Raw genomic sequence first — 72,089 nt, 5'->3', positions numbered from 1 at the left:
ATGACCCCAATCATACTTCCAAAGTTGTTGCAAAATGGCTTAAGGACAACAAAATCAAGGTATTGGAGTGGCCATCACAAGACCTCAATCCGATAGAAAATCTTTTTGTCAGAACTGAAAAAGCGTGTGCGTGCAAGGAGGCCTACAAACCTGACTCAGTTACACCAGCTCTGTCAGGAGGAATGGGCCAAAATTCAGCCAACTTATTGTGGGAAGCTTGTAGAAGGCTACCCGTTTCGTTTGACCCAAGTTAAACGATTTAAAGGCAATGCTACCAAATACTAATTGAGTGTATGTAAACTTCTGACCCACTGGGAATGTGATCGAATAAATAAAAGCTGAAATAAATCATTCTCTTTACTATTATTCTGACATTTCACAATAAAGTGGTGATCCTAACTGGCCTAAGACAGGGAATTTTTATTAGGTTTAAATGTCAGGAATTGTGAAAAACTGAGTTTAAATGTACTTGGCTAAGGTGTATGTAAACTTCCGACTTCAACTGTATCTGTGATCAACAGATGCATATCTGTATTCCCAGTCGTGTGAAATCCATAGATTAGGGCCTAATTTATGGATTTAAATTTACTGATTTCTTTATGCTGTATGAACTGTAACTCAGTAGAATATTTGAAAATGTTGCATGTTGCATTTATATTTTTGTTCAGTACACATTTAGCTAACATTAGATAGTTAATCCAGAGAATTCTTACCTTTGCCTCGATTCGGCAGTCTCGTCCAGATCATCATGGCATTTGTAGATTAGTATGATAGCCACATTAGAAGCTAATTAGAATGTTATTTTTAGGGGGCAAATATAGGCGAATATTTTGATAAATGTCACCTTGTTCTAGAGAGATTTACACAGTTATAAGAAAGTTATGGCATGAAACGTGACAAAAAAACACAACCCTTATTTGAAGTTTTTCTAAAATAAACAATGGGAAAATTAATGGGAAAATACTCCACTTGTGGTTATGTGAAATGTTGTATTATGATAATGATGATGACTCTACGTAGGCTACAGGGGTTGATCATTTTTGACATAGTGTTCTGACACATTGTCAGCCATGCCGTAAACCCTTTCCTTGGCGGTCCATGGACGTGGACTCCATTTTGGAGGGCACAGACGACATTCCAGTTTTCCCTGACTCTACAGAGAGGTAGTGGAGGGAAGGGAGGGGTAGAGGTGGGGTGGGGTGAAAGCAGAGCCATATATTTAAAGAGTTAGACCAACATTTAAAAACATTCTAGACATTCAGTTACATAGCATAGCACCTCAATGTCCAAAATCTCTAAATACTTGGCTCTGGGTGGAAGGAACGGGGTCGACAGATCAGGGGTCATGTGATTCACATGACCACCCTCGGGGGTTTGAGAAGGGGAGAGAGGCAATCACAGCAGCAAGATTTGTGACCTGTTGCCACAAGAAAAGGGCAACCAGTGAAGAACAAACACAATTGTAAATACAACTCGTTTATTTATTTTCCCTTTTTTAGTTTAACTATTGGCACATCGTTAAAACACTATATAGACATAATGTGACATTTGAAATGTCTTTATTCTTTTGGAACTTTTGTGTAATGCAGGCCTGGGCAAAGGCCGGCCCCGGGGCCGTATGCGGCCTGCCACCTGATTCAATACGGCCCGCGGAATCATGCTCAGATCACATAAAGAATTTGCGATAGTAAAGTTTTGAAAAACATATTTGTTATTCAAATTAAAAGCCCAATGAATATTCATATTTGTGTAATGATTTAACTCCCACCGCTTGTGGGACATTTATTTTGAAGGCACGTATAAATAACAACTGCACGAGGACAGACAGTGACTGACAGGCTGACACACACCTCACAGTTACAAATAGTAGCTAGCTAGAAATTGCGCAAAAAAATGTTTTTCAAAGATTTCAAAGAAAAGGAAAGTAGACAATGAATGTAGGGTGTTCCAGCAAGAGTGGACATCGAAACATGTATTTATTGAGGTATCAGGAAAAGCTGTGTGCTTAGTGTGCAAAGAGAGCATCGTTGTCTTGAAAGACTACAACTTGTCCCGACACTTCCAGACGAAGCATGCAGAGAAATATAGGAATATGTCTTCTGAGCAGAGGGCAAGTGCATCAAAAGAGTTGCTTTCTCATTCGCAAAAGCACCAAAGACTTTTCACAAAACTGTATTCAGCAAATTATGGAATTGCAAGAGCTAGCTATGTACTGTCCCAAAAAACTTCTAAACATAGCAAGCCATTCGCTGTGGGCGAATTCATTAAATAATGTTTAATTGACTCTGCAGCAATTACTTTGCCCCGACAAGAAGATCTGTTTAAAAATGTTTCCCTGTCAAGGCAAACAGTGACACGGCGTGTTGAAGACATCACAGAGAATATGGAACAACAGTTGAAAGACAAGGAAAAGGATTTCACCTATTTCTCCTTGGTCCTGGATGAGAGCAGTGATGCACGTGACACAGAGCAGTTGTTGATATTCTTACGAGGCATAACCCCAAACTTTGAAATGACAGAGGAGCTTGCTTCAGTGCAGTCAATGAAGAGCACAACCACAGGGAAATATTTATTGGAGGAGGTTAATAAGTGTGTGGCAAAGCTGGGACTGAGTTTTGAAAAGTTATCCAGTGTGACCACTGATGTGTGTCCAAACTAGACTGGAAAAGACGTTGGCCTTTTGAAAAGGATATAAGATCAAGTAGCTGAGCTGAACCCAGATCAGAAAATTATTTTCCTGCATTGTATTATTCATCAGGAGGTGTTCTGAAAATGATCCATGTAGTGGGTACAGTCAATAAAGTGGTAAACTTCATAAGAGCTTTAAACCACTGAGTTTGGGAAATGTTCTTAAAAGGGTCTGGGACCTGAAGTCGGCGATTGCTGAGTTTGTGCAAATGAAAGGAAAATATGTGGATTTCCCTCAACTGCAAGATAAAGGATGGTTGGCTGATCTTGCCTTCACCGTGGATATCATGGCCCCCATGAATGAACTGAATTCCAAACTACAAGGGAAGGGCCTTTTTGCTCATCAGATGTACAGCCTTGTCAAAGCCTTCAAGGGAAAATTACTCCTCCTGACCCACCAAGTAGAAGCCAACAATCTCACCCACCTTCCGACACTACCAGTCTGTTCCCTATCAGATGACCAGAGGGAGAAGTACACATCGCTGCTGCGTGCTTTGAACGGGGAGTTTTCTCGTCATTTTGAGGATTTCAAAGTGTTGGAAAATGACATGTTGTTAGTTTCCTCTCCTTTCACCTTCAATGTGGATAATGCTCCCACTGACCTGCAACTTGAGCTTATTGATCTTCAGTCTGATGCAATGATTGGAGAACTATTCAAAACAATGTCACTGACAAGGTTCTATGCATCTCTCGATGAACAAAACTTTCCAAAGATTAGGAGTCAGAAGATGCTTGTACTGTTTGGGTCAACCTATGTATGTGAACAGACATTTTTAGTGATGAAATATAACAAGTCAAGGCACAGATCATCTCTTACAGACTCTCACCTCTCAGCAATCCTGCGCATAGCGACGTCAGAAACTATACCTGACATCACCTCTCTAGTCAATGCCCATCAGAGACTTCACTCCTCACACTGACTGAGTAGTTTAAATGTAATGTTGAGCTCTCTCTCTTTCTTGTGTTTTTGTGCATAGCCGTTAACAAGAGTTCTGTCCGTGGTGCTGGATGCACAGTGTACTTTTCCCTCCGTGTAGTTCATTGCATGTTCAATAATGAAAATACCTACCAAAAGGAGAACATGGATGTGGTTTATGTCTGTGCATGTTAAAAAAGTAGAATGAGTAGCATATCTGGATGTGATTTACAGTAGATATCTATCAACACAGTCATACACATGATGTGTAATCCTGTAATACAATTCTTGCCCATGATGGCAAAAATATATTCTAATGTGGCCCTCCATGGAAAATAATTGCCCCGGCCTGGTGTAATGTTTCCTGTAAAAAACATATTGTTTATTTCACTTTTGTTTATTATCTATTTCACTTGATTTGGCAATGTAAACATGTGTTTCCCATGCCAATAAGCCCCTTGAATTTAATTGACAGAGAGAGAGGCGGTGGAGGGAGGCTGTAAACCGGGCCCAGGGGTGAAAAGGAGGTCAGTGCCACAGGAAGCGGTGGAACAGAGAACTCCACAGGAAGCAGTGGGACAGACAAGTGCCCAGGGCCATGTCCTTAATGAGACCAGATCCCCTGAGGCTGTCCCCTCCCTGCAGCCCAACATCCATGTAGGGCAGGCTAACTCTTCACTGTCCATAGAGGGTAGAGACTGCTGGAAGAGATTGGAGCGGCCATTTTCACATGTGGCCCATTCCCAAGCCTAGCCCTGATACCATGCATACACTACAGTGCCTTGCGAAAGTATTCGGCCCCCTTGAACTTTGCAACCTTTTGCCACATTTCAGGCTTCAAACATAAAGATATAAAACTGTATTTTTTTGTGAAGAATCAACAACAAGTGGGACACAATCATGAAGTGGAACGACATTTATTGGATATTTCAAACTTTTTTAACAAATCAAAAACTGAAAAATTGGGCGTGCAAAATTATTCAGCCCCTTTACTTTCAGTGCAGCAAACTCTCTCCAGACGTTCAGTGAGGATCTCTGAATGATCCAATGTTGACCTAAATGACTAATGATGATAAATACAATCCACCTGTGTGTAATCAAGTCCGTATAAATGCACCTGCACTGTGATAGTCTCAGAGGTCCGTTAAAAGCGCAGAGAGCATCATGAAGAACAAGGAACACACCAGGCAGGTCCAAGATACTGTTGTGAAGAAGTTTAAAGCCGGATTTGGATACAAAAAGATTTCCCAAGCTTTAAACATCCCAAGGAGCACTGTGCAAGCGATAATATTGAAATGGAAGGAGTATCAGACCACTGCAAATCTACCAAGACCTGGCCGTCCCTCTAAACTTTCAGCTCATACAAGGAGAAGACTGATCAGAGATGCAGCCAAGAGGCCCATGATCACTCTGGATGAACTGCAGAGATCTACAGCTGAGGTGGGAGACTCTGTCCATAGGACAACAATCAGTCGTATATTGCACAAATCTGGCCTTTATGGAAGAGTGGCAAGAAGAAAGCCATTTCTTAAAGATATCCATAAAAAGTGTCGTTTAAAGTTTGCCACAAGCCACCTGGGAGACACACCAAACATGTGGAAGAAGGTGCTCTGGTCAGATGAAACCAAAATTGAACTTTTTGGCAACAATGCAAAACGTTATGTTTGGCGTAAAAGCAACACAGCTCATCACCCTGAACACACCCTCCCCACTGTCAAACATGGTGGTGGCAGCATCATGGTTTGGGCCTGCTTTTCTTCAGCAGGGACAGGGAAGATGGTTAAAATTGATGGGAAGATGGATGGAGCCAAATACAGGACCATTCTGGAAGAAAACCTGATGGAGTCTGCAAAAGACCTGAGACTGGGACGGAGATTTGTCTTCCAACAAGACAATGATCCAAAACATAAAGCAAAATCTACAATGGAATGGTTAAAAAATAAACATATCCAGGTGTTAGAATGGCCAAGTCAAAGTCCAGACCTGAATCCAATCGAGAATCTGTGGAAAGAACTGAAAACTGCTGTTCATAAATGCTCTCCATCCAACCTCACTGAGCTCGAGCTGTTTTGCAAGGAGGAATGGGAAAAAAATTCAGTCTCTCGATGTGCAAAACTGATAGAGACATACCCCAAGCGACTTACAGCTGTAATCGCAGCAAAAGGTGGCGCTACAAAGTATTAACTTAAGGGGGCTGAATAATTTTGCACGCCCAATTTTTCAGTTTTTGATTTGTTAAAAAAGTTTGAAATATCCAATAAATGTCGTTCCACTTCATGATTGTGTCCCACTTGTTGTTGATTCTTCACAAAAAAATACAGTTTTATATCTTTATGTTTGAATCCTGAAATGTGGCAAAGGGTCGCAAAGTTCAAGGGGGCCGAATACTTTCGCAAGGCACTGTATATATACAGAAGTATGTGGACACCCCTTCAAATGAGTGTATTCAGCTATTTCATTCACACCCATTGCTGACAGGTGTATAAAATGGAGCACACAACCATGCAATCACAGACAACATTGGCAATGGAATGTCCTTACTGAAGAGCTCAGTAACTTTCAACGTAGCACCGTCATTGGATGCCACCTTTCCAACAAGTCAGTTTCTCAAATTTCTGCCCTGCTAGACCTGCCCCGCTCAACTATAAGTGCTGTTATTGTGAAGTGGAAATGTCTAGGAGCAGCAACGGCTCAGCAGCGAAGTGGTAGGTCACACAAGCTCACAGAATGGGACCGTCGAGTGTTGAAGCGCGTAGAACATAACACTCGTCTGCCCTCGGTTGTAATACTCACTAACGAGTTCCAAACTGCCTCTGGAAGCAACGTCAGCACAATAACTGTTTGTTGGGAGCTTCATGACATGGGTTTCCATGGCTGAACAGCCACACAAGCCTAAGATTACAATGCGCAATTCCAAGCACTGGCTGGAGTGGTGTAAAGCTTGCCACCATTGGACTCTGGAACAGTGGAAACATGTTCTCTGGAGTGATGAATCACACTTCACCATCTGGCAGTCTGACCTGCCTCAATGCATAGTGCCTACTGTAAAGTTTGGTGGAGGAGGAATAATGGTCTTGGGCTGTTTTATGGTTCAGGCTAGGCCTCTTATTTCAAGTGAAGGGAAATCTTAACGCTACTGCATACAATTACATTCTAGACGATTCTCTGCTCCCAACTTTGTGGCAACAGATTGGGGAAGGCCCTTTCCTGTTTCAGCATGACAATGCCCCTGTGCACAAAGTGAGATCCATACAGAAATGTTTTGTCGAGATCGGTGTGGAAGAACTTGATTGGCCTGCACAGAGCACTGACCTCAAACCCATCGAATACCTTTTGGATGAATTGGAACGCCTAATCGCCCAACATCAGTGTCCGACCACAGTAATGCTCTTGAGGCTGAATGGAAGCAAGTCCCCGCAGCAATGTTCCAACATCTAGTGGAAAGCCTTCCCAGAAGAGTGGAGGCTGTTATAGAAGCAAAGGGGGGACCAACTCCATGTTAATGCCCATGATTTTGGAATGAGATGTTCGACTAGCAGTTGTACACATACTTTTGGTCATGTAGTGTACCTTTCAAAATAGGTTATATTTCAAAAATACAAATTCAATAGCCTTTAGGGAATCCTATCTCAAAAAGACAGACTGCACACACTGGGCATTATTAAAATACAATATTGAATTCTATAATTTATTGTCTACATTCAGTAGACAATAATTCACTAATTATTCACAGATGAATTAGATGAATTAGTGAGTGGATCTTGATGCACAAGTCTAAAAACCTCAAACATGTAACCCACTAATGCATCCTCAATCTGTTTATTAATAAAGTTCGTAAGCAGTTGAAAAATAGAATCTAATCAATTTGGAAAAAAACAGGTGCGAGGCGAGTGCGAGAAACACGTTTGAAAATAAACTTTGAGTAACTCATTAGATTAAGAAAATTATAAGAATAATAACCCGGAGCGCTGCCCGGGGAGAGAAATCTCATTAACAGGTTTTTCGATTCCTCTCTTTCAATACATTTGTTAGAAGTGCCAGAGAGCGTTCAATTATCACCCACCCTCTCACCTCCGAGACATGGGGGTGAAGAGAGGCCCCAGAGGACCCCGGCTGCAGGTTGCAACCAGGCAGGCCCCACTCACAGCTCACAGGGCAGCTCCAGACTGCAGTGGGGGACACACTGACTGTTCACTTCCCTCTGAGGTATGGACATACTGACCATGTGTCTAATACTGTCAACACTCTAAAGAGCTAGAGCTGCAGGTACTGCTCAGTCAATAACATTAGCATACTCACATCAACATACCGGTATACATACAGGATGCTATTTGGGTATGTAAGTCACGGTTTGGATACATTTATCCAATCAAATATATAAATTAAATCAACTCAACATCATTATCTGAGTTGTATAAGAGAAACCAAGTGCACATTTTCTTCTCTTTCACTCTGTCTTTTTTCCTTTTCCTTCTGTCTTTCATGTGTTTCCAATCCTCCAAACGGGCTTGGGCCTTCGAGCTACATCCTTAGGGCTGGAGCTTTGGAAGGCTGTGTTTGTTCTGGATCCGTCCTCCATTCTCCGATCGAATTACATGACAGAACGCCTCTGTGGGGGGCCTGGGGGGGAATAGTGGGGGCCCACCTGGAGTGTCTCGTCTTCATCCAGACCCCATCCCCCCTGGTGGCCACCCGCGACACTGTACAGCAATGGGCTGGGCCCTGCAGGGCTGCCGCTAAGGCAACTCCTTGGAAAGGAACCACCTAACAACAATCTGGAGGTTCTGTCTTACTGATCCCAGCTCCTCTCACCACTCCTCTAATGTAGATAGAACTACAGAGCTGAGAGGTGGAACTGGAACTGATCTGGCCCCATTGTGATGTAGAATGACCACCACAAAGATGGAGGACGACCACAAAGATGGAGGACGACAACAAAGATGGAGGACGACCACAAAGATGGAGGACGACCACAAAGATGGAGGACGGCCACAAAGATGGCGGACGACCACAAAGATGGCGGATGACCACAAAGATGGCGGACGACCACAAAGATGGCGGACGACCACAAAGATGGAGGACGACCACAAAGATGGCGGACGACCACAAAGATGGCGGACGACCACAAAGATGGAGGACGACCACAAAGATGGCGGACGACCACAAAGATGGCGGACGACCACAAAGATGGAGGACGACCACAATGATGGGAAAGGTGGGAAACTTAGTCAGCTGTCCAACTGAATGTATTAGACTGAAATGTGTCTTCCCCCTCTGATTCGACATCCACGTCTTCAGCGCCAGGGGAATAGTGGGTTAATTGCCTTACTCAGGGGTACAAAGATACATTTTTACCCTGTCAGCTCGAGGATTCGATCCCCTTCTGTTTACTGGCCCAACGCTCTAACCACTAGGCTACCGATGAAAATAGACAACAATGGTTGTGGTGTCATCAATCACCAAGTGAGGATGCTCAAACAGCTCTAAATATGCTAGGCCATATGTGAACATTTCCCCCTTCTTTGGTAGGCCTATACAATGTGGCCAAAATACCTGATTTCCCCCCTTTATCACCCTGACTTCAAAAATATGTCCGTATGGAGGCCTGTCAGGGCATAGAGTGTTGTGCCCAGAAGATCGTTAGTTCAACAACAGAAAGAATACTGCCATCCATCATGTCCTTGGGAAAGACCCCAATCCAAAAACATGGCTACACATGGAATAATCACCAGAGATCAGAGTGGAATAAGAAATAAATGAACAAACAGGTAGAAAAGGGATCAAATAAAGTAACACGGTTGGTCACTGATGTGTGGCCATTGAGTGTATTTAAGCATGCAGCAAAACACATCTTAATTTCTGACCTGAAAGAGACAATTCCTTTTTAAAATAGGTAATGACAGATAAACACAGCCTTGTTTACCAGATCGTAGCTGGAGGAGTAGTCATTTCTTCTCCGGGCCCTCCAGCACAATGAAAACAGCGCTCCATTTCCATCTCTCTGTTGCATCCGTGGCCGTCCAAACTGCAGCATCTGCTCTTGTTGTTTCATTTTATATCCATCGGGTTGGCCTTTTGTGTGTGAGAGGGGAAAAGGAGTGAACATTGTTTTTTAATAGGAAGGGCATGTATTTTATGAAAAGTTACGAGAGGACAATGTAGATGTTGGATTATGTAGACTTGTAACTCTGAAGATAACTTTTTTGGTTGTTGCTGTCATTCTTCTGAAATGAATGTGTTCAAACCAGTTGAATAGGATTCAAGCCCAGACACTCTCTATTTAAAACATGGATTAGAGACTGCGACAATAAGCTCACAAGCCATGAGTAAACAGTACTGTTTCTTTGAGATGTTTTGTTACAGTAGGAAGAATGCACACACAGGCACAGGCACACACACACACACAAACTACACAAAGTCAAAGTTTTAGTGCTTAGTTTTGATTGTCTCTCTCTTCATTAGCCGTGGGGCCCAGCTCCGGTTAGCTCCAGTATTAGGCTCAATTAGGACACGATCCAATTAGAGGTCTCCGCTCCCCTTGGGCAAGGAGAGGCAGGAAGAGAGAGACTGGGAGAAATGTATAAGTCGACAACATGCGGACAAAGCCAATGTAAACAAACGTACTTTGTTGATCTCTGCTGTTGCTATGCAGTGGTTCCTCTGGGAGTCGAAGCCCTGTTAGTCTAAGCTATGAGATGAAAAAAATAAAGCCCCGCGGCCAAATATGAACTCTGTGAACACAAGGGCTCCGACACCATGAAGGGAACGTCTGGGCCCAGAAAATGAAAAGCCCACAGGCCTTTTCCATTTACAGCTAAAATCCAGCACTAGCTCCTAGCCAGGGTTAGTATTAGACTCACAAAATGAACACTTACACTACAGGGAACAAATGAGAAGCTCCTTTATTGTAACGTGTCTGTTAATAGAAATATACCCTACTAGTGACAGGAAATCACTGCTGGAAATATATAATCTGATGGAGGAATGAAGAGAAAGAAAATACAACTATAGATACTCCTAGCTGTTCACCTCTCTCTCATCGGCATTCCCATCCTGTAAGTATGGTTGGAGGTGGTTGATGGCGGCCATGTTGTGTGAACTGTTTGGGCTTGCCCTTGCCTCAAGCCTTCAGTGTTCCTCCCTCAGGCAGTGCATGGGGAAAATGGTGTGCGATGGTAGGGTAAACCTTGACCTGCCTGCCAGGAGGCTGCTACATACAGAATGAAATGAGCCCAAACAAAGCAGGAGGGGAGGGAGGGAGAGAGAGAGGGGGGGGGGCAAAGAGAAAGAGAGAGAGGGGAGGGGCAGAGAGAAAGAGAGAGAGGGGAGGGGCAGAGAGAAAGAGAGAGAGAGAGAGAGGGGAGGGGCGGAGAGAGAGAGAGAGAGGCAGAGAGGGGAGGGGCAGAGAGAGAGAGAGAGACAAGGGGCAGAGAGACAGAGAGAGAGAGAGACCGATAGAGATAGAGAGAGAGGGGGGGGATGGTTGGTTTCACCTGTATTACCTCTCTAGCTCTTAAGTTTTAGACTATATCCTACCCACTGGTAGGTTCCTCTCTGTGCTACAGGTTACATATCTTCTGGGATCATTCAGGTGGTGGTACCTATGGGTGACAGTTTGACACACGCTCTTTTGAAGATGGAATGTTGTAGCCATTTCCCATATATTCTGCCAAGCCCTATTTGTAATAAATATGGAAATCCCATTATGTTACAGGTTACAATTGGTTGACTTATACTGGCTCAGGGCCTGTATTCATACATTAGTAAAAGTAACTGCCAAAATAAAGGAAATACCAACATAATGTGTTTCAATAGGGCATTGGGTCGCCACGACCCACCAGAATAGCTTCAATGGGCCTTCGCATAGCTTCTACAAGTGTCTGGAACTCTATTGGAGAGATGCAACACCATTCTTCCATGAGAAATTTAATCTTTTGGTATTTTGTTGATGGTGGTGGAAAACACTGTCTCAGGTGTCACTCAAGAATCTCCCATAAGTGTTCAATTGGGTTGAGATCTGGTGACTGAGAGGGCCATGGCATAGGGTTTAAATCGTTTTCATGCTCATCAAACCATTCAGTGACCACTCGTGCCTAGTGGATGGCGGCATTGTCATCCTGGAAGAGACCACTCCCATCAGGATAAGAATGATTCACCATAGGTTGAAGGTGATCACTCAGAATGGCTGTGTATTTATTGGCGTTTACCTTGCCCTCTAAACCTTCCCCTCTAAACCTTCCCCTCTAAACCTTGCCAGGAAAAGGCACCCCGCGCCATAATAGAGCTGGCAGAACCCTAATTTACTCTGTGTTTAATTTATTTTGGAAGTTACCTGTATATGCTCTACTCAAACTTAGCATAGGATTTTGAACCTTAATGAGCATAAAAGTGGTTTGATCCTAAGTGTTTATAAGAAATATTTGCAAGACCATCAGTCACTGTGAGTTGTTTTGCATCATTCACTAACACAAACCTCACACTGCGATTCTAGTTTCTGCATAAACATAGAACGGATGGAGTCGAGGCTAATACAAAACTAATTATGCAAAGATAAACTCACTAAAAACATGCTCCCATATTCAAACATTGAAAAATGGTTTGTTTTGAGCTCATTTTATGCCTCATTAAGTAAAGGTTACATTTTATAATAATGTATTGCTTGTTTATTGGAACGGGAACAGCAAACAGATGGATCAAAAACAAGAATTCATTAAGGCTTTTTGATTAGTGATAAAGTGGTCAGTTAGTACTTCCTGTTCCCTCAACACGATGTGAATGGAACTTAATTGGATGGAGCAAGACCCCTTCTCCATCTCCTCATGTGAAGCTACATTCTAGGATTTGAAAACTGAGACTAGGGAAATGTAACCCGACCCCGAGGATGTGCCGCAACTATTTCGACGTAATTTCCTGTCCTAAAGAGGAAATGCATATTTAGGTTCCGAAACCCACGAAGAACGGCGAAGATTAATAATACATATTTACAAATTAGTTGTGGGAATTTCCACATTGAGTTGATAAACATCAACAAATAGGGTACTGAAAGCATGCTAACCTTATCTAGCTAGCTAGCTAGCTAGTTAATGTTGTCTGTTGTTGCTGTTTTTTTAAATAACACAATATTCAAAAGATTAGCCAGTTGGCTCTATGGCTGTTTCTGGAGCTGAAATTGTCATAAGCATTGATTTAACCACAGGCCAATTTACTTCACCATCTATTGTTATCTCCAAAGTTCTGGCATCTTCCATAAATTGCGGCCGCGAATCCGCCATAGAAATAGTTAGAAAGAATTAATTGAAGCTCTGGTAATATGGATAACTATTGAAAGATAGCTAATTGGCATGTTTATATATTGCAATGGACAGAGTGCAACCCTTGCTCGGTAGGCTGCTGGCAGGCTTCAAGTAAAATTTGTTTGGATGAACACAGAGAGGGCGCCCCAGCATTGACCTGCCACACAAACGCCTCACCAAAACTCTCCCTCAGCGTGCCCCAGCATCCTCACATACAGCAACTCATTTGCATAGAGACTTTTGAATGTATAAAACATGACATTAACCTCTGAACACACCCTGTGTTTAATAACCTGGATAAACACACACAAAATAACATCTGAGAAGTGTACAATAAGCAAACACATTCAGAATGCATTGACTGTATTCAACACAAAGCCCTCTTGCCAAACAGGTAACCTAATAGTTATTTGTGGTCTATCCCCCTGACCCATGTGATCTTCTGCTGCTATTGACTCAGCTGCTTGACTCGTCTCAAAGGAGACACTTTCTCTTGCAGGTGCACAGGGCAACTCAGTGTTCACGACAGTTTGCGTAGTACGAATCTCTGTGTCTTCGACTGAGCTTTCAGTCCTGACAATGTCCAGTTCCCGTTCCGGCTGACACATTAACATCTCCTGGAGCCCACAGTCTCCCAATGTCCCCCACCCTTCTACTGAAGGGTAACCTAGGCAACATTGGTTGCTTTATCCTTGGAGAACCCTGTTCCCTTGAGGGGTAGTGTGTCAGTCTAGGCACAAATTAGTCTTTGCTCAACTCAGTCTCTTGTCTCGTGCGAGTGACCTCATGCTCTGAAACAACCCCAAAGTAAGATTTGAGGCTGTTGTAGTGTACCTGGCATGATAAAGTCCACTACTTCATACAGCACTTCTGACAGTTTCTTTGCAATTTTGAAAGGACCCTTGAATTTCTTTCTCAGTTTCAGTGACAACCCCTTTTTGCTCTGGTAGTCTCTAAGCCACACGTAAATTTTCCTCATACCTCTGGGGTGTCACCTTTTAGATAAAATTATTGCTTTTGTTTACCTGTGGATTTTAGGTGATTTCTCTTTACAGCTCCCCTTGCAGTGCTTAAATACCCTTGCACATTTTGCACATACTGAGAAACAAACGGTTTCCCTTCATTTTGTTGTGTTCCCATAACCACATCAACCTGTAATTTCAGTACCGAACAACACCCTGTATGGTGTGAACCCTGTGGAACCATGTATGACATCATCACATAAGGGAGTATCTCATCCAAATTGAATTGACTGTCATCAACAAAAAGTAACAGCATATTGATTAGACTTCTGTTCATTCTTTCCACTAAACCATCTGATTGTGTGTTGTACGGAGTGGCCCTTGTTTTATTCGTTTGTAAAAGATTGCACATCTCTATAAAAAGAGTGGATAAAATGTTTTGCCCCTGGTTGCTATGGACAGAGCTAGGAAAACCTAGCTTTAACACAAATTCCTATACTAGTTATTTGGCCACTGTTACTGCTTCCTGATTGGGTATGGCATATGCCTCTGCAAAGCCACTTTCACGCTGTTGTAATCGTTCTTGGTATCCTGAGGTAAAGTACAACAAAATCTCTGCGCATTTCCCCTCAGCAACAGCATGAGAAAGTTCAAACAATCTGCCGCGCGCCATCCATTCACTTGCACTGCTAAATCAAATTGTTCAATCCAAACAGTCCATTCGCCGTCTTTTCCCTTGAAAGATTATGGCATGAACACCTGTCGGTCAACCCGCCTGCCCATGGCACCCGACTGATCCACCACCGGCTGTTGGTCGATCGGTGGTTGTTGATTGCAGTTCCCGGGTTGTTCAACTTTTCCCTCCATTTTCCCATGCAGCTAACCAGCTAAAGTTAGTCAAGCTTGCGAGTTGCTGTTAGCTAGTTACATGCTGATCCCACCACTGTCACCAATTTGTAACGAGCCTGTAAGGCCAATGAAACTCGCACATAGTTTGTTGACTAGCATAAACAGTCTGGGAGACTGATTTCCCCCAAAATAATCTGTCTGAACACAGACAGGACGCCCCAGCACTGACCCGCCGCACAAACGCCTCACCAAAACTCTCCATCAGCGTGCCCCAGCATCCTCACATACAGCAACTCATTTGCATAACAGTGTGTGATAGGCTGAGAGACTTTCAAATGTATAAAACATTACAATAATTTAAATACCGACTAACAAATAAATAAGTAAAAATGGACAAATTATCCAATGGATTATGATAATTTTCAGGTAAAAACGTGAAAAAACGTATGTTTGCATCCCCTATTTTAATTTGCTCCATGGCTCAGGCGGCCAAGTGGACACAAGGCTGCTCATCTCAGACACAAAGAGGTATAACTTTGCAATTGTTTCTGATTAACAAACAAGCCCATGCTGGTGGGTTGTAACATTCAAATAAAACCTAGTCCTGAAACAAAACGTAGGCTGAAAATAATTTGTACATTTTATTATAGCGAAAGACACCGCATTCACACGCATTTGCACAGAGTGGGCAGTTAGGATGTCACTTCAAGCCCAACTATATCATACTTCGACTAAAACGATGACTTGTTGACTCAAATCGTTTCGCAACATAATGAGTAAGTTCTTGCCATCGTCTTTCAGCTCGAAATAGTGGAATTCTACTGGTGTGGACATTTAAAAGCAGATTCCTATTGGTCAGTCAGTGTCAGGGCCCAGACAGACAGATAATCTCCCAAAGAGATTACTCTCTCTATGCACTCCCACACCACCTGTGAAATGCCCAGTGAAATCCATTACACACTTTAGAGACGACTCATAAATGGAATAATTAGCACAGCGTGTTCTCTGCTCGGTTGGAAGTCAGTCCAGATAATGAACAAAGGGAAGGAAATTAGCTTTTGTCTCATAAAGTCACAACTTCAAAGATCCCCGGCATTGCATTAATACAGCCATAGCCCCCAGCAGCACGAGAGAGAAAAAAGTAAGCACTCTACTCTCGCTGAGACCTCATTCCACACAAGGTCTTTCTCAGGACAAATACTAGTGCTGAAATTACACATACTACCAGAAACACACGCCTGATAGGTGGGTGAGTTAAAACAATCTGCAGAAAGCACAGGTAGCAGTAATAAATACACACGTCAATCCAACAATAAATTACTATATTATGTGGCCTGGCCTGACATATTTCTGTCCGTAAACTTTTCCCCCCTCTGGGATTAGCAGAGCCCCTCTCCAGGTATAACAATTACATACATTATCCATGCAGCTGGATGTGTAGTTAATCAAGTCAGGTCGACAGACTGGCCTATATCTTGGGTCGCTGGGGATCCCCAGCTGTGGCCTACCCTACCCTGGCCTGGTTGACCCACCAGGGCTGAAGGTGGTCCATCTCTCCCCTAACCGCTGTTCCACTCCGCTGCCCCCAGGAGCATGGAGCAGAGACTGGGTGGCTCAGCCTAGCATTCCTCTTCACTTATACATGACAACACATACGGTACAAACCTAAACAAACTGAAATATAACACAAGTTTGTGGTCCATTTGATTTGATTGCTGGAAAACTATACATGAACTCAGCAAAAAAAGAAACGTCCCTTCACTGTCAACTGCGTTTATTTCCACCAAACGTATCATGTGTAAATATTTGTATGAACAAAACAAGATTCAACAACTGAGACATAAACTGAACAAGTTCCACAGACATGTGACAAACAGAAATGGAATAATGTGTCACTGAACAAAGGGGTAGTCAAAATCAAAAGTAACAGTCAGTATCTGGTGTGGCCACCAGCTGCATTAAGTACTGCAGTGCATCTCCTCCTCATGGAGAGCACCAGACTTGCCAATTCTTGCTGTGAGATGTTACCCCACTCTTCCACCAAGGCACCTGCAAGTTCCAGGACATTTCTGGTGGGAATGGCCCTAGCCCTCACCCTCCGATCCAACAGGTCCCAGACATGCTCAATGGGATTGAGATCAGGGCTCTTCGCTGGCCATGGCAGAACACTGACATTCCTGTCTTGCAGGAAATCACTCACAGAATGAGCAGTATGGCTGGTGGCATTGTCATGCTGGAGGGTCATGTCAGGATGAGCATGCAGGAAGGGTACCACATGAGGGAGGAGGATGTCTTCCCTGTAACGCACAGCGTTGAGATTGCCTGCAATGACAACAAGCTTAGTCCGATGATGCTGTGACACACCACCCCAGACCATGACGGACCCTCCACCTCCAAATCGATCCTGCTCCAGAGTACAGGCCTCTGTGTAACGCTCATTCCTTCGACAATAAACGCGAATCCGACCATCACACCTGGTGAGACAAACAACTGAAACATGGTTCATTGAACAAGCATGGGAAAGAGTGTTTAAACCCTTTACAATAAAGATCTGTGTAGTTATTTGGATTTTTAAGAATTATCTTTGACATACAGGGTTCTGAAAAAGGGAGTTTATATATTGTACACACTATAGAGATATAGGGCTCTTTGGCTGTGGACACAATTCAGGTTGGCAGAATAGGGAGATTTGTGATGACCTATTTTGAATGTGTTAGATTAAGATAGTTCAGAGCATACAGTACATTTGGAAAGTACTCAGACCCATTCACTTTTTTGTTACATTACAGCCTTATTCAAAAAATAATTAAATAAAAAAATGTTCCTCATCAAATCTACATGCAATACACCATAATGGCAAAGCGAAAACAGGTTTGTAGAAATTTTTGCAAATATCTTACAAAACCAAGCCATGAGGTTTTGTAAGAGACAGGATTGTGTCGAGACACAGATAAGGGGAAGGGTACCAAAAAAGTCACTCTGACAGAGCTCCAGATTTCCAGAAGTACAAGCATCTCTGCAGTACTCCACCAATCAGGCCTTCATGGTAGAGTAGCCAGACAGAAGCTACTCCTCAGTTAAATGCACATGACAGTCCACTTGGTGTTTGCCAAAAGGCACTCAAAGGACTCTCAGACCATGAGAAACAAGATTATCTAGTCTGATGAAACTAAGAATGAACTCTTTGGCCTGAATGCTAAGCATCACGTTTGGAGGAAAACAGGCACCATCCCTACTGTGAAGCATGGTGGTGTCAGCATCATGCTGTGGGGATGTTTTTCAGTGGCAGGGACTGGGAGACTAGTCAGGATCAAGGCAAAGATGAACAGAGCAAAGTACAGAGAGATCCTTGATGAAAACCTGCTCCAGAGCACTCAGACTGGGGCGAATGTTCACCTTCCAACAGGACAACGTCCCTAAGCACACAGCCAAGACAACGCAGGAGTGGTTTTGGGACAAGTCTCTGAATGTCCTTGAGTGGTCCAGCCAGAGCCCAGACTTGAACCCGATCAAACATCTCTGGAGCGACCTGAAAATAGCTGTGCAGCGACGCTCCCCATCCAGCATGACAGAGCATGAAAGGAACTGCAGAGAAGAATGGGATAAACTCCCCAAATACAGGTGTGCCAAGCTTGTAGAGTCATACCCAAGAAGACTCAAGGCTGTAATCACTGCCTATGGTTCTTCAACAAAGTTCTGAGTAAAGGGTCTGAATACTTATGTAAATGTTATATTAAAGGTTTTTATTTTTAATAAATTAGCAAACATTTCTGAAAACAAGTTTTTTCTTTGTCATTATGGGGTATTCTGTGTAGATTGATGAGGGGGGAAAAAACAATTTAATCTATTTTGGATCAAGATTAACGTAACAAAATGCCGAAATATTCGATGGGTCTGAAAACTTTCCGAACATACTGTATTTCAAAGAGAAAGTTGCAATTCCCCCTCCTCCTTATATGTGTATCATTGACCATTATCATTACTAGTATTCGTATTAATATTACCAGTAGCAGTGTCTGTTGTAGCACCATTAAGTCATGTAAGACACACAGGGCAGCAGAGGTAGCCTATTGACTGAGTTATCGTTTCCTTCCCTTTCCTCTCCTCTTATCTCCTTCTTTATCTGCCAGGATCAGTTCTTATCCCTGCCAGTTTCTCCTCCTGCCTGCCTGTCTCTCCTTGGCTGCCTGTGTCCTCTGGAGAGAGGTGGCTCTCAGCTGGGGAGAGGCGCCAGGGGCTAAGCACTCTCTTCCATTGTGTGGAGAGACACACGGAAGACATGAGAGACTAGATCTTTGCAGGTGCAGAGAGAAAGAGAGAGAGAGGGAGAGAGAGAGAGAGAGAGAGAGAGAGAGAGCGAGAGTGAGAGGGCTAAGAGCTATTCTTTCTCTCAAAAGTCAAGCTTGTTTTTTGAGGGGGCTTTTTTGTCGGTCGGACATTTGCTTCACATGATTACAGATCTGATGTCATTTGATAGGTGAAAGCATTATAGTGAAAATCTTATTTGAACCCTATCCATATCTGTCAGATCACTAAAATCAAGTGGACCTACAGTGCATTTGGAAAGTATTCAGACCCCTTGACTTTTTCCACATTTTGTTACGTTACAGTTTTTTTTTTTAAATGTCATCAATCTACACGCAATACCCCATATTGACAAAGTGAAAACATGTTTTTATAAATCTTTTTTTTTTAAACTGAAATGCCTTATTTAAATAAGCATTCAGAAAAAATATCCCAATGCCCCAGGGCAGAGACTGGGGACACTGCCCTGTGTAGGGTGCCGTCTTTCGGATGGGACGTTAAACGGGTGTCCTGACTCTCTGAGGTCATTAAAGATCCCATGGCACTTATCGTAAGAGTAGGGGTGTTAACCCCGGTGCCTTGGCTAAATTCCCAATCTGGCCCTCAAACCATCACGGTCACCTAATAATCCCCAATTTACAATTGGCTCATTCCTCCCCCTCCTCTCTCCTGTAACTATTCCCCAGGTCGTTGCTGCAAATGAGAACGTGTTCTCAGTCAATTTACCTAGTAAAATAACGGATAAATAAAAATAAATAAATAATAATCTAGAACCTTTGCTATGAGACTCGAAATTGAGCTCAGGTGCATCCTGTTCCCATTGATCATCCAAGAGATATTTCTACAACTTGGAGTCCACCTGTGGTAAATTCAATTGATTGGACATGATTTGGAAAGGCACACACCTGTCTATATAAGATCCCTTAGTTGACAGTGCATGTAAGAGCAAAACCAAGCCATGAGGTCGAAAGAATTGTCCGTAGAGCTCAGAGATAGGATTGTGTCAAGGTACAGATCTAGGGAAGGGTACCTAAAACATTTTTTTGCAGCATTGAAGGTCCCTAAGAAGACAGTGGCCACCATCATTCTTAAATTCTGGAAGGTCCATCTCCCCGATTGCCCAGTTTTGTCGGGGGGCAAGCTGTAGGAAGAGTCTTGGTGGTTCCAAACTTCTTCCAATTAAGAATGATGGAGGCCACTGTCTTCTTGGGGGACCTTCAATGCTGCAGATATTTTTTGGTACATTTCCCCAGATCCGTGCCTTGACACAATTCTGTCTCTATGGACAATTCCTTCAACCTCATGGCTTCGTTTTTGCTCTGACATGCACTGTCAAATAAGGGACCTTATATAGACAGATGTGTGCCTTTCCAAATCATGTCCAATCAATTGAATTGACCACAGGTGGACTCCAATCAAGTTGTAGAAACATCAAGGATAATCAATGGAAACAGGATGCACCTGAGCTCAATTTCGACTCTCATAGCAAAGGGTCTGAATACTTTTTTCTTTTTTTTACAAACCTGTTTTTGCTTTGTCATAATGGGGTATTGTGTTTTTAAAAATATTTTTTCTATTAATGCTGTAACGTAGCAAAATGTGGAAAAGTGAAGGGGTTTGAATACTTTCGAAAGGCAAGTATGTGAGTGGACATAAGTAAGCCAGTCTTTTGGGGGCCTAAAGCGAGATTTGTTCAGGGGTCCCACCCACCTTGCGGGAAAAACATTTTACAGTTTACTTTTGTATACAAACTTTAGTATATACTGTCATGAGTGTCCTGTGAGTATCGAATGGGTCAGATCGGCTATGCAATGGATAACTTCAACCAGACCCTCTCTCACCTGCAGAGAGGGGGAGAAGGGAACTGGTGGGGGTTGACAGCTCACATCCTTTTGTAAAGCAAGGACAAGCACATTCAGCTATCTCCCTCTCCAAATTCACGAATGTACCTTTGTTTCAACAGACATTTTCCCACCAAAACTCTAACTCGTTCTTTTTTATTTCACCTTCATTTAACCAGGTAGGCTAGTTGAGAACAAGATAAAGCAAAGCAGTGCATCACATACAACAACACCGAGTTAAACATGGAATAAACAAACATACAGTCAATAATACAATAGAAAAAGTCTATATACAGTGTGTGCAAATGAGGTAGGATAAGCGAGGTAAGGCAATAAATAGGCCATAGTGGCAAAGTAATTGCAATATAGCAATTAAACACTGGAGTGAGATATGTGCAGAAGATGAATGTGCAAGTAGAGATACTGGGGTGCAAAGGAGCAAAAATAAATACATAAAATAAATAACAGTATGGGGATGAGGTAGTTGGATGGGCTATTTACAGATGGGCTATTTACAGATGGGCTATGTACAGGTGCAGTGATCTGTGAGCTGTCTGACAGCTGGTGCTTAAAGTTAGTGAGGGAGATATGAGTCCCCAGCTTCAGTGAATTTTGTAGTTATTTCCAGTCATTAGCAGCAGAGAACTGGAAAGGAAAGGCGGCCAAAGGAGGAATTGGCTTTGGGGGTGACTAGTGAAATATACCCGCTGGAGAGCGTTCTACAGGTGGGTGCTGCTATGGTGACCAGTGAGCTGAGGTAAGGCGGGGCAAAGACTAGCAAAGACTTATAGATGATCTGGAGCCAGTGGGTTTGGCGACAAATTTGAAGCGAGGGCTAGCCAACGAGAGCATACAGGTCGCAGTGGTGTGTAGTATATGGGTCTTTGGTGACAAAACGGATGGCATTGTGATAGACTGCATCCAATTTGCTGAGTAGAGTGTTGGAGGCTATTTTCTAAATGACATCGCCGAAGTCAAGGATCGGTAGGATGGTCAGTTTTACGAGGGTATGTTTGGCATCATGAGTGAAGGATGCTTTGTTGCGAAATAGGAAGCTGATTGTAGATTTTACTTTGGATTGGAGATGCTTAATGTGAGTCTGGAAGGAGAGTTTACAGTCTAACCAGACACCTAGGTATTTGTAATTGTCCACATATTCTAAGTCAGAACCGTCCAGAGTAGTGATGCTGGACCGGCGGGCAGGTGTGGGCAGCGATCAGTTGAATAGCATGCATTTAGTTTTACTTGCATTTAAGAGCAGTTGGAGGCACGGAAGAAGAGTTGTATGGTATTGAAGCTCGTCTGGAGGTTAGTTAACACAGTGTCCAAGGAAGGGCCAAAAGTGTACAGAATGGTGTCGTCTGTGTAGAGGTGGATCAGCGAATCACCAACAGCAAGAACGACATCATTAATGTATACAGAGATGAGTTTCGGCCGGAGAATTGAACCCTGTGGCACCCCCACAGAGACTGCCAGAGGTCTACTGTAGTGTTTTTGCGGACATTACTGTAGTATTTACTGTAGTGTTTGTGTCTGTAGTATACTGTAGTATTTACTATAGTATTCTACAACATTTTATACTAAGTACTACATATGATCGAGGGATACTACAGTGTGTAGTACAGTATTCTACAGTATATGACAGAATTCTATAGTAAGTACTGTAGTATTCTTTAGTAAACTGTAGAGTTTTTTTTAATGTGGATGGCTAGACTACCTTACATAGTAATAAAAAATTGTTTTGCTGACATGGGCTAATTGAGTGACTGCCAATGACTGACATAACAAGTGGAAAACTGCTGATGCACTACCAAATTACGAAATTGCACCTTGTGAAAGCTACCTTTCCAACACTCAACAGTAAGTTGAGACCCCAACTGAGTTCCTAACCCTACACACAGCACATAGTCTGTGAATAAGTAGACAGTGTAGTTCAAAAGGTCTTATGGACTCTGAATGAACACGATCATTCAATCAGCTATTTTTGTTGGTGATAATTACTGCTAGTGAAAGGCACTCTCACTAGACTCCTGCGATAACATTGCTGAGGACAAGAGTGAGATATGCTCATTCTGCTTGTGAGGTAACATTTGCACCATAAGGCTTCAGTGGTAGAATACATCTTCCCACATAGACAGGTATGAGTGGAGGGGTAGTGACTGAGAGGCTGGCTAATGATCTCACCACAGACTCACAGGCCTCTCCTGTGAAAGTGATCCTTTCAGTGACTGTTTGTTTAAAAGCTGACAGGCTACAAGAGTCTCAGTGACAGCGCCTATTCATCTCACTGAGTGTCAGAGAGAAAGAGAGAGAGAGAGAGAGAGGTAGGAAGGGAGGAATGAGTATGGAGTTAGCAAGCAATTGCATAAAAAAAGGCACCATAGGTTAGATTGTTCATCGAAATGCATTCCAGCGGTACTGCCACAATCTATTCAATAGTTCAAAGTTTATACCTTTGGCTTTGAAACGTCTATATATGGTTTATATATGGTTCCAGTTGTAATTGGAGAATTCACCCAATCAGACAGTGAATGAATGAATGCTGATGTTTTCATCACATCCCAGCCATATAACCCTGATATTAATTATACATCTCATTTCCCTCTATTCTGATAATTTAGATAGGGTAAAGCCTGGAAGGATCTCAATCTTTAATTTACCTCCCTCCTTCCATCTCCTCTCTGCCTCCCATCAGCCCGCTCTCTTTGTGAGAAAAAATAACAGAAAAAAAACTACATGTCTGTGACTTTCTTGCCCTCCAGCACATGAAGCCCTCTTTTATTTTGATCATCGCAGCACAATGGATTCATGCCATTCTGGCAACTTTTTTCAGTATCAGACCAAATTTACATACTGCTTAACAAGTTAGTGCGCGACTGTTGATGCCTCTGATCAAAGTGCTTTTGGAAATCTTTCTCTCATCACATGTTTTTTTATTCTTGCAATCTTTTCTTTTTTTGCGATAGCATGCTGAAGACAGGCATCTTTAACTTCGGGGCAAATAAAGGTAACCTCAGTGCTGGACAAGTCCAAATGTCATCCAGCTTAGAGGGTCCATGTCCAGAGGACAAAGATAATGTAACCTAAGCAGTATACAGTGTGTGTGTGTGTGTGTGTGTGTGTGTGTGTGTGTGTGTGTGTGTGTGTGTGTGTGTGTGTGTGTGTGTGTGTGTGTGTGTGTGTGTGTGTGTGTGTGTGTGTGTGTGTGTGTGTGTGTGTGTGTGTGTGTGTGTGTGTGTGTGTGTGTGTGTGTTTGCCTCAGTGTTTGTTTGAGGCTTTCTGTAGGTTGTAGTAGGGCCGGGGGCAGGGAGGAGATGACAAAAGTCAAAGCAGTCATGTGTCATTTTTGGTGCTGAAGGGCTGAGACCTGCCTTCAGGCCTGTCCTCCCTGTCAGAGGCACTCAGATATCTGCACGTACACACGTACACACACACACAGACACACACACAGACACACACACACACACACACACACACCAACATAATATTAAGCATTTTCATATGGTACCTTAATGACAAAAACAAACGTGACAGTCAAAACGACAGAATGAAGCTACGCATTTCAACTGTCCTATACCATTGATTAATTAAGTATGACAAACCCTCATGACTGGGAAGGAAAGAATACCTCCCACAAGTAATAGAAGGACACAGAATCTGTGGTGGTGATAATATGAGAGTGAGACAAAGGGAGAGCATTCAGAGAAGGCAGCAGGTCCTGAATCAAGCCATCTAACAGTCAGGTCAGAGGACCCTTTAAACCAATAGCCATGAACATTTCCATTGGGAATGCCCATATAAAAAATACTACAGTTTACTATAGAATACTACAGTATCTACTATAGAATTCTGTAGTATACTATAGAATACTGTACAACACACTGTAGTATACCTTGATCATGTGTAGTACTTAGTATAGAATTTTGTAGTATACTGTGGAATACTATAGTAAATACTACAGTATTAAGAAAAAAACAATAGTAAATACTACAGAAATGTCTGCAAAAACACTAGTTTGCAAAAAAATGTACTATAGTAAATACTACAGCATTTAATTTGCATATACCATGCCCATTTCCTTCCACCATATCCCAATTTGTGCCACCCGTAAATGAGAAACCTACATGCCAAGTATAGACCAAATATTGTGTTCCCTATGTGTATAGAAAAGAGCAGAAGCTCTGAGCTCTCCGTTCAGAACCTAGTCCTACCTACCTACAGGTTATAGAACATTTGTTATTTTATGTAATGTCCCCAAAAACCCTACAGTAAATAGTACAGTATATTACAGTCCACAAAAACACAACAGTAATTACTATAGTATATACTATTATATTTTTACTGCAGTATTTAAACCATAGTAAACTGTCAATACTACATTAAAGTCTGCAAAAACACTACAGTGAATACTATAGTATTCCTACCATAGTATACACTATAGTATTTTTCCATGTGGGTTAGGACAGGTGGTAGAGGATACTACATTCATTCGTCATTGAAATACACTAACCATTTACCATGTTACAATCATGAGTATGCTTGGCTACTAGAGTGCATAGTACAATTGAAACATTAAATCATGAAAAAGAGAGAAAAAGATTGATTCAAAAATACAATAAAAAAGGGGGTGGGTGGAAAGAGCGGAACTGTGGGAATGCGAGATTGCACCCCCCTTAAGGCCATCAAATTATCATATGGGCCGTTGGTTCCTCCTTATGCGTCGGCTGACATTTTGCTGTAACCCCATCCAGTGTAATGCTATGTGATGTGTGTGACTGGCTTCTGCCATGGCCCTGAGAGGCCAAGAACCTCCGGGCTACTGCTTCCTGCCCTGTGGCATCATGAGAATTGTTTACTTAGCTCTGTCTGCTCCTTCTTGCCTCTATCTCCTTCCTCTCCCTTTATTTCTTACCACCTCCCTCTAGTTTTCCTTGTCGCTCTCTCTGTCCCTCCCTCTCTCTTCCTGTGTATGTGATAGTATCCTCTTTCAATTAGAAGAGGATGTACTCGGATTTTATCCAGAGAGACAAAAAACTTGTCAGGTGACACGAGGTAAGAGTAAAACAGCCCTTTAGTCTGTAACCACTGAACTGTTAGTGTTCCAACACACATTCAACACTCACAAATGCCAAGGCTATCAATGAAGTTTGTTATATCCATTACCACCAATGTGTATGTTAGCAACTGTTGTGACAACGATGGAGGGTGTGTTCACAAAGCAAAGATAGATACTCTGTAGGCCTATGAATTAGTGATGTGAGATAAATATGTGAATATGATTCTTTAGTCAATGCATCCCCAGAGATATAATAGGGGAGCACACATGTGATTACACATATGTCTAAGGCCTACATATATACTGCCAATTTGTCCATCCTTTACTTCGTGGTATGACCATAACCCTGCAGGGAATGAGTAAAGGCCAGTGGATCAGACAGGCTATGCATGGATAATGGTGTATATATCTGTCGAAAAGTGACAAACAGAAAAGGGACAGTGTTGAGAGTGTAGCCTTTCATGACCCAACACACTTTGACAGCTTGGCCATGCCTGCAGGACATAACCCTTGTTTTTTTTTCATCTGACAGTTTTAAGAAAATACAACTCTCTCTCTCTCTCTCTCTCTCTCTCTGTCCCTTTCTCTCGATGAATTCCGTTGTTCTTCGAGCCTTTGAGGCTGTATGTTAAAGCGCAGAGAGACAAAAACATGTCAGAAGCCAGTAGATTCAGCTAGGTGACTAGACTCATACTGTCAGTCTTTAGAACAAAAGTGAGATGAAAGTGTAACTGATATTATGAATGTACTGCTTCTATGCAACACTGCACCCTTCTGGTGACAAGTGGTACTAGCTCCAATGAACAGAAGCACTCCGTACAAGAGGACTGATATAACCTTAGCTCCCAAGGGTTGTGTGTCTCTGGATGTGTGTTTTGCCCTTGAAGCAGTTATCTTATCTAGACCCGGGGACATTCCACACTGATAAATTTAAACATCCCAAGAGGGGATGAAATACAGCCAAAGGGTAACACATTAGAATGACAAAATGCAGATCCCCAGCCCGCACTGCTTGCAATGTGCACTGTATGTGAATTGAAATCAACACGACAGGAAGCTACATGGATTTTGTTATTATACAAAGTACAGCAGACTCATACTAGAGGTTGTTTCTATCATGTTTTCTGTATTCAGGTAACATTAGTCTATTGACTAATGCATAAATACTCTGGGTTGAGAGTGTGTTCAGTTTAAAATGTTTACTATGCGTAATAAATGTGTGTATGCAATTGGTTTGCGATGCTTGTGTGTACACATACATCTTATATTGTTTACTGTGTGTATGCAATTGGTTTGTGAGGTACATTATTAGTGTGTGTGAACACACTCTGTAATGCACTCCGTCTACAGCCTTGGGCACTGTGCATTCCTGCTTGGAGAGCACATGCCCCCGGGCCTCGTTCCTCCGTATATGACCTCTAGTGGAGCCATTACTTTCTGCATTAATGACGAACAGCCAGCGATGGGAGAGATGGGCTTTGTCCCAAGGCAAAGTAGCTCACTCTGATTATGGGCAACGACAAAGGGCGAAAAACAAAGGGTGTGTTCCTCTGCCCAGGCATTGCTGAAGCATGCCACATCTTACAACGCCTAGATAGGTATTTTAAGTATCAGCTGACCACATCATATGGTGAATCTGGTGCCCGAGGGCAAAGTCAATGACATGTCACGCAAGCATTGGTTGATGCATGGAATGTCTGAGCTGGGGAACGTGACCAAAGTCTTCCCATAAGCAGTTCAAACGGAACTATCAGCAGTAGTACATCCCTGATTAAACAGCATGATCATTTCACAGGTGCACCTTGTGCTGGGGACAATAAAAGTCCACAACACAATGCTACAGATGTCTCAAGTTGAGGGAGATTGCAATTGGCATGCTGAATAGAGGAATGTCCAGCAGAGAATTGAATGTTAATTTCTCTACCACAAGCCACCTCTTGTAATTTTAGCGAATTTGGCAGTAGGTCCAACCGGCCACACAAACACAGACCACCTGTAACCACATCAGCCCAGGACCTCCACATCCGGCTTCTTCACCTGTAGGATCGTCTGAGCTGTAGGTTTGTACAACCAAAGAATTTCTGCACAAACTGTCAGAAAGCACCTCAGGGAAGCTGATCTACGTGCTCGTCGTCCTCACCAGTGTCTTGATCTGAATGCAGTTAGGCATTGTAACCGACTTCAGTGGGAAAATGCTCACCTTCGATGTCCACTGGCACGCTGGAGAAGTGTGCTCTTTACAGATGAATCCCGGTTTCAATTGTAACGGGGCACATGGCAAACAGTGTGTATGGCGTTATGTGGGCAACCAGTTTGCTGATGTCAATGTTTTCAACAGTGTCCCATGGTGGTGGTGGGGTTAAGGGCAAGCAAAAGCTACAGACAATGAACACAATTGCATTTTATCGATGGCAATTTGAATGCACAGAGATACCTTGACGAGATCCTGTCGTTACATTCATCCACCGCCATTACCTCATGTTTCAGTGTGATAATGCACATCCCCATGTCGCAAGGATCTGTACATAATTCCTGGAAACTGAAACATTTCCCAGTTATTTCATGGCCTGCATACTCACCAAACATGTCACCTATTGAGCAAGTTTGGGATGCTCTGTATCGATGAGTTTGACAGCGTGTTCAAGTTCCCACCAATATCCAGCAACTTCACAAAGCCATTAAAGAGGAGTGGGACAACATTCCACAGGTCACAGTCAACAGCTATGGGAAGGAGATGTCACACTGCATGAGGCTAATTGTGGTCACACCAGATACTGACTGGTTTTATGATCCACGCCCCTACCTATTTTTTCTTTTGTTACCAACAGATACATATCTGTATTCCCAGTTATGTGAAATCCATAGATGACGCATTAGGGCCTAATGTATGTATTTCAATTGACTGATTTCCTTAAATGATCTGTAACTCAGTAACATATTGGTGTACAGTTGAAGTCAGAAGTTTACATACACCTTAGCAAAACACATTTGAAATCAGTTTCTCACAATTTCTGACATTTAATCCAATTAAATATTCCCTGTTTTAGGTCAGTTAGGATCACCACTTTATTTTAAGAATGTAAAATGTCAGAAATGTAATAGTAGAGAAAATGATTTATTTCAGCTTTTATTTCTTTTACCACATTCCTAGTGGGTCAGGCGTTTACATACACTCAATTAGTATTTGGTAGCATTACCTTTAAATTGTTTAACTTCGGTCAAACGTTTCGGGTAGCCTTCCACAAGCTTCCCACAATAAGTTGGGTGAATTTTGGCCCATTCCTCCTGACAGAGCTGGTGTGACTGAGTCAGATTTGTAGGCCTCCTTCCTCGCAAATGCTTTTTCAGTTCTGCCCAGAAATGTTCTATACGATTGTGGTCAGGGCTTTGTGATGGCCACTCCAATACCTTGACTTTGTTGTCCTTAAGCCATTTTGCCACAACTTTGGAAGTATGCTTGGGCTCATTGTCCATTTGAAAGACCCATTTACGACCAAGCTTTAACTTCCTGACTGATGTCTTGAGATGTTGCTTCAATATATCCACATAATTTTCCTGCCTCATGATGCCATCTATTTTGTGAAGTGCAAAAGTCCCTCCTGCAGGAAAGCACCCCCACAACATGATGTTGCCACCCCTGTGCTTCACGGTTGTGATGGTGTTCTTCAGCTTGCAAGCATCCCCATTTTTCCTCCAAACATAACAATGGTCATTATGGTCAAACAGTTATATTTTTGATTCATCAGACCAGAGGACATTTCTCCAAAAAGTACGATCTTTGTCCCAACGTGCAGTTGCAAACCGTAGTCTGGCTTTTTTATGGCGGTTTTGGAGCAGTGGCTTCATCCTTGCTGAGCAGACTTTCAGGTTATGTCGATATAGGACTTGTTTTACTGTGGATATAGATACTGTCTCCTCCAGCATCTTCACAGGGTCCTTCGCTGTTGTTCTGGGATTGATTTGCACTTTTCATACCAAAGTATGTTCATCTCTAGGAGACAGAACGCTTATCCTTCCTGAGCGGTATGACGGCTGCATGGTCCCATGGTGTTTACACTTGTGTACTATTGTTTGTACAGATGAACGTGGTACCATCAGGCGTTTGGAAATTGCTCCCAAGGATGAATCAGACTTGTGGAGGTCTACATTCTTTTTTCTGAGGTCTTGGCTGATTTCTTTTGATTTTCCCATGATGTCAAGCAAAGAGGCACTTAATTTGAAGGTAGGACTTGAAATACATCCACAGGTACATCTCCAATTGACTCAAATTATGTCAATTAGCCTATCAGAAGCTTCTAAAGCCATGACATCAATTTATGGAATTTTCCAAGCTGTTTAAAGGCACAGTCAACTTAGTTTATGTAAACTTCTGACCCACTGGATTTGTGATACAGTGAATTATAAGTGAAACAATCTGTCTGTAAACAATTGTTGGAAAAATTACTTGTGTCATGTATATGTATAACTTTAGATCCTACCCTCGCGCGAACCAGGGACCCTCTACACACATCAACAACAGTCACCCACGAAGCATCGTTACCCATCGCTCCACAAAAGCCACGGCCCTTGCAGAGCAAGGGGAACTACTACTTCAAGGTCTCAGAGCAAGTGACGTCACCGATACAAACGCTATTTAGCGCGCACCGCTAACTAAGCTAGCCGTTTCACATCCGTTACACATGCACAAAGTAGATGTCGTAACAGACTTGTCAAAACTAGTTTGTTAACCAGACATTTGTGGAGTGGTTGAAAAACGAGTTTAAATGACTCCAACCTAAGTGTATGTTGGGTTTATATTTTTGTTCAGTGCAGATAACCTCTGTCTAAGAAGATTAACCTGAGTGAATTTGGAGAAAGTTAAATTAGTAGCTTATTTTGATGCTCCCATATAATTTGGCTTCACTTTAAAATCACTACCACAAGCATTACATTTTTTTAAATATTTTGTTATACGTTTGGTCGACTTGTGTCTCCGTCAGCATAATCATTTTACAAGAGCTTCTGACAGAGCTTCAACATACAACTCATTGAAATACAAAATGAATGTTTAAGAAATGAGTTTGATAAATGTGACATTTAAACCCTATACATATATATTATTGCTATAAGAGGATACTCCTGAAATTAACTTAATTCCCATCCATTTATAACCCCCACAAACAAGACAATTTGCAGACAAATTGTGGTTACTCTTACCAGAGCAGTCAAGGCACCCACTCAGAAAATCCTGGCTGGGGGACTAAATGAAGGACTTTACCATTCACCATAACGTCTTTGGTGAGAGTCACAAGGAACCCCGGGGCTTTTCAGCAGAACTCGGCAGCACTTTTCAAAGGGTTCCAGATTGAAGTCAGTGAAGTTTAACACTGGGGTCTGAGGCCAGAATTCCATTAAGCAGGCCTACCACACCACCGGCCATAATTGTGTCTTTAAAAATTCAGAGCAGCGGTTTCTTGATCAGCAAATTTAGGGTGAAATAAAAGGGAAGGAAGAGGCATATCTTGGTCCACCAAAAGTACCGTTGCTTGGTCCAATGCAAAAATGTTATGTAACTGTATCACTACTGCATCACTACTCTGGGCAGTTCTGACTTAGAATATGTGGACAACTACAAATACCTAGGTGTCTGGCTAGACTGTAAACTATTCTTCCAGACTCATATTAAGCATCTCCAATCCTAAATTAAAACTCTGCCTAGAAATCCAGCATTCCAGAGTCGCCGCTTCACTGTTGACGTTGAGACTGGTGTTTTGCGGGTACTATTTAATGAAGCTGGAAGTTGAGGACTTGAGGCGTCTTTCTCAAACTAGACACTAATGTACTTGTCCTCTAGCTCAGTTGTGCACCGGGGCCTCCAACTCTTTCTATTCTGGTTAGAGCCTTTTTGCACTGTTCTGTGAAGGGAGTAGTCCACAGCGTTGTACGAGATCTTCAGTTTCTTGGCAATTTCTTGCATGGAATAGCCTTCATTTATCAGAACAAAAATAGACTGACGAGTTTCAGAAGTTCTTGGTTTCTGGCCATTTTGAGCCTGTAAGAGAACCCACAAATGCTGATGCTCCAGATCCTCAACTAGTCTAAAGGCCTGTTTTATTGCTTCTATAACATCATTTAAAAATGGTTTTCTAATGATCAATTAGCCTTCTAAAATGATAAACTTGGATTAGCTAACACAATGTACCATTGGAACACAGGAGTGATGGTTGCTGATAATGGGTCTCTGTACACCTATGTAGATATTCCATATAAAAATACATGTTTTTTACATTTTTAATCTGCCGTTTCCAGCTACAATAGTAATTTACAATGTCTACACTGTATTTCAGATCAATGATGTTCTTTTTAAAAATGGGACAAAAAAAATTGCTTTTCTTTCAAAAGCAAGCATATTTAAGTGACCCCAAACTTGTATGTTTGTGATATATATATTAGTTATATTTTTTTCTGTGATAAGGTGCTCGGTTTCTGCCTGCAGAAAATGATTATTTTAGCACCAGCATCTCACAAAAACAAAAATGAATCTAAAGAAAATAACGCTGACACCATCATGCAATAGAAGTCAGAAAGTGATAGGGCATCTTGTGAATAAAAACAGAGATGGTACATGAACAAGTTGACTTTATTAAGCATTTTGAACCAATAACATTCACTTCAAAGAAGTTCAACAGCATACCTTAAGTGGGCAGAGGGGAGACCTCATTGTAGGTCTGAATCCTAACTTGAGATTCTGCCCTTAGCGTGTGACATGAAAGCTGTTTTTGGGCTTGTAAACACATTTTGATGTTAGCAGACCAAATATGCTGCCTTTAAGCAAGTGCTAAATGAAAGCCAGAGTTTTATTATGACTTCAAGTAGACTTCTTCTGTTTTTTCTTCTCTGCCTCATCTTCCTTCTCTTTCTCTATCTCAGTCACCAGAGTCTCAATTTCTTTGGACTCCAATAACTACATGGAGTAAAAAAAAATACAGCAATTAGCCCATAGACGAATATATTTGCAAAGCAGTAAATACTAGGACATGAGACCAAGACCCTTACCTTCAGTGGCTGGTTTCTTCTAATTACAGCAAGTTCAATGTTCTTCCCACCAGACTGAACCACCTGTAGACATAGTTCAAAGGTGTATGCATAAAAATATGCATGATGGATCAGGTGCAAACCTAGGCTGAATTGCAAATTGTCCCCTTTCCCCTAAATGTTTGTAATATCCAGAATTTTTGTAGGTATAAATTATATGCTAATTGTATAGCTCTATCTTGCCCTCTAATTGGCTAGGTGGCATTTTTGCCATAGTGAATAGACCAATTCAATTGCCTCAGATCAAGAAGTGCCTAAGAAGTAGGGGTTAGGGGTCAGTTTGGTATTTACCACTATAAAAGAGAGCATTTGACCTCACCTCAAGCAAGGCTTTGATGGCCAGCTTTATCGACTCATTGTCAGTGGCGATGGCTTCATCCGTGTAGTTCTTCTCCAGGAACTCCCTTACCGTTTTAGCACTACGGCCAATCGCATTTGCCTGAACAAAGGCATAGGAAACAAATCCGTAGCTCAGCATTTTTAAACAGGAAATACACATCAACAGGAAAATATTTTCTCCTACTAATGTGGATTTAAAAAACAGACCTGAACATTTAGGATACGAAATTATCACATTTTTGCAATGATACACTTCAGGCACACTAGTTATACACACTATAGCTGTGAAGAAAGTTTAACATATTTGGCTGTGGAGAAAGGTAAGGAATCTTTGTGGATTGGCTGACCTTCCATGCGTGGTAAGTTCCAGAGGGGTCAGTCTGATAGAGCCTGGGGGTCCCATCACAGTCAAAACCCACGATCAAGGCAGAGATGCCAAACGGTCTGCGTCCATTGCTCTGAGTGTAGCGCTAGAGAATTAAAATATCAAAAACCGGTTATGAACACAAAACTGACCTTCAAAAGAACATTCAGTCAAGCATCATATGAACTCACTCTTAGATAGGATTGTTTCGTATTAACTCATCACCGAAAATCTAAAGTCATGTCACAATTGTTTTTATGATGTTAGTAATTGGAAAAAATATCCACAAAAGGTATTTTTCACTTCCTCCTTGCTTCGCCAAATCAAAATACAAGTCCCACACAAGCTACTGTTTCCTGTCACACATACATGGCTTTCTTTGGGTTGGGGAGGTGCTATCTTGAGAGAAAGACTTACGGAGGGCTGTGACTTCCTGTTTAAGTGAAGTCTGTCCAATTGTTGAGTGATGTCTGTGTCTCATGGATGGCAATAGTGGAGGTGTTATAATACCCATAAAACCTAGCAGTAAAAAGGGAAACGGTTCCAATCGTTTGTCCACCATAAATGCTTCCCCAGAGAATTTTAGAAACACCTTGAGTTTTGATAACCATGTAAATCTTGCTCAGACATGGTGACTTAAAGATATTAAAAGGTGACTTAAAGATATTCAGCTCTATTTACTCTCAGATTTGAAAATGCTTTTTAGCATCAAAGTAGAACTCATGTAAGACTACAAATCGCTGCAAGCTCATGTACATCATCACTAGATGACACCTTTGCTAAAAAGGTTGTGTCAATTTAAAACTTGCACAAGACAGTTGACAGAATTGTCCATCTAAAGAAACGTAGCCAATTTAGATATTACTACATGTTTTATTTTACCTCTATTTAACTAGGCAAGTCAGTTAAGAGGCAGAACGACAGATTTTTACATAGTCAGCTCGGGGATTCGATCTTACAACCTTTCGGTTACTGGTCCAACGCTCTAACCACTAGGCTACCTGCCTAATTGGTAATAATCCCAGGGGGGGTAAAAACAGGCGAATATATGGCTAAAATTCACTGTCGTAAATACACTTACATGGTTATCAAAATGTTACGCCAGGATAAGCCTACATGAAACACAGCCCTAATTTAAAGTGTTCCTAAAATTCTCTATGGCGAACGTTTTATGGTGAAAAAGCGATTGGAACCATTTCCTTGTTTGACCTCTAGATGTGTGTAATATGACTCATTCTGTGGTACTCTATGCCAAGCCGTTAGGGGCTGTTTAAGTATGGCGATGTAGGCTGTCCTACCTGTTTCAGGGTGGCGATGTGTCGTGTGATGTACTCCACGGTCACTGGGTCCTCCACAGTGAGCCGGTGACTCTGGCACTCCACACGAGCTCTGTTGATCACGATGCGGGCATCTGCTGTCAGGCCTGACAGACAGCTGGTTAAATAAGACCAAAGCTTCCAGCAGGTTTAAATTTCAAGCATATTAATGAAGTTTATAGGTACCTGCAAATGCCATGCAGACATGGTCGTCTAGGGTGCATATTTTGCGGACTGTTCTTTCCTCCTGCAGCTTGGCCACTGACTTCTTCTCAACGCCAAGGACAACAATGTCTGTGCCCCTGATGCCCACCTAATGTTAGAGGAATGAATGGGGAAATGAAACAGTCAGCTAGCTATTTAAACAAACAGCACATGCGCTGTGAGTTAGCAACTCTAACTAGCTAAGTAACAGTTAACTTGCTAGCTTAGTAATCACACAAATTATGCAAGTACAAATATTCCAGATAACAGCATTAAATAATAGAACATGATAATTTACTAGCAACTACTAGCTAGTTAACTGAGTAAGCTAGCTATACATTTGGGAAGTCACTAGTTAACACAGCCAGAGTCATAAACCCCACCCATTTTGACCATCTCTTCTTTAAGGGTAGGAAGCATGAGTTTTTACTCAAAGTAACAGTGTGTCAAAGACTTAGTTGTAGTCACGATCTCACCAGCTATAACTACAAACAGTGGTTTTAGCGTTTTTACATATTTATTAACTTATTTCCAGATAACTACCCACAATGCACTATTTCTCAACATCATCTGGAGACCCGATACTAGTTCCAGCTGGCTAACGTTAGCTACTAGCCATGCTAGCATGTAATTTAATTCCAAACCAAGTGTTGGTGCTGGTGAGCTACTATGTACATCCATGAAGAAAAACGAATTCCTGTGAAAAACTGCAGGGCCTGTTCTCCTATGCATTTGGTAGTGGTAGTCAAGTGAGCGGTGTAGTTGATTTCCATCATTTGTAGCCAGTGCAGTAAAACCCACAGGTAAGAGATAACGACTAATTTGTTGCCAAAAAACGAGACGCAAGCTTTGAAGTGGGCACGGTTTCTCCGGTTGAAGAGAGTGAATTGGAATAGGAAGTATTTTGAGCACCACACATCTAGTGTATGCAGTGCTCATTTCACCCCGGGGGACTGATAAGCTGAGCACTCATTGGCTGCTTTTCCTTCACTCTGCGGTCCAACTCCTCCAAAACCATCTCAATTGGGTTAAGGTCAGATGATTGTGGAGGCCAGGTCATCTGATGTAGCACTACATCGCTCTCCTTAGCCAAATAGCCCTTACACATCTGGAGGTGTGTTGGATCATTGTCCTATTGAAAACCAAATGATAGTCCCACTAAGCTCAAACCAGATGGGATGGCATATAGCTGTAGAATGCTGTGGTAGCCATGCTGGTTAAGTGTGCCTTGAATTCTAAATAAAAATCACAGACAGTGTCACCAGCAAAGCATCCCCACACCATCACACCACCTCCTCCATGCTTCACCGTGGGAACCACACATGCAGAGATCACCTACTCTGCGTTTCACAAAGACATGGCAGTTGGAACCAAAATGTTGAACCCCAAAATCCCCAAAATCAGCAAACAGGCAAAACATCAATACAGGACTAAGATCGAGTTGTACTACACCGGCTGATGCCTTTAACCTCTCTGGGATATGTGATCAAAAGCCAGGGGAAATGCAGAGCGCCAAATTCAAATAAAATACTATAAAAATCAAACTTTCATTAAATCACATGCAAGATAGCAAGTTAAAGCTACACTTGTTGTGAATCCAGCCAACATGTCAGATTTCAAAAAGGCTTTTCAGCGAAAGCAAACAATGCTATTATCTGAGGATAGCACCTCCGAAAACAAAGAGAGAAACCATATTTCAATCCTGCAGGCGCGACAAAACGCAGAAATAAAAATATAATTCATGCCTTACCTTTGACGAGCTTCTTTTGTTGGCACTCCAATATGTCCCATAAACATCACAAATGGTCCTTTTGTTCGATTAATTCCGTCGATATATCCAAAATGTCCATTTATTTGGCGCGTTTGATCCAGAAAAACACTGTTTCCAACTTGCGCAACGTGACTACAAAATATCTCAAAAGTTACCTGTAAAAACTTTGCCAAAACATACTTTTGTAATACAACTTTAGGTATTTTTTTACGTAAATAATCAATAAAATTGAAGACGGTGTTCAATACAGGAAGAAAAAAAACTGTAGCTAGCTTTCTGGTCACGCGGCCTCTATCTAACAGTACACTTTAAGTGACCCTCGTTCAAGATGGGCGTACTTCATTACACAAAGGAATAACCTCAACCAATTTCTAAAGAGTTGACATATAATGGAAGCAATAGGAACTGCAAGAAAGGCCCCTTAGAAATCTGGATTCCCAATGAAACCCCATTGAAAAGAGAGTGACCTAAAAATGAAATCTGAATGGTTTGTCCTCGGGGTCACCCGCTAAATAAGTTCTGTTACACTCAGACATGATTCAAACAGTTTTACAAACTTCAGAGTGTTTTCTATCCAAATCTACTAATAATATGCATATCTCATCTTCTGGGGATGAGTAGCAGGCAGTTGAATTTGGGCATGCATTTCATCAGGACGTGAAAATACTGCCCCGTCACCAAGAAGTTAAACATGTCAACATTCACAAGGCTGCAGGGCCAGACGGATTACCAGGACGTGTACTGTGAGCATGCGCTGACCAACTGGCAAGTGTCTTCACTGACAATTTCAGCCTCTCCCTGTCCGAGTCTAATACCAACATGTTTGAAGCAGACCACCATAGTTCCTGTGCCCAAGAAAGCGAAGGTAACCTGCCTAAATGACTACAGACCAGTATCACTCACATCCGTAGCCATGAAGAGCTTTGAAAGGCTGGTCATGGCTTACATCAACACCATTATCCCAGAAACCAAAGAACCACTCCAATTTTCATACCACCCTAACAGATCCACAGATGATGCCATCTCTATTGCACTCCACACTGCTCTTTCCCACCTGGATAAAAGGAACACTTATGTGAGAATGCTATTCATTGACTACAGCTCAGCGGTCAACACCATAGTGCCATCAAAGCTCATCAATAAGCTAAGGAACCTGGGACTAAACACCTACCTCCGCAACTGGATCCTGGACTTCCTGACGGGCCTCCCCCAGGTGGTTAGGGTAAGTAACAACACATCTGCAGCGCTGATCCCCAACACAGGGACCCCTCAGGGGTGTGTGCTCAGTCCCCGTGTACTCCCTGTTCACTCATGACTGCACAACCAGGGAAGACTCAAACACCATCATTGAGTTTGCCGATGACACAACAGTGATGGGCCTGATCACCAACAATGATGACAGTCTATAGGGAGGAGGTCAGAGACCTGGCTGTGTGGTGCCAGGACAACAACCTCTCCCTCATCATGTTCAAGACAAAGGAGATGATTATGGACAACAACAAAAAAGAGAACTGAGCACACCCCCATTCTCATCGACGGGGCTGTAGTATAGCAGGTTGAGAGCTTCAAGTTCCTTGGTGTCCACATCACCAACAAACTAACATGGTCCAAGCACAACAAGACAGCCATGAAAAGGGCATGGCAAAACCTATTCCCCTTCAGGAGACTTAAAAGATTTGGCATGGGTCTGCAGAACATCAAAAAGGTTTTACAGCTGCACCATCGAGAGCATCCTGACTGGTTGCATCACTGCCTGGTATGGCCACTGCTCGGCCTCCAACTAAAAGGCACTAGAGGGTAGTGCGTACGGCCCAGTACATCACTGGGGTCACGCTTCCTGCCATCCATGACCTCTATACAAGGCGGTGTCAGAGGAAGGCCCTAAAAATTGTCAGACTCCAGCCACCCTAGTCATAGACTGTTCTCTCTGCTATCACGCTGTGCCAAGTCGCTTCTGAACAGCTTCTACCCCCAAGCCATAAGACTCCTGAACGTCTAATCAAAATGGCTACCCTGACTATTTGCATTGCCACCCCTCCCCTCTTTTACACTGCTGCTACGCTCTTATCTATGCATACTCAGCTTAATCAACTTTACCAACATGTACAGACTACCTCAACTAATCGGTGCCCTCGCACATTGACTCCCTGTTGACCCCCTGTATATATTCTCTCTATTGTTATTTTACTGCTGCTCTTTAAAATTACTTGTTACCTTTATTTCTTATATTTTATATTTTTTAACTGCATTGTTGGTTAGGGGCTCGTAAGTAAACATTTCACTGTAAGGTGTTGCATGTGGCTAACAAAATTAGATTTCATCATACATGTCAAGCAGTGATCTTTCAGCTCTGTCTGTCCGTGGCCTCTTCTTCGGTGTGGTCACTGTGTTCATTTCCATCTTATGTAACATTTCAAGTAAACCCTGTTTCTTGTCTGCATTGAAGTAGTGGTCCTTGTACATAGCATTGAGCATGGTGGCGACACAGTAAAGAGAGAATGCCACAGAATCGCTTATTCACAGCCTGTGTCGGGCAGTTTTGTTGAGCAGGCGTTTCAATGCCATGACAGAGGGTATCACATCTGCTGCCGGCGCAGTTGATGAGCTTATTTCTTGAGTCAGTTGTTCGAATAGAGCTAGCATGTTCATGTTTCCAAGTTTCAAACATGTGCTCAAATGCCATTGAAATGGAAGCAGCGGTATGACAGCCACATTCATGAGCATGCAAGACGACTTTCCTCAGTACGAAATCCTTGACGACCAACTGTGTTGTCAGACTCAGCATGCTCATGGGGCTGATATTGCTAGTCCAAATGTCCGTCATGAAGCTAATAGCAGTGACGCTATTAATGTGTAACTCCGGTAGGGCAACATCTGAGAAATAGTGCATACTTAGTGTGTACCGGTACACAACCATTCGGTGAAAGCCAACATCACCCACGACAGAGAACGGTTGATTGTCAAGGGCAATGAATTCCATTATCTTGGCGTTAATGGATTTCGCCTTTGAGTTGTCTTGCTGAATTGTTCTTCCTCTTACAAATGACTGCTCGACTTGTTGACTGCTCGATTCACACAGCAGACATTGTAGACTAGGAATGCTGTGTTGCAAGTCTCACACTACATTTTACGTGGCATCATTGCATCATGTACCTACGTTATATAGGTATGCACGTCAGCTTTGGCATCAGTTTTGCACATCAGCATTAAACTAGACATCGGCCGATGTCGCCATTTTTAGCTAATATCGTCCGATACCGATATATCGTGCATCCCTAATTTACAAGCCCCCTTTATTTATCCTACGCTGACTTGGTGTACAGGGAGAACACTTAAGAACAGCCCATGTTCTGAATTCTGTTGCTGTACATTTCAAAAGTGCTAAACAAATAGTTAGACTACCTCCATCCTAGCTCGCTCATTAATGTCTCAATTCAAATGACCTCTTATCCTTTTGTTGTCCCCTTATGCCATAGTTTGTACATCTCAATTTACATTAGAAAGCACATTTGTTTAAGAAAGTCAGCCATATCAGTTATGATTTTTTAAAGGCAGTAAATGAGGCTGAATGAACTGTTCCACTGCCAGATAAGCCTCTGCTGATAGCCAGGTGTAGTAGTGGTAAGGTGTTGGGACTGCTGTTGGGACAGCTTTATGTGGGCCTTAACAGTTTGTGGGCACCGTTTGTCACCGTTAAAGTGCAATTAATGTATTGTTTAGTGTTGTGTAGTGGCTTTGCTGGCATGCATCCCCTTCCTTTTTGGGCCCCACAATGATTTCCATGCTAAAATCGCCACGGATTGTTAGATATTACTGGCCCTCCTTTTGAATATCAATGTCCCGATGTGGCCCTCGAGCAAAGTTTGCCCACCCCTGGTTAAAATCTGATTTGAAACCTAACTAACCTCACCCACACTGCTAAACTTAAATGATGGTTAAAAACTACTTTTGTTTTTATGTTTTTATGTAATATAGCCAATTTTGACTTTGTGGCTGTGGTTACAAGTGGAAACCATCAATTTTCTCCTTCATCCAAGTCCCTAAAAGTGATCTAGTTAGCTAAATGACATAACTAACAGCTGCTTATCAGCTTCATAAACTTACAGCGGTGGAGCCTTTCTTCACAGCCTCTTGCGCATATTCCACCTGAAAAAGGTGACCGTCAGGAGAAAACACAGTGATCGCCCTGTCATATCTTGTTGCCATTGTGTTGTTGCTAGAAACAAATGCAGTGAAATGTGTGTAGCTACTCAGCTAGTGAATGTTTCCTAGTCAGTTTTTGTGTGTGTACACTCACAGAGCGCATGCGCTTGAAATCTGAACTTGGACGAGTTCAATTTTGAGAAAATACCCACCATTTCAAAGTTATCCAAGTGCAACTTTTTATTTCACTCTCCATAACTCGAAAATATTTCATAAGTGTGGTTCGGAACCATTGTAAGGGGTTGATACAGACGTTTCCAGCGCTGTTTGGTTCCTTTCCGGGGCATTGTATTTTCCAATCCCCTGGGGTTGAGTTTGGATTATTCCACTACTAGAAAGGGTTTGAACATATTGTTTTGTTTTCATATGTCTTAATTGCACCCCACTAAACAATGATACAATGTATTGACATGTTGGTATTATTTCTATATTTCAGTTATTACTTCAATTTATTTTTTTATATCTCACGAAGATAAATATGTTAATGACATTTTCGTTCACCCCTCTAATGGACTAGCTAATAGGTTACAGAATAGCGTCCTATTCTATTAGTTTTCTCCTAGCAGCTGGATCTTATGCTGGCAGCGTGATCGTGTAATATTATTTTTCAAAATAATATTTGCCTTGCAAAGACATACTGAACTGGGAATATCGATTTGTTTTTGCACTCTAGTGCAGTACAACTGTTTTTCGCAGCATTGCAAAGCTTAGAACATTTGTATTGATCATTTTGTTGTTGTAGTATTAGTTATTTATCCTTTATTTAATTAGGCAAGTCAGTTAAGAAAAAAATCTTACTTACAATGACAGCCTACCCCAGCCAAACCCTAACCCAGATAACACTGGGCCCTATTGTGCACCACCCAATCACAGCTGGTTGTGTTTCAGGCTGGAATCGAACCAGGGTCTGTAGTGACACCTCTAGCAATGGGATGCAGTACCTTAGACCGCTGCACCACTTGGGAGCCCATAAATATCACCATTTATTTTGAAGGTTTACAAATACTGGTATGTTATAAGCTATTGTGTACGCTATATATAAGCCTAACTTTTTTTTATCAAAACAAAATCTTATGTATTTACAAGTTACATTTAATGAATATTAACCAGGCCACAGTATAATTGCACCTTTTTTTTTTACAAGTTGTAGGCTGATATATACTTCTTATCTGTCAAGGTTAACAGTATACAGTAAAGGCATAGGCCTGTTAACTAGTTTTAAAAATGTATATCATAGACAAGATTATTTACAAGCAAGATTTTCATGATTATCGATCAAGGTCAGCAAAGCTACTTTTTATAGAGTTTAAAATGCATTACAAGAGACAACAAGGCTGACAGTACAAAGTATAATGAAGCTTTCAGAACAACAATGGAGAGTTATAGGCTTTTCTATCAAGGTTAGCAGTATACTGTAAAGGCCTATTAACCAAGTTTTCAAAACCAACACCAGAGAAAAGAATGAAAGATATTCATCACGTCTCTGTATTATGTATTATCTATCAAGATCAGCAAGTTTAAAATAGTTTCAAATGTATTATGTAGTCATTTTCTCTCTGATAACTCATATAAAACATACTTTCGCATTCCATTGTGACAACTTATTCACGTTGCACTCTAATACGACTGCTTTGGAGAATAATCACACAGACATTACAACTACTACCGTCTGACTGTTTTCTAAAATGGGAGCACCTATGAGAAAATTATAGTTTAGTGTCACATCCACCACCAATCCATGCATTGCCAGAAACTGTAATGCCAGGTATTTATAACCTCTTTGCTGTCACTAAACAGACTGTAATTCCTGACTCTCAAAAGACGCAGGGGACATTAACACAAATTGTTCCTTTTGATGTGACTTCAAAAGATCATAGTATATGTAAATTATTCGGTCACTAGTTGTCATTGCTTAATAGGCTATAATCCTCTTTAGTAAGTGGAGATGAAAGAGTTTTTGTTGTCTTTGGAATTTGAAGTTTGGACTGACAAATAAAATATCCTGCATATATAACATACAGCTTTTTGAATTATTTAGTATTATAGCATTTTCAGATAATTATCAATTTGGGAAATTGTACACACTACATGTAAATCACTGGTATTTCGACTGCACTCAAGTATAAAAATCAAGTGTGGGCTTTACCTTAGAGAAGGTCCAAGGTCCAATAATTCCTGAAGCAAGCTGTGTTCTATCATACAAAATGAAAGACAGTGAAAAGGTACTACATTTTCTTCAGAAAGACAAAAGTAATCTGTGCTCTGACAAATCCACAAAGAATGACTAATCTGGGTCAAAACTTCAAATTCCAAAGACAATCAAAACTCTTCCATCTCCACTTACTAAAGAGGATTATAACATATTAAGCAATGACAACAAGTGACTGAATAATTGACATATACTATGATCTTTGACCCAGATGAGTCATTCTTTGTGGATGTGTCAGAGCAAAGATGACTTTTGTCTTTCTGAAGAAAATGTAGTAACTTTTCACTGTGTTTCATTTCGTATGATAGAACACAGCACTGATATTTACAACTTATATTCAACACAACAACAGTACATTAATGTATTGTTTTGGAATTAGTATAACATGCAGGACTAAATGCATATGTCAATAACACAGTCCCCCTCCAAAACTGCTGGCTGGTGTGTTTATGGACATATTCAATCAATCCCTATCCCAGTCTGCTGTTCCCACATGCTTCAAGAGGGCCACCATTGTTCCTGTTCCCAAGAAAGCTAAGGTAACTGAGCTAAACGACTATCGCCCCGTAGCACTCACTTCCATCATCATGAAGTGCTTTGAGAGACTAGTCAAGGATCATATCACCTCCACCCTACCTGATACCCTAGACCCACTCCAATTTGCTTACCGCCCCAATAGGTCCACAGGCGACGCAATCGCAATCACACTGCACACTGCCCTAACCCATCTGGACAAGAGGAATACCTATGTAAGAATTCTGTTCATTGATTACACCTCAGCATTTAACACCATAGTACCCTCCAAACTCATCATTAAGCTCAAGACCCTGGGTCTCAACCCCACCCTGTGCAACTGGGTCCTGGACTTTCTGACAGGATGCCCCCAGGTGGTGAGGGTAGGAAACAGCACCTCCACCCCGCTGATCCTCAACACTGGGGCCCCACAAGAGTGCATTCTCAGCCCTCTCCTGTACTCCCTGTTCACCCATGCACACCTCCAACTCAATCATCAAGTTTGCAGACGACACTACAGTGGTAGGCTTGATAACCAACAACGACGAGACGGCCTACAGGGAGGAGGTGAGGGCCTTCGGATTTTGGTGTCAGGAAAACAACCTCACACTCAACGTCAACAAAACAAAGGAGATGATCGTGGACTTCAGGAAACAGCAGAGGGAGCACCCCCCTATCCACATCGACGGGACAGTAGTGTAGAATGTGGAAAGTTTTAAGTTCCTCGGTGTACACATCACGGACAAACTGAAATGGTCCACCCACACAGACAGCGTTGTGAAGAAGGCGTTGTGAAGACAGTCACAAACCTTTACAGATGCACAATCGAGAGCATCCTGTTGGGCTGTATCACAGCCTGGTACAGCAACTGCTCCGCCCACAACCATAAGGCTCTCCAGAGGGCAGTGAGGTCTGCACAACGCATCACCGGGGGAAAACTATCTGCCCTCCAGGACATCTACACCACCCGATGTCACAGGAAGGCCAAAAAGATCATCAAGGACAACAATCACCCGAGCCACTGCCTATTCACCCCGCTATCATCCAGAAGGCGAGGTCAGTACAGGTGCATCAAAGCTGGGACCGAGAGACTGAAAAACAGCTTCTATCTCAAGGCCATCAGACTGTTAAACAGCCATCACTAACATTGAGTGGCTGCTGCCAACATACTGACTCAAATCTCTAGCCACTTTAATTATTTAAAATTGGATGTAATAAATGTATCACTAGTGTTAGTGGAATTCTAAATTCCTCTGTAGTATTTCCCAATCAGAATTATTACTCTGTCAATGCATTCTAAAGGGATTGTAAGACCCAATATTTTTATAAGAAATGGACAGAGTCCCGGTCTTAAAAGTCAGGTAACAGCGTTTAATTCAAGAGAGTACTGCCACATACAAATTTTTCCACAGGTTATAAACTGAAAATGACGTCAACGTTTTCTAAATGTTCTATCTCTTTCACCGGTAGAGAGGCCCTATAGTTCTCGAGCCTTCGCTCCACGCCTGAAGTCAAGGTCAGTCAGTATAAATCAGCATTCTAGACAGTCTGGAGATAGTCTGTTCCTGCCACCTGGAGATTGTACAAATGAATGAACTAAGGAACAGACCTTCATTGTTACTAAACTCCTGACTACATTATATACAATTGGGAATGGGAGCAAGAGAGAAAATTCATATATGTACAGTACATTATAGCATTTGGACTAGTCAGTTCTGATTGGAATGTATACATAATTAGTCATTTCAACCATAATTTCCTCCAACACTAGTCACTTTAAACAATGCCACTTTATATAATGTTTACATACCCTACATTACTCATCTCATATGTATATACTGTACTCTATACCATCTACCGCATCTTGCCTATGCCGTTCGGCCATCACTCATCCATATATTTATATGTACATATTCTTATTAATTCCTTTACACTTGTGTGTATAAGGTAGTTGTTGTGAAATTGTTAGATTACTTGTTAGATATTACTGCACGGTCGGAACTAGAAGCACAAGCATTTCGCTACACTAGCATTAACATCTGCTAACGATGTGTATGTGACCAATAACATTTGATTTGATTTGATTTGAAACTAAGCATATTTGAGACCCTAATGAATATTTCCCACCCCACTTTATCTGAGACAGGTAGAAAAGTTCTCTCTACAGCCCAATATTCTTAACATACCAGGGTCAGCATTGTATTTTTGTATTATTGGTCTCTAACAATTGCACAATAAAAGTGGCCATTGATAAAAATGCAATTTCATTTGAATTGGTTATTCACCCTGCAATGTTTGGAAATGCGGGATTTTATTTTGAAGGTTCCTCATTACCGTACGAAAGTGACGTCATTGTTTGTGCTGCTGGCGGAATACGAGTTCATATTCTAAACTGCCTGGTTTGAGTTCTACATATTTTTTTAGCTGTTTAGTTCTATGTTTTAGTTTATTTCGCTTAATAGCAAATCACCATGTCGGTGGCGTTTGCACCTCATAGACAACGTGGAAAGGGTGATATAACACCCACTGGAATTCAGAAGGTAATTCATCTTTATCACGCACCACAACAGAATGGATGCGGAGAGCACCCAGATGCTGCTAGCTAGATAGCTAACTAGCCTAGCCAGTGCCCAGGTCGAACTATAGGCAGCTAACGTTAGCTAAGTAAAGGGAAATAGATTGGTAACAATGTTGCTAGGGTAAAGCGCGGTCAATATGAACTTCGCGGGAGTGGGCAAATCTAAAAATAACTATTTTTTTTTGTCGATTCGATGGACTAACATTACATTTGTTTCTGATATGAATGGAGGCCTACTAGTATTTTGTTAGCTGGATTGTTAGCTTCTTTTGTTAGCTGGCACACAGAACAGTAACGTTAGATGACAAATGCTTTGTTACTAGGTAGAGAAAACGGCAAAGGCAGTTTGACCAGCTAGTTAGTTACAGTGTTGTCATTAACATCATACACTACTCTACTCTCAAATAAAATAATATGATTTTATGAGTAGTCTGGATTGGAACGACAGTTTGTCCTCTGGAGTTATACTGTCCATGGTTCAAAACGTTAATACAAGTAACATTGTTTCCATGTATGCATCACAATTCCCCAACCCTTTTTACATTGTATTTACTGTATTCTCAATGATTTTTCACTTTAAAATGTATGCCAAACAAAAACCAATGATTTGTTAAATTAGACAAACCATACAACTATGCACATAGACGAATTTTAACAATTACACATGACAAGTTTGCTAACAGACAGCACAAACCATTCTGTTAACCCACTTTGTATCTGCACAGTTCTTCAAGTAAATGGGGTTTTGTGAAGTTCAGTGGAAATTAAAAGTAGTCCTTGTGCATGTTGTATGGTTTGTTTAACATATGAACACTAAGTTTTCTTCCTGTTTTGCTCTGTCATGTTTCAGTTACTGGATGAAAACAATCAGTTGATTCAATGTATAATGGACTTCCAGAGCAAAGGAAAGACAGCAGAATGTTCACAGTAAGTTATACTTTATGTACAACATCTCCATACCTGATGAGCTTTCAGGCTTCATACTATCATGTATTTGAGTTTTTGCAGTGTATTGATGGCTTCTCTCCCTGCCTTTTTAAATGTTAACATGGGTTTTTATCTGTTGTCTGTTAACAGGTACCAGCAGATGCTCCACAGAAATTTAGTTTACCTGGCCACAATAGCAGACTCCAATCAGAACATGCAGTCTCTGCTCCCTGCTGTGAGTATGGGTCCAGGGCGGAGAAGGGCAGTGATGTTACAAGAAGGGGACAATTCATTGGTGCTGAATTGGATTCACTCTGACACATTTCATCACGTTGTACAGACACTGTACAGTTAGAAATACAGTGTTGTTCTTGGCACCCGATGGTTCAAGGATTGTGTTCAGTGATTTTAAATCTCAAACTAAGCATAGGGCTTTTAAAATTTTTATTTTACCGTTATTTTACTAGTCAAGTCAGTTAAGAACAAATTTTTATTTTCAATGACGGCCTAGGAACAGTGGGTTATCTGCCTTGTTCAGGGACAGAACGACAGATTATTTTTACCTTGTCAGCGCAGCGATTCAATCTTGCAACCTTTTGGTTACTAGTCCCAACGCTCTAACCACTAGGCTACCTGCTGCCCAAAACAGGACTCTTTGATGAAGTGGTCTAACAATACTCCCTCTATAACTATCATGTATTCTGTTATCATAATTTATAGATCCTGACTTGAAATAAGGGCATAGAAATGCAACAACAGAGCTAAGTTACAATTGAAGAAGAGCCGAGCCTCTCTATATGCATTATACTGCTAGTCAGGAACTTCACCAAATTCCACCAGTACAGGAAATAAAGCCAGTATAGGGGTTTCCCATCCTATTCCCAGTATATCTAACCCTGTCAAGCTCTGACGATAGATTGTGCGGTGCATGTGAGATTGAATGTAATAATATATGCCTCATATGCCACCAATGGAAGCTTGCCCTGTCTCCCCTACTGATGGTCAAAGGGGTGTATAATGTTCACCTAGATGCTCTGTACTTGATTTCAGAAGTGTGACTCCCCTACTCCCCCAGAGGTAAAGCTTGAAGTGAGTATGGGTGGAGAAGTGGGGGTTAATTTATGATAGGGTGTCTTGGTTCATACTGTGCATTGGAGGCTCTATGATTGATATTCAAACACAGGGTCTTTTGTTGTGAAACTTCATATGTGATACCTCTGAGATAGACTGCTGGTACAATAGTGCAATAGTATTGTACAGTGCCATGTGAAGGTATACTTTGTGTTGATAGGTTCTGCTTTATTATAGAGGCTTACTTGTTGCTGCAATCTGGTGCTGTGATATAGATGATAGAACAACATGGCAAATCCAGAGATTATATAACATATTATATCCACAGAATCGCTGGGGTCTTTAAATCCTGTACCTTCAATATAATTTGCTTTTATTTTGAACATGATCATTTCTGTTCTTACATTTAAGAACCCATGGTCATCCGTCCATCAGTCTTCCTCCCTCTCCCACCGCTTTTTCTCTCATACATGGCTGAGATATGTATCTTAACACGGCTGGTGTTTCTCTCTCTGTGTTGTCTGTCTGCAGCCTCCTACTCAGAACATGCCCATGGGCCCTGGTGGGATGAATCAGAGCGGAGTGCCGGGCCCCCAGCCCCCCCACGGACACAACATGCCCTCTGAGGGCATGGTCAGTGGCGGACCCCCAGCCCCACACATGCAGAGCCAGATGAACGGACAGATGCCTGGTAAGTGACCTCCCGTCCTCTCTCTATCCCTGTCTCACTCACTAGGGTTGCCTAGCAACACCACAGAGCTGGAAGAGGAGGGGAGGGTGCTCTGTTAAACGATGTCACCCGTCTGAGCTCTGGTTGTCTTGGACTCCACTTCACTGTGGTTGTGTTTGTATGCGTGTTTGTTTGTGTGTGGGGAGAGTAGGGCTGGGCAATATGGCCAAAATATAAAATTATATTTTCAAATATTTTGATGAGGTGTTATGTTTTTGAATAATTAAAGTTCTAAATGTTCTTTGAGTAGTTCATGACCTTGATTGTTTTATACTGTTCAATCCAACTTTAAACAAAAAAAATTCTGCAAGGTTGCATGGTATGGGGGAAAAATGTAGACGTAGTTATTTGGTGAACTGTTCGAATCATTATTGACAGGTTAGGAACCGATGTGTTGGTCAGTGTTTCCAGGGCACCCTAATAAGGTGTTACATTAGATGTTTTGTTACCTGGGCTGCAGTCCAAACTTAAAAGACACCCTCGCCTTATGCCCTTGGGGAAAGCCCCGTCACCATTTTGGAGGGCGGCCCAACTGATTAGCCAAGCAAGGGAAGTTTGCAACGTAAGCCCCTCAGCCCTCGTTTTTAGTCGAGTGTACAATTATGTTCACTCCGGGGCCTGAAACTCCCCATAATTCAATTTGCGGCGATTGTACATCCACTAAGAAAAGTCAGCAAAAACTTAAAAACAACATCAATGGAGTCAACATAAAAATGTATGCAAAAACAAATGCAAATAAGTTAGAAATTGTGCTAGTAATGCACATGACGGCACAAACACGTCTCGTAAAAATGTTTTTGTTTGGTTATCTTTTGGAAATTGTAGAAATAAAACATTTTCCTCCTTCAGAAGTTCCAGCTAGGCAGGCTAATATTAGTTAGCTAATTCATTTGCTAGCTATCGTACAGTTGGCGTATATTAATAATTATATATTTAATTTAAGTAGACATGCACTCATAAATGACTAGCGCATATAAAGCACCCACAAGCTACCAGTGGCTGAAAACTCCATTTATTTGTATTTATTTCACCTTTATTTAACCAGGTAGGTCAGTTGAGTTCTCATTTACAACTGCAACCTGGCCAAGATAAAGCAAAGCAGTGCGACACAAATGTACAGTCAATAACACAATCATCGTGGGATGTACGAGTGACGTATTTCCAGACAAGGGTGGTCCATTTAAAAAGCATTCCTTCCTACCTCAGCCTGCAAGTGTATACTCGTCAGACGTCATGATACGTCATCAGAAGTGTCCACTTAATTTGAGGGCTGAGGGTATAGGGTCTTTTAAGTGTTTGAACCGCAGCCTTGATGTAGCTAGCTAGCATATTCATGCTTTGCCTATTCCTCTGATATAGAATATACTATTGCACAAACAACATGCTTATCTAGGCCTACACCAGCACTGGTACCAGGCTGTATTAGCTAGCTGACTCTTAGCTTGCTAAATGTACTAACTAGTGATTAGCATTTGCGGCTAATGCAAATTCTTTTAGCCCCAACTTGCTAAGAAAAGACAAACTAGTAGTAGTTTGCAGATGGTAAGATACACAAACTAATAGTGTAATTATAGAACATTTGTGCAAAGCAGCATCGTTGTCACCAACATCTTGTTGTATCTATCTAACCATGCAGACTGCAGAGTGAACAGCAAGAAAGTGCTTGTGACTCCATGGTTGAGCAATTGCTCTCTCGTTGAGTAACATGGGTTTGGTGTGTGAAGCGGTATACCGCCCAGCCCCAGGGGCTAGACTGTTAACATTTAGTCTACTTTGTTCTGCCGCAGGGTAGATTTACCAGTTATTACCAGTTGTCAAGGCTCTACAGCGCACATGCTTGTGAATATTAAAATAGGGAGAAAGTATTTTCTCAGGAAAGCATTAATAATGTTTTAATTAAATAATGAAATATTTGATCTCTGTACTGTATGGTCTAATATCTTCCAAAATGTTGAATGATCTGTCGTTTTTTTTCTTCTCCAGGGCCTAATCACATGCCAATGCAGGGCCCTGGGCCGGGTCCCAACCAGCCCCCCAACATGCCCGGCAGCGGCTCCATGAACATGCCCCCCAGCAGCCATGGCTCTATGGGCGGCTACAACCACGCTGTGCCCTCCTCTCAGAGCATGCCTGCCCAAGGTCAGATGAACATGACCCAAGGACCCATGGGTAACTACGGCCCCCGGCCCAACATGAACATGCAGGCTAACCAAGGTACAGGAAAGAGAAAAACAAATGTGTCCTTGATAGACCTTCTCTTTGACCCATACACATCTTTTGATGTTGACATTCATCCATGGATGCTTTATTGTTGAGTTTTTTTCAAATTGGGTTCTGTAATGGCATACTGTGTGTGTTTGTGTTGTTCCTGCCCCAGGCCCCATGATGCACCAGCAGCCTCCCTCCCAGCAGTACAACATACCCCCTGGAGGTGGCGGGCAGCACTACCAGGGCCAGCAGAACCCCATGGGCATGATGGGCCAGGGGAACCACGTGATGGGGCAGAGGCCCATGCCCCCTTACAGACCCCCACAGCAAGGTACGCTCTGCTCTACAGAGTGGGCACTGGGACAAGGCGCTTGGTTTGACTTGACACAGGGCTGAAACCTCTTCTCCTGTCCGTAACCCCCTTTCCACTTCGTCTCTTAAGTGGAACTATCTTTCACTTACACTGTCGTTGCTTGTAGACTTCTGTCCATTACCATAGAAGGAGTACCCAGGTGTCCTGAAGGTTGTTGTCAGCCCCAGACAACTGAGCTATAGTTTGAGGACCAGGCGCTCTCTAGCGAATAAGTGGCCCAAATTCCAACCTCACTCCCCTTTCCACACCGAAATCCCCCCCTTCCCCCCTCCCCACACTCCCGCCCCAACAACACCTTGAATCAACCTGTGTGTGTTGTGTGTGTGTATGTAGGACCCCCTCAGCAGTACCCAGGGCAGGAAGACTACTATGGGGACCAGTACAGTCACGCAGGACAGGGAGCCTCAGAAGGTAGGAGAACCAACCCTCCAACCAACCGCTCGTAGAACCAACCAAACCTCTCCGTCCGTCTAACGTTCACTTAGAGAAACTGTATTGAGTCATGTAGAAGGACAAGAGGATAGCGAGTACCAAAACAACATTGTATGACAGTGACACCATCCCTCAGCTGAAGCCAGTGAATTGCTCAGCACCACTTTACACCTGAAACGAATCATCAATGGTTTATCTTGGTTCCACCGCAGTTATCTAGAACATTTGTGGAAATAGAGAATGGAAGATGTCAGTTAGTTATGGTGCTCTGTAAGCCTGGCAAGAAGGAAGCTAATGTTTGGTTTGCCTGCCCACCATCCCACCGGTGATATGCGTCTTCGATAAACAAATAGCTAGTTATTCTGTCGAACCGTTTTCTTGTGGAGGTGTGGCTCCAAATGCGTACCGCGATTCAATCCAGGAAGTTGATCTTAGGTGGTGCTTTTAGCAGAATTAGAGGTCCTACTTTAGCAGAAGCCCCACACACGAGTTGACAGATGTTGCTTTGAAGACTCCTGGTGGAAAAGGTGACTAGTTGGACTGGGATTTTTCTCCAGTAATTTCCCACCCCTCCATAGTGATTTTGCATCATAGCATCCCCATCAATTATTCTTCAATTAATAACTTTCTCTTGCATGTATCAATCACTTTCTACACCTTTCTGAGTTGTTTACATTCTACTCCCTTTCAAACTTTGACACAGTACTCTCCAGTCTCATCGCTAGGTTGTACTCTAATGGAAATTACAGGATTTAAATATTGTCTTGTAAAACTGTATATTCCCAAAAGAAAGTGAAACAAATATTCCAATGTTTACTTATCACTTTTGCAAAACCAATATTTATGAACATTGATACCCACACATACAGAGACATTGCTTGAAGCAATATAAAATATATACTGATATTTAACAATCTGTATATTTTTAATCCCCTGACTTTCCCCCTCATTGACTTATCACCTCAAACATGGACATGAAATAACATGTCTTCCTATCTCCTTGTGAAATAATGCTTTAGGTGGTTTACTACAGCCACCGTTCCCTGATCAAGGCTTTGATCCCTCAGAACAATACTACCAAGGAGGTATCTATGTAGCTTCACAGAAATGTACTGACAGGGAAAAAGGAAGAAGCTAAGCTAAAAACACATGACTTATGGAACTTTTGTGTTGCTTTTATGGAGACATTTCTGAGACTTCTTTCCAGTTGTGACAAAGGCTATTGTGTTTTATAACTGCAGTAGCCTAAATGCTAGCTTTTACAATTAATAACATAACTCAAGTACACTTTCTATACCGGTATTATTTCCTCTGTTTAGCCTTCCCTGGCCAGCTGAAGCTTTCTGAGTTTGTTCTAGTCTCTGTTTTCTGGCTTCATGTCCCTCACCGCTATGCACGTGACTACTTTTAATCGTTGATGATTTCTCACTCACATATTTCATTTCTCATAAATGTTGTCGTTCCAGCTTTGTTTTATTAATGGCTCATAGCAGGTGTCAGGTAAGGATGCTAAAAAAGAGTCACTATAACAACCATGTTGCATATAAAAACAAACAAAAATAAACTTACTGTTTCAATGGGCATGCTCACAGTGTTGGTTCTTTTCTCCTGTGGTTCTTGTCTTGTCTGCCAGAGCGAGACCCAGCAGCCAACCAACAGTCCCCCTATGAAAAAGATAATGGTTTGTTAACTTTGTTTGTTAACAGCCTAAATCAGTGTTTTCAAAAAACGTTCTGATCAGGATTAGGGTCAATATCCTGTTCAATTCAATCAACGCAGGAAGTCAAATTAAATTCCAATCATGGTGTTGGTTCTTTTCTCCTGTGGGTTATGTCTGCCAGAGCGAGACCCAGCAGCCAACCAACAGTCCCCATATGAAAAAGATCATGGTTTGTTAACTTTGTTTAACAGCCAAAATCAGTGTTTTCAAACTAATTCTGATCAGGGCTGGGGTCAATAGCTTGTTCAATTCAGGAAGTAAACTGAAATTCTAATCATGCTGGAAAAATTTGGAATTGAATTTCAGTTTACCTTCCGACTTGAAATGGACCCCAAGCCTGATTCTGGCCACTCTAAACACTGATGTCTGCTGTGTTGTCGTCAAACCTGGTTCAGGTACTGAAATATCACAGATACCGTAATGTTGCTCTGTTGCCCCCTGTAGGTAATGCCCAGTATGGCCAGCAGCAGGAGGCCTACCAGCAAGGTCCTCCCCAGCAGCAGGGCTACCCCCCACAGCAGCAGTACCCTGGACAGCAGGGCTACCCTGGACCGCAACAGGGCTACGGTGGGTGGAACCTAAGCAATATCACTGAATCTGTCTTTGCGTGTCTCGGTCTTTCTCTCTCACTCATCTTGTTCTCTCACTCTATTTATTTTCTCTCTTTCTTGTTCTTTCTTTCTCTTATTTTTCTTTGTACACTTTTTATTTTATTTACTGAAATGGGAATTAAAAAGATGTTGGTGTGTGCCATTACTTTGATGGCAGTCAGTCCACACTCATCCTGTAGGATTCACCGTTTACTTTCCTTTTCATTATCTTGAAACATCAGTCCTAGATTCCAAATGGCACTCACCCAGAGCCTCACATATGTTTATTGAACCACACCACTGTTTTGCTAATTGAAATGGTGTACTTTCAATGTTGCAGCGGCGCAATCAAGGCTACACATACTGGCACGTTGATCAGAAGCGGTAGCTGGCAGACATTGGTGCTGTTAGGTGTCCCTCTCGTACTATGGTGGGTCACTGTACAGGCCTAGTTACTGTGTGATAGAAAGTCTCTGAAAGCTAGAGATGGCGAGAGAGTAAAAGGAATAGGACACGCTTATGGGTAATAACCCTTACCCTTACAATAACCCATTGTGGGTGTGGGAACCACAGCCCCCCTCTTTCGTTTTTAAAATCCTGTCAGCTCTCCTTTCTCTCAGAACCAGAGGCCTTTCTCTCATGTCAGTAATGAGCTGGTGGAGAGAGGCAGAGGCTATGAGTTGGGCTCCATCTGGCTCACATGCGCTCTCGCAGGCGGGCCATACAAGGTTAAGCTTTGCGGTAGCTGCGTCTGCATTATGAGCACCTAATGACGTTTGACTTGGCCCAGTCAGTCAGTCATCGTATCACTGATCAGCTGTTAACCTGTCTAGCGGAACCCCTCGCCAACAGCCAATGAAATTGCAAGGCGCCAAATACAAATCAAATCAAATTTCTGAAACATACAAGTATTAGGCACTATTTTAAAGATACATTTCTCGTTAATCCAGCCACAGTGTCTGATTTCAAAAATGCTTTACAGCAAAAGCTCCACAAACGATTATGTTAGGTCACCAGCAACTCACAGATAAACCCAGCCATTTTTCCAGCCAATGAGAGGAGTCACAAAAAGCACAAATAGAGGTAAAATGAATCACTAACCTTTGATCTTCATCAGATGGCACTCATAGGACTTCATGTTACACAATACATGTATGTTTTGTTCGGTGAAGTTCATATTTATATCCAAAAATCTTATTTTACTTTGGCGTGTTATGTTCAGTAGTTCCAAAACATGCAGTGATATTGCAGAGAGCCACATGAATTCACAGAAATACTCATATATGTTGACGAAAATACAATTGTTAGACATGGAAATATAGATACACTTCTCCTTAATGCAACCGCTGTGTCAGATTTCCCAAAAACTTTATGGAAAAAGCATAATCTGAGAACGGAGCAGCATTATTCATAAATAGCATTATAAATATTCACTTACCTTTGATCTTCATCAGAATGCACTCCCAGGAATCGCAGTTCCACAATAAATGTTTGTTTTGTTTGATAATGTCCATCATTTATGTACATTTATGTCCAATAGCTTCTTTTGTTAGGGTGTTTGGTAAACAAATCCAAATGTGCGATCTGGTCCATTCGGACGAAACGTTCAAAAGTTATATTACAGGTCGAAGAAACTTGTCAAACTAAGTATAGAATTTTTCTTTAGGATGTTTTTATCATAAAAGTTCAATAATGTTCCAACCGGAGAATTACATTGTCTGTAGGAAAGCAATGGAACGAGAGCTACCTCTCAAGTGAAAGCGCGTGACTGAGAGCGAGGCTGTAGGCAGACCACTGACTCAAAGAGCTCTCATCCGGTCCCCCATCACAGTAGAAGCCTGAAACAGCGTTCTAAAGATGGTTGACATCTAGTGGAAGCCTTAGTAAGTGCAACATAACCAATATCCCACTGTGTATTCGATAGGGGTGAGTTCAAAAACTACAAACCTCAGATTTCCCACTTCCTGTTTGGATTTTTTTTCTCAGGTTTTTGCCTGCCATACGAGTTCTGTTATACTCACAGACATCATTCAAACAGTTTTAGAAACTTCAGAGTTTTCTATCCAATACCAATAATAATATGCATTTATTAGCATCTGGGACTGAGTAGGAGGCAGTTCACTCTGGGCACGCTATTCATCCAAAAGTGAAAATGCTGCCCCTTATCCCAAAGAAGTTAAGATGCCTGATTATGGCACTACACGGCGGTAAGGTAGCTGCAGTGCAGTGGTAGTATACAGAGGCGGTCTGATGGAGTGATTTTTAATGAGGCTTCGCTTATCTAATGAGGGCCCACTGAATCTCCTTGATGTCTCCTTTCATTAGAAAACTTAACACCCAGCTCCAGCAAGTCAGACTCTCTCATTACACAGCAGAGTAGGCCAGTGTTAATGTGGAGCCAAACTTCAGCAAATGTGCCAGGGCCCAACTAATACTACTACTACCCACCAGTCTCTTTCTGCCATGCCTCTGGCTGGCTGTCTGGTTGTCACTGGATATGTCTATTGGGAGATAAAGGTTAATTGACACTCAATGGTTCAAGAACAAGACGTGGCATAATGGACATCAAACAGGACAAAGTCAGTGAATCAAGCGCGCTGTTATACTCCCAGGTTAACTGTGTGCTTTTTGTTATTGAACAGACCAGTCTTCTTACCTGCTCCTATATGGTGTGAAGAACTGTGGCATGTTTTAGTTAGACATCCATAACCTTTTTCTCTGCTCTGTCCCCCCTCCTCAGGTCCGTCCCAGGGAGCCCCAGGCCAGTACCCCCAGGGTTACCCCCAGGGCCAGGGGCAGCAGTACGGGGCCTACCGGGGCCCCCAGCCCGGCCCCCCTCAGGCCCAGCAGCAACGCCCATACCCAGGCTACGATCAGGTGAGTATGAGCCCATGAGTAGGCAGGCCTAACCTCTATCTGTATGTGACTCTTATTGTGTCCTTTTATATGTTGGCTAGAGATGGATAGAAGTTAAAAATGCAACGTGAAGTTTTCCAGGGTTCAGGGAGTGTCCATAAGCAAGAGACCTGGGTGGAGTGGGTGTCTTGTGCATGCTGACATTGTATGGGGAGATTAAGACAAGTTGAATAATATTGGATAATACAGCAAGTCAGACCAGAGCAGTGCAATGCGAGGGCAATGTAGTGTCTCCTCCCTAAACGTAACTGACTTTTGAGATTGTTGAAGGGGAGGGGAGAGCTACGTGTTGCCCTGTATTTTCTGTGGTCCTTTGCGGGGGCCACAGCAACACTTTGATTCTTTATCTTTGAATATTCAGGGACACATGAGGAAATAAAGACCCAGGGATTTGAACCCCTGACTAGTTCTGTAAGAAGCAAAGGTAATGGTAAAATCTGAACGTGTGACCGTTCGCCTAGCCTTGATTTGCATTTGTCATGTTTCTCCTCCTGTCTTCTATTTAAACATCTGATTTCCACCTTTACCTCTTTTTGTAACCAGGGGTCGAATTCTATTCTATTCAAACATATCAAGCATATTCTGTAGGGGAACTTAAATAATAAAATGTTGATGGTTTGGAATTGACTAAATCAATCAAAAGTACAACTCCTCATGCCGTAGGTTATTATTCATCCCTTTTCATGCAATATACTGCATTTAAATGTTTGTTTATTTCATGCGTAATTTAATTATGCACTGTATAGAATAGTAAATGATCAAAGTAAGTCAAATTTAAGCAAAATAAATCAATGTGTAACTAAACTTTTATTCCTAAAGAGCAGCCACTTTCGACCCCTGTTTAGAAATGCTCCTGCAAAATACAAAACATGTGAAATGTGCAAGTCGGAGAGAAGCATTTTGCCTACTGCTACAGTATAACTGACATGAAGTTACTTCCCTCCTGTTGACCTTTTCTGTGGCCATGCTGCCACCTGCTGGTTAAATATAGCCAATGCAGCCACACAGGAATAGTCTGCATCTGTATCTGTAACAAAAACGTTCATAATTAGCTGCTACAGATGTGCTTGTTTGCATCCGGTTTAAATATGTAAATATTAGCATTTCCCTAGTAAATGCCTGTTTGTTCAGATGTTCGGATGAAAAGTAATTAAGATGTCCTTTTACAGTACTCCCTTCCTCCCTCCACAGGGTCAATATGGAAATTACCAGCAATGAGAGATGGCCATGGCAGTCACTCAGTCAGTCACCAAGAGCCCTGCTCTGACCTCTAACCTCTGACCTCTGTACAACTGTTATCTGGACTTTTATAACGGCTGCAGCTCACAGAGACGCCCCCACACACACACTTTGCCCTCTGTATCCCCTATGTCTGGGCCTTATGTAATGAGATGATTGTGTTCACTTCCATTTCTCCCCTTCTAGTCTGAGTTAAGTCTCAAAGCAGCAATGCCTTAAAACCAAACAGAGCTGCCTTATCCAGAGCACTGCAGATTTCGAAAAGGGCAAAAAATTACCCGTAAAATTAATTTTGTCTACATCACAGAGGACAGAAGTGTACAGAACTGAACTTCACACTCTTGTAGGGCAATGTTTCTCCATCCAATAGCCCCCTGTTCATAAGAAGCAATAATGCCAATGGGAAGTGGAGGGGTGGGACAGGGATGGAGTGAGGAGATTTTACACCAGAAACAAAATTCTGTAAGGCTATGTTATGTCAAGGTCAACATATGTGATGATGTAAACATGTATTTTATGATTTTTAGATGGAGCTAATTTTGTATAAGAATTTGGAGTACTGTTGAATATTGTTTCTGTTTTCCACCTGAAGTGTTATGTCTCTTGATGTAAATTGTGATTAACATTGTTTTCATCTGCTATTTTGTTTGTTCTTTTGTTATTTGTAACCCCTGATTTCCCTTTGCTTCTTCAATGACTTGTACATTGAATATGTGCTTGGGGTGAACAAATCGGCTGCTTTTGTTTTATGAATGGATTGTACATAGAAAGCCCTCAAACAAACTGAGAACACCTATTTGTATTGGAGCTTCAGTAGTGAAACATTATTTTTTTGGGCAACAAAACATGACCTGTGAGTGGGGCTGTATTCTGACTTTGAGATCTACAGTATTTGTGTAACTAAGGTTGCAAAACTACCGGTAATTTACCAAAGTTACCGGAATATTGCGTGATTTTAGTCATTAACAGAATCTATTGTAACTTTGGTAATCTAGTAATCTATACTTGAATAACTTTTAAAAACTATTCGTATATAGTGTTCATTTATTATATCTGTGACCATATTGTCCATGAGTTTTATATTAGATAGTAGGGTGGCAGGTAGCGCGTTGGGCTAGTAACCGAAAGGTTGCTGGTTTGAATACCTGAGCAGACTAGGTGACAAATCTGCCGACTTGCCCATGAGTGAGGCACTTAACCCTAATTTGCTCCAGGAACGCCATCGCTGACCATGTCAAACACCACATTTCTCTGGACTAATCTGGTGTATGTGACATTTTTTTATTTTACCATATTTTTCAAGAGAAAATAACCTAATTAATGGCAAAAAGCATCTAATCAACAATTACATAATTTTTTCACTAATCTAATTTACTTTTTTCACAACTGCCACCTGTTTGATGCCCAAACATTAATAAAACATTGACATAAAATAAATAAAAGTCTGTAAAAAGGAAATGTCATGCTGAAACCCTCATATTAAACACCAATGAATGGTATTCATTTAGTTAATTTTTTATTTAGGATTGTTTAACATCTTTGTCATATTTTTTTAACTCTATGGGATCGCTGTCCCTAAACCTGGATGGTTGTTGCTAATGTGACTAGAATGACATAAGTAACAGCCAACTTTCCAGTACATAGATATGTCTTATATGGGCAGAAAGCTTAAATTCTTGTTAATCTAACTGCAGTCCAATTTACAGTAGTTATTACAATGAAAAAATACCATGCTATTATTTGGAGAGTGCACAACAACAAAACACTTATCATGGAAACTGGTTTGATACATTCACCTCTGAAGGTAAATCATGTACTTACACTCAGTAATCCTGCTCTGTGTTTGTCATCCTGAGGGTCCCAGAGATAAAATGTAGCATAGTTTTGTTTGATAAAATACATATTATATTCAAATGTAGGAACTGGGTTCTGTCTTTGGCCCTGCCTGGCCATCTAGATGTATGACATTCCTGAATGTGTGTAAACTTGTATTTTTTTATTACCATAGCATGTTTGTATGTTCTCTATAGTTATGTACTTGAAAATGTATCAATTGGCCAATTCGGCACATTTGGGCAAACTCCTGGCAGACTTGATACAAAATATAGTGTACTAATGTAATGCTTCACTGGATCAGTCTGAAACTTTACACACACACTGCTGCCATCTAAATTACACCTAAACTCCTATCTGAATGTATGGCCTTTCTCTTGCATTTCATAGACGATGGAACAATTATTATTTTCTGAAAACGCATGTTTTTGTTTGTATTATCTTTTACCAGATCTAATGTGTTATTCTTCTACATTAATTTCACATTTCCACAAACTTCAAAGTGTTTCCTTTCAACTGGTATCAATAATATGCATATCCTTCCTTCAGGTCCTGAGCTGCAGGCTGTTAGATTTGGGTATGTCATTTTAGGTGGATTTTTGCTGGGTTGCTGGTGGTTGGACTCTATAGAGGGTAGGGTACCTTAGCCGAGAAGAACCTAGCCCCATCTCACCCTGAAGCGGAGCAGAGCTCAGATATTTTACATGTTATTACCCACACAGAGGGCCAGAGATTATTAGACACTTGTCATAATCTGAATTACACAAATGGGCCACTAGATGTCTTCTGACGGATTGTAAAAAAAAATCCTTGGAAGATAAAAAACAATTCTGTTAGTTTACAGGTCAACTTTGAATGTTTCAAGTAATACACCCTCCCTTTGCAAACCTATGTATAACACAAAGCACTGAGCCCATATTCATAAAGTGTCTCAGATTAGGACAGCTGAATTGGGATCAATTTAGCCTTTTAGATAATATGTAAGAATAAATAGATAGGGGAGACCTGATCCTAGATCAGCACTCTGACTCTGAGACGATTTATTAATTTGGGCCCCTGAATGCTTCCAGTACCCCCTGCTTCTCCTAAAAGTTTAATTTAGAAGCATGTATCTTATGGCCTTGGTGCTTTAGTGTGCTCTGTTATTGGTAGCTGAATAAGAGATTAATTCAGTTGTGTGATATTCCAAACATATGTCTAATGTGCATCGGACACAGCTCTGGAGAATAGTGTCTGCTCGATACATTACGTTTTTATCTGCAACTTTCTGAACGTTTTGCCCGTGCTGAATATTCCCATAATGGGTCCGTGGGAGTGCATTGACCACAGACTGTCCGATCAGACTGTCGTACATTCAGCTTGTTTCAGACAGAATGAATCGTCTTTACAATGTTGGATGAGATTTCTCCCCCGAATAAACTTTTACATTTTTGTTATTTAAGAAAATGTAATGTACGTTAACCACCAACAGAATAATATGAGTTATGTGGAGTATAATGTAAGTAACCACCAGCAGAATAATATGAGTTATGTGGAGTATTAGGTAAGTAACCACCAACAGAATAATATGAGTTATGTGGAGTATTAGGTAAGTAACCACCAACAGAATAATATGAATTATGTGGAGTATAACATAAGTAACCACCAACAGAATAATATGAGTTATGTGGAGTATAACAAAGTGTTACGTTATACTCTAAACTGAGTGTCTTGCTGTAATGATTTGAGATACATTTCCTATGATGTCATGCAACATTTCACTCTTGTACAGACTGGTTGTGTTATTTTATGAAACCTTGGGCTTGATATACATTTGTACAATATGCATAAATCATGCACATATTATAGAGAAGATAGAAGTATGGTGATTGGTTTCCAGTCAGCCTCAAAGATACTAACCTTGGTATGCTTTAGTACATACCTTGTAATAAATGTTTTGTCTTTCATTTACCCTGTAGCCAACATGATGTTACTGTAAGTGTCATTGTGATGTGAAACTGTACAGTATGTCACTGAAAAACTGCAACAATAAATTGCTTGAATTTTTTAAATACACTTGTGTTGGATTTTTATGCAATTGTCTTCAAATGTCCCTGTTCTTCAAATGCAACGACATAGACAATGTTGTCTAAGTTTACTTTGTGATTTTCTTGTTTTGAATATCTGTTAATGTATTTACTGTACACTATTAGCTCAGTAAGTTCCCACCACACCCTGCATTCCAGATGTATCAGAAGTCCCGGGTACTTTTGCACCAAAAATGACCTTCCCCCTCCAGAGGTACTACCTGTCATGCACAGTAGGGGGGGAGAGCTACAGATGGTGCACCAGATGTGTGTCCGGAGCACGTGACCAGACTGGACATGGTGTTAGAGGGCCACTGCCTGACCCTTCCCTGGTGCTGATGTGTTTGTGTGTTAGAGAGTGTGTTTATAGATGTCAGACACTAAGAGAAAGACAGTAAGAGAGAAATCTTAAACGTGTTTGCGCTCCTTTATAATGATCTGCATGTAGACTGTGTGTACGTGTGTGTGCCGCATGTATATGTGCAGTGCTCAAGGTCTGGTGGCATCTCCCAGTCACCCCAGCACCATCCTGCCCCTCCACAGCTGGCCACCCCACCCTTCCAAGCTGTCACTGGGGCTCCCCCTAGCCCCTCTACTTGGATGACACACCGTTTTGGGCGCTCCCCCACCAGCCCTCCCTGGCAACTGCCACCCTCAGCTGCGCACTTGCAGACGGGAACGGGGTCGTACAAAGTCACTCCTCCTGTGACTGTCTGGTGCCACAGGGGACAGAGAGATGATGAGGTGGGAGGAATACTTTCCTTATACCCGTCATATACCGTCGGATCTCTTTTGGGCACTTTAACAATTCAGCAAGACGGACACATCACAGTCAAATTTTCGAGCACAATAGGATAGTGGAGGAAAGTAACCCCGCAAAGGGTTTTTGATGAGTAGGCTAAACACCGTTTAGTCTGAGCCTGCTAATCTTTATGTAACGGTGAATTGTTGGAAGTTTTTATTTACAGTATGGTAAGAGTGACAGCAGTAATGGCACTTGTTTTTGGCATGAAGTTAAGATATCATTTTCTGTATCTCACAATATTTCATGTTATAATCAGTGTTAATTCAATACCTTTTGATCCATGGAAAATAAGGAAAGAGATATAGAAGTGTCGACGGGTGGCAAGGCAAACATTAAGGTGACAGTATAATTTCAGAGGATCATAATCTTGTTCAATATTTTGATAATTATAATTCAAGGCACCTTTCAGGCGAGGCTTGTAACCACTGAGGGGAAAATGACATTGTCATCATATAGCTAGCAGGCAAGATGTGATCTCTCCCTCCTTCTGTCTCTCTCTCTCTCTGTCTCTCTCTCTCTCTCTCTCTCTCTCTCTCTCTCTCTCTCTCTCTCTCCCTCTCTCAGTGTGACAGAAAGTCTATGGGGAGGAATAAGAGGTAGTTATGGGGGAAATGCACCAGCCTCCACAGTTTAATTGGAGATGTGTCACACTAAATAAATGGTGCAAAAACAAGCGCTGACTGGAGGCTTGACAGAGGGGCCCTGGGGAGGCAGCCTGCTTTATTGGGCCGGAGCTCTGCTCCGCTTCAGGGTGAGATGGGGCTAGGTTCTTCTCGGCTAAGGTACCCTACCCTCTATAGAGTCCAACCACCAGCAACCCTCACAAACCAACCTGCAGGATGATGAAAGATAAAACATTGTTATGATAGTTGACTGTTAAACTTGGGATATTAGATGTTGGGGAACTTGGTGACCTGGAAGCACATCAATTGATTCTTCTGACCTACAATCAGAAGGAGATTGTATTCCTGATCTGCCATACATTTAAATCCCTACATGCCATCACAAAAATCCATAAACATAACAGTTTCTCCACAAACAATTTCTATCTATCGGTCTAGCTCCTCAAAACCGTCTACGTCAATCTATCTTTAGAAAAAACACAGCCAATCCAATCTGCCTGTCCAATTCATACCAGGAGCACCTCAGGAGAATGTGTATTCCAATATTCTATCAATATTAATATCTGTTGTCCTCTGCAACTTGGCCTTGTTGAGTGTACGTCTGTGTGTGTGTGCGAGCAAATATTGTAGACTCGACATGAGTTGTGATTTACCTCTATAGTGTAGATAATTGGACATGACAACATCCTCTCTGGTCTCTCGGGGGAACAGAAGAGGATTTAGACGATTACAGTCTGTGTTATAAATATGGCACACATACAGCCCACAACAAAGGCCATCATCTGTAAATGCATTCTGTATGAACAGATATATATTACAATATTACAATAGATCTTGTCACATTTTCTGGGAAGCATGTAAGGGTGTTTTTCAGGTGATCAGTTGGCATCGTTTAATGATGTTCACCAATAAATCAACTGTGTGTTCGTGACTTGAGGTAGAGTTAGTAGCCAACAAATGATTTTCTATGCATATGATGTGCAGCTCTTTGCTTCGTTAAAACCAACCACACCATGTTTGTTGCAGTTTAGCCATCAACTCAAATGAACAGTGTGCTGTTTTTGTTTGTGTTCCAGCCTGATAGAAGTTGTGTCTCTGGGAGAAATAGCAGGTATGTTGATATCAGTATTCCCACAGCCTGCATAATTGGAGTAATTTGCTTTCCCTTTGGGTAATCTGTAAACATGGCTGTTTTGATGTTTTTGGCATCCTCCATTGGCTGGGCTCTCTCCTCCTCCGGCGGAGCCCTCATCTCAGCCCAGGGTGACACAAATAGATCCTTCTCCAAAAGGTGCACGTACTTTCAGTGTGGTGCGATCAATACGGCCCAGTCCTCACTGGGACACACTGGGGTGCTGGCGGTATTAAAACTGCCCTGTGAACCGCCTCTCGCCACGCAGGCATTTTAGGGAAATAAAACCATTGATCCTCCAGGGCCTCTGGCCGAGCATTAACCTGGCTAATAAATTAGAACATGCTCATCTGAACACATCTGCCTGTAATGTTCCCAAAAAGGCTGGCCTGGGGAGAAGGAATGGAGTTTGAGAATGGTAGAGGGTGCCTGCTGGTTGGGAAGAAGAGTAGTGCCCTACTTGACGCCCCCGTCGAGGCGGGAGGGACAGGCAGAGGCAGGGAGAGGCATCTGGATGCCCAGGACTTCCATTAGAGGGCCAGGTTGGTGGCATGGGTCGATGTGGCCAGGTCTAGTAGGGGGTACGCCATCTCGACACAGTGTTTTTCAGCTCCCTGTGATGAGAAGAAAGAGGGGCTGTTGACCCACTGACATCCTGTGCTCCTGAGGGGGGAGGAGGGAGGTGGAAAGGGGGTGAGGAGGAGAAAGAACACCGTGTCCATGGCTGGGCTGGGCCCTGTAGAATTAAAGCACCTCTATACGTTGGATGCTGTTTATCACCGTAGTGTCTCTTTGAAATGTCATTAAATACGCTGTTCTCATCATACAGAGATGAATAGAATTGTTAACGAAGCTGCCTTATGAAGACCACCTGGAATGACTTCAAGAAAACCGTTGAAGACCTTTTCTCCACTAAAATGAACAAGTGAAATAAGTCTTCATAGAGTGAGGTTCTTGGTGTATGACTTCTTTACCGGTGTACACTATGCCCTGGAAGGTTCCCCATGACTCTTGAACTAGAGGAGATCCAACTTTTTAAAACCATGGAAATGCACACACTTGTAAGCACCATTGCAAACACTCATGTGTCTATGGAAGTTCTTGAGTCGGGAAACCTATAGTCACGCAGAGAATAAGTAGTAGGTAAAACCGGAAGCTGTCATCTCCATTTTCAGTTAAGATTCTTCTTTGTCTGCAAAATACATGATCGGCATGTATCTCCATGAAAAGCATGAATAAACAAGATGAGACAATATGTGATAGAGATCCCAAGCTAAACCACTCCCTGGGATAAGCCTATTATTATACAACCAATCAGTCATTATATTTGACTGTGAGATCAGAGCCTAGTAAAACACACACACACACACACACACACACACACACACACACACACACACACACACACACACACAGAACTGTCTCAAGAATGTTGAGAATAAGAAATGAGAAGATTTTGTATAATCTATGAGGCAAAATTATTGTCATCATCTCCACACCAGACACCACCAATGGTATAACTGATAATACAGCAGGAGACTCTCTCTCTCTCTCTCTCTCTCTCTCTCTCTCTCTCTCTCTCTCTCTCTCTCTCTCTCTCTCTCTCTCTCTCTCTCTATCACACCTACTGTAGCAGTGGGAAGCTAGGAAGTTCTCTGCCCCAGTTTACGATGTCCTTGAGAGTTGTGCCTTCGCGCCGTAGCTGGTGGGGTCCCACGGTGCACAATGTGTGCTTTGTGTCCAGACTCCCGCTGTACTTCGCTGCCCCTGTGTGGCTCTGGAGAGACGCCAAGCTCCAAGGGGATGTCCGTGCGAGCGGGGGAGCGTGCTACTGGAGAAACAGCTCGTCTCCTCCACACATCCTCCTATCTCTCTCTTGATCTACCATCCCCCTTTTCAAAACAAAACCACACACTATAAATCACTGTGTTGTGTGGCACACCTAGAATAGAATGCTTATAAAAAAGTATGAATGAGTAACTAGATAGAAATAAACTGTTTACTGATCTGTAAAAAATGAATAAGTAGATCCCTTTTTCTAAATTGTTATTTTTTCAAAGTGTCAAACCACAGGATAGGATGAAGGCCTACAGTATCCTATGTTGTGCAAGTCAAAAGGCTGCAACAAAAGCCTTTGTCAAATTAATCTTGCCCATGTATCTTTCTGTCTGTCATGGATCGCCTTAAGTCAGTCATCAAATTAACAACATAAGAGCAAGAATCTAACTTCCGGAGACCACTCTCAGTTGTCGGCCACCACTCCATGTTAAACAAAATTGATATTTTATTCAGGACATGTGATTTGTGTGTTTGTAGTAATTACTATGGATATTGGCCAAGAGCAAAAGATAAAGATCCATTTTGTAATATTTTGTCCTTGGATTTTGTACCACGGGAATTCTCTTCCCTTTTTTTTCATCCTTTCTTTTTCCCTGGCTTTGGCATGGGGAATTGGTGGGATGAGAGAGGCTATTCCCTAAATAGCCCATGGCAAGAGGTAGTCTGATTAGCATGCTGCCTGCTCTCTGGCAGCAGTCCTCTAGGCCACAAGCGCTATCACTTAGGCTACGTGCTGTTTGTATTTGTAGTTGATAGTGTGTGCTGTTATAATTGGAATGAGCTCGGGAACCTCGTTTGCTTTTGATCTGCTGCCAGCCACTTGGCGTGCTACTGGGCCACAGCTCTCACCTCAACACTCCCAGAGGATTGTGGGAAACGGCAGTGCTTATGTTCTAAAAAGCTGCCTGACAGCATCTCATTCAAGGTCGAACAATAGTGTAGGGAATGATAGACCAAAAACAAATAAAATAATGGGGAGATAATCGAATGATGTCTGGCTCGTTATACATTTTCTCATCTGCCATGCAATGTTCAGTTCAGGCTTCTTCTTGTTTAGCTCTTTCTTCCATAGAGGACTGTCTCAGGGGAATTATGGGAGCTTGACGCACCCCTTTCTGCCAAATGTCAGTGGAGCCAATGAAAAATAAGTTATCTTAAATTCCTAAGCTCAATATTTAATCATACTCCTGGTTGGGTTACTTTTTCTGTTTGATTAGGTGAAGGAATTGGGCTGGCTTCCTCTCAGAAAGAGAAAGGGAGGTTTTAAATAGTAGTGAAAATATTTGACAAAAGCTTCTTCATTACACTCCTTGATATTGGGGTTGAAATAAATGTAAATTGTCTCCCAAACAACAGTAGCAACTTCAGGAATGGTTACTTAACCTATTTATTCCGCTTTACAGATTCTAGTATCCCAGGCCACTCTAATACAGACAACAGAGTGTCAGAGGTAAGTACAAAATGATAGAATAAATACAAAAACATACTGTTCACTCCGTGACAGAACCAAAGTTGTTGAATTACGAGTAGTCATAGTAGGTTAGTTGTAGTAGTAGTTGTAGTAGTAAAATTATTAATGACATTTCCATTATCATACTCTTTCATTCCATCATCAACTCTCAAATGTGAATACCGCTACTCTTAATGATTGTGGCCTAATATGACTGTAAATGACTGGTCCATCCTATCCCATCTTATCCACGGAGGACCACAGAACAGATTCACCTGAGACTAACCCTGATGAGCTCGTTCCACCAGGGCTTTACCGCTGGTTAAGTACAAACACCTGCTAAAATATTGGCAATTAAGACATAATTAGCTGCTAATGTATTTGTAATTCCAAAGTGAGCCATAGATTTGTATTTTTTTGCGGAGACTCCCTTTTTTTAATGTTCTCAGTTGTTATTGTCTTCCTCAGGTATTTGTATCCCGAGAACATTGACTAAGTACCCTAGTTCATCATATGCAAATGTATTATTAATTACAGATGCATTATGCCAGTATTCAAAAGACATCAAAGGGCCTGTGAGTCTTCAGATGCCCTCGGTAACAGGGCTCAGGTTACAAACGCCTGCGTATGCACTTTCCCAGAAAGACACCTTTTCAGGCAGAATAAATGCATGCTCAATTAAAAAATTTGAACAGGAACCTCTCTCTTTGCCTCTAAATATTTGAGAAGCATCTCCAGTGGTCTGAGGATGTTTGCGTTTTGGATATCATTCGAGCCATCATACAATGTCACTAGAGCTAGATGATTTTGTAGTCAAATACTGATAAGAAATTGCACAGGAGAGGTAGCTCGACATTTGTTGAGCTACCACTCCTAGCACATCATCAAATAAGAATGATACTCTAGGCTAAACTCCAAACATCTCTTATATTCATACTGTATGACACTGCTTTTCCCCTGTCATTTCTATAGTGTTCTATATTTCAGCTTTACATGCAGACATTATAGTGCTATATGACAGTCTGGTCTGTCATCTCTCCCTGGTGACTTGCATGTTAATGACCCATAGAGTAAGTGCCAGACAATGATTTATATAACCCATAATGCATTACATTGATTAGCAATAGTGCTGTACCAGGATAAAAAATAGAAAACAACACACCCCACCATCATAATATACCTAATCCTATATCCTGCAGCAACATATTTCAGCCATGTATCTAGGATAACACTTCATCATACTGTATATCCAACGAGATGTTGAAGGAGATGTGTAATGTGTGCAATCATTTTAACCCTGGGAAGTCCTGGGTTATCAGTCTCTGGTGGCCTGGTCTGACTCGGTGCTGCTAGCATAATTAGCACAAGCTAATGCTTTGATGATAAACTGGGAAATGGAGACTGGAGAGTTGGTTTCCTACCCAGCCTCCCTGCCTACCAACCTGATTTGACATATTGTTTATTGATCTAATTAAACATGATTTAGCTTTTAATGAAGTCTTAATGGAGGGTATTGGGGGAATAAAAGGCATACAAAGATGGCCACATGAAGATCCAGTGTTAAAGATCTAATTAAATGTTAGTGCTTCAGCTCTGGCCACATCAGTTACGGTCTTACTGTATGTTCTGCATTGATACAGCTACTGAACAGTATTCCACAGCACAGAAACAAACCACACACAATATATCCCAAGGCTAAAGCCACCAGGTGGGGCTCATACTTCCAATAGAAAGACCCATACAGTAGGGTTGTGGGGGACAATATTGCTGTGGTTGTGCTGCTGGGGCTGTGTGTCCTATCCTAAATGTTTTAGTTTGTCGTTCTTCTACGGCCGTTTTGTGTATGAAACACAGATCAATCATTCCCCATTAGTAGACCAAAGTGTTTCAGGTTTGTCCTCATTACTAAAACGGTAAGCTCTCCCCCTGAGGCAAACAATAGAGACAGATCTACCTCAGGTACTGCTCTATTTATCTTTCTGTTCTAACTCTGTTCTAACTTTCTGCCACAAAGATTTATTCTGTGTTGCTGTCAATCCATCTCTAATGGGCAAATGCATCTTTTTTAGTGTGTGTGTCTGTGCGTGTGCGTGCGTGCATGCATGCCTGCGTGCCTCTGAATGTAAAATAATCAAACACACACACTCACACACACACAGGGAGAGACTCCTAGAGGTTGCCGGAGACAGTCAGACTCAGAGACTCAGTCATCTCAGATTCCGGAGAACTAGGTGTCTCTCCCCAGCCAGGAAACCCGTGATACAAGTCAGTATTCAACATATATCCATGCATGCCCGAGGACGTCGGGAGATGACGTGGAAATTGTCCACTAGGGGCCATTACCTTCAAGTAGGTTTCGGGTTTGCTAGGTCATTGTGGACAGGGATGGTGGATGGGCGTAAGCATCTGATTCTAAATGTTGCATGTTCAAATCCAGTGATAGAAAGTTGTCTTTGAGATTTTGTTTAAGCCTATCCCAAACCTTAACCCTTACCTTAACCCTTACCTTAACCATTCGCAGTTAATGCCTAACCTTAAGATTTCTTAATAAATGCCTAAACGAAATCCCAACCTTAAAAATGCAGAGTTAATGCCTAAACTTAACCTTAAACACTTTTAAATGTGACATTTGCAACAACTTCAAAATGTTGTTTGAGAAAGATGGATGATTCTAATTCTGACGTGAGACTGTGAGAGCTAGTTGCTCTCTCTGTATGTGGGAGACACACACACACACACACACACACACACACACACACACACACACACACACACACACACACACACACACAGACACACACACACACACACACACACAGAGAGAGAGAGAGAGAGAGAATCCTAGAAGTCGCAGGAATCAGAGACCCAGTCATCTCAGAGGTATGTTGCGTTGCGAGATAGCTGAGATGTCATGTCATAAAACGGACTAATGATGCTGAGATGGCTGCTAGGTACGAGGTTAATCTCCTCACTCCTCTAAAAGTCATAAAGATCAACTTGTCAAACACAGATGGTCTCATAATGTCTTCTGAGAACTTCTGTTCAACTTTATAACAACAGTTTACTTCGAACACGGATTAATTAATTAATTAATTAATACTATTAAAAGAGAGACAGTCATCATACCTTTTGTATATACTGGACCAGTTTTTTTTTAAATGATCGATTAGCCTTTTAAAATGATCAACTTGGATTAGCTAACACAACGTGCAAATGGAACTCAGGCGTGATGGTTGCTGATAATGGGCCTCTGTATGCCTATGTAGATATTCCATTTAAAAAAATCAGCCGTTTCCAGCTACAATAGTCATTTCTAACATTAACAATGTCTACAGTGTATTTCTGATCAATTTGATGTTATTTTAATGGACAAAAAAATGGTTTTTCTTTCAGAAACAAAGACATTTCTAAGTGACCCCAAACTTGTGAACGGTAGTTTACATGTATACAGTTGAAGTCGGAAGTTTACATACACCTTTGTCAAATACATTTAAACTCAGTTTTTCACAATTCCTGACATTTAATCCCCGTAAACATTCCCTGTCTTAGGTCAGTTAGGATCACCACTTGATATTAAGATTGCGAAATGTCAGAATAATAGTAGAGAGAATGATTTATTTCAGCTTTTATTTCTTTCATCACATTCCCAGTGGG

General features: G+C 41.8%; 2 protein-coding genes across 16 annotated transcripts; one reads left to right on the top strand and one right to left on the bottom strand.

Annotated features, from left to right (window-relative positions):
* Positions 1-32,511: 32,511 nt before the first annotated feature.
* On the bottom strand, positions 32,512-41,450 carry LOC109875209 (proteasome subunit alpha type-7-like). 2 transcript variants are annotated; one of them, XM_031810692.1, is made up of 7 exons: positions 41,334-41,450; positions 35,190-35,316; positions 34,986-35,110; positions 33,671-33,793; positions 33,304-33,423; positions 32,946-33,008; positions 32,512-32,853 (listed from the first exon to the last, which is right to left on the bottom strand). In XM_031810692.1, exons 1-7 carry the CDS (start codon positions 41,334-41,336, stop codon positions 32,758-32,760), a joined length of 657 nt encoding a protein of 218 aa, XP_031666552.1. In that variant the 5' UTR covers positions 41,337-41,450; the 3' UTR covers positions 32,512-32,757. The 2 variants fall into 2 exon arrangements, with proteins under 2 accessions (XP_031666552.1, XP_020323044.1); XM_020467455.2 differs by lacking the exon at positions 41,334-41,450 and adding an exon at positions 41,083-41,283.
* A 4,795-nt stretch (positions 41,451-46,245) lies between these two features.
* On the top strand, positions 46,246-62,571 carry LOC109874673 (protein SSXT). 14 transcript variants are annotated; one of them, XM_020466691.2, is made up of 14 exons: positions 46,246-46,443; positions 47,332-47,408; positions 47,559-47,643; positions 49,011-49,170; positions 51,193-51,423; positions 51,587-51,748; positions 52,124-52,201; positions 53,242-53,307; positions 53,856-53,903; positions 54,064-54,111; positions 54,387-54,509; positions 57,273-57,409; positions 57,810-57,872; positions 58,640-62,571. In XM_020466691.2, the coding sequence occupies exons 1-13, from the start codon at positions 46,375-46,377 to the stop codon at positions 57,825-57,827; spliced, it is 1,302 nt and encodes a 433-aa protein (XP_020322280.1). In that variant the 5' UTR covers positions 46,246-46,374; the 3' UTR covers positions 57,828-57,872; positions 58,640-62,571. The 14 variants fall into 14 exon arrangements, with proteins under 14 accessions (XP_020322280.1, XP_031666002.1, XP_020322279.1 ...); XM_031810142.1 differs by lacking the exon at positions 54,064-54,111; XM_020466690.2 differs by lacking the exon at positions 57,810-57,872.
* Positions 62,572-72,089: the final 9,518 nt, after the last annotated feature.

This window comes from Oncorhynchus kisutch, linkage group LG30 (genome assembly GCF_002021735.2).
Source record: "Oncorhynchus kisutch isolate 150728-3 linkage group LG30, Okis_V2, whole genome shotgun sequence".
Classification (NCBI taxonomy): Eukaryota; Metazoa; Chordata; class Actinopteri; order Salmoniformes; family Salmonidae; genus Oncorhynchus; species Oncorhynchus kisutch.
This window is presented reverse-complemented; position numbering and strand designations above follow the sequence as displayed.

Coding starts and splice junctions, on each gene's coding strand:
- LOC109875209 (XM_020467455.2), bottom strand. CDS start 41,184: ATGGCAACAAGATATGACAGGGCGATCACTGTGTTTTCTCCTGACGGT. Junction 35,317..41,082: donor TGAAGAAAGGCTCCACCGCT/GTAAGTTTATGA, acceptor CTCTAACATTAG/GTGGGCATCAGGGGCACAGA. Junction 32,854..32,945: donor GAAGAAACCAGCCACTGAAG/GTAAGGGTCTTG, acceptor TACTCCATGTAG/TTATTGGAGTCCAAAGAAAT.
- LOC109874673 (XM_020466690.2), top strand. CDS start 46,375: ATGTCGGTGGCGTTTGCACCTCATAGACAACGTGGAAAGGGTGATATA. Junction 49,171..51,192: donor GATGAACGGACAGATGCCTG/GTAAGTGACCTC, acceptor TTTCTTCTCCAG/GGCCTAATCACATGCCAATG. Junction 57,410..58,639: donor CATACCCAGGCTACGATCAG/GTGAGTATGAGC, acceptor CTCCCTCCACAG/GGTCAATATGGAAATTACCA.